The 72,089-nt window shown below is 37.5% G+C and overlaps 4 protein-coding genes across 4 annotated transcripts; 3 read left to right on the forward strand and 1 right to left on the reverse strand.

Moving 5' to 3' along the window:
* The first annotated feature begins 26,091 nt into the window (after window positions 1-26,091).
* Window positions 26,092-29,748, forward strand: LOC110866430 (chloroplast stem-loop binding protein of 41 kDa b, chloroplastic). Its single transcript, XM_022115581.2, has 10 exons — window positions 26,092-26,410; window positions 26,815-26,949; window positions 27,043-27,129; window positions 27,236-27,326; window positions 27,902-27,956; window positions 28,061-28,121; window positions 28,389-28,610; window positions 28,704-28,820; window positions 28,902-28,991; window positions 29,413-29,748. Exons 1-10 carry the CDS (start codon window positions 26,297-26,299, stop codon window positions 29,587-29,589), a joined length of 1,149 nt encoding a protein of 382 aa, XP_021971273.1. The 5' UTR covers window positions 26,092-26,296; the 3' UTR covers window positions 29,590-29,748.
* A 16,232-nt stretch (window positions 29,749-45,980) lies between these two features.
* LOC110888936 lies at window positions 45,981-55,816 on the forward strand. Its single transcript, XM_022136452.1, has 18 exons — window positions 45,981-46,041; window positions 46,134-46,199; window positions 46,305-46,421; window positions 46,507-46,572; window positions 46,678-46,890; window positions 47,003-47,203; window positions 47,307-47,595; window positions 48,794-49,734; window positions 49,831-50,432; window positions 50,491-51,043; window positions 51,122-52,781; window positions 53,918-53,996; window positions 54,323-54,649; window positions 54,728-54,784; window positions 55,043-55,171; window positions 55,282-55,413; window positions 55,491-55,666; window positions 55,804-55,816. The coding sequence occupies exons 1-18, from the start codon at window positions 45,981-45,983 to the stop codon at window positions 55,814-55,816; spliced, it is 5,682 nt and encodes a 1,893-aa protein (XP_021992144.1).
* Window positions 55,817-60,445: 4,629 nt separating this feature from the next.
* LOC110866420 (F-box protein At2g41170) lies at window positions 60,446-63,113 on the forward strand. Its single transcript, XM_022115572.2, has 5 exons — window positions 60,446-61,075; window positions 61,278-61,357; window positions 61,911-62,083; window positions 62,166-62,240; window positions 62,733-63,113. The coding sequence occupies exons 1-5, from the start codon at window positions 60,533-60,535 to the stop codon at window positions 62,918-62,920; spliced, it is 1,059 nt and encodes a 352-aa protein (XP_021971264.1). The 5' UTR covers window positions 60,446-60,532; the 3' UTR covers window positions 62,921-63,113.
* On the reverse strand, window positions 62,880-67,836 carry LOC110866412 (dual specificity protein phosphatase 12). Its single transcript, XM_022115565.2, has 7 exons — window positions 67,684-67,836; window positions 66,921-67,426; window positions 66,265-66,317; window positions 66,092-66,156; window positions 65,894-65,972; window positions 64,087-64,395; window positions 62,880-63,293 (listed from the first exon to the last, which is right to left on the reverse strand). Exons 2-7 carry the CDS (start codon window positions 67,352-67,354, stop codon window positions 63,139-63,141), a joined length of 1,095 nt encoding a protein of 364 aa, XP_021971257.1. The 5' UTR covers window positions 67,355-67,426; window positions 67,684-67,836; the 3' UTR covers window positions 62,880-63,138.
* Window positions 67,837-72,089: the final 4,253 nt, after the last annotated feature.

Below are 72,089 nucleotides of genomic sequence, written 5' to 3' on the forward strand. Positions count from 1 at the left end.
TTCGAATGGTGCCATTTGAATGCTGACATGATAGCTGTTATTGTACGAGAATTCGACTAGTGGCAGGTGTTTGTTCCAACTACCACCAAAATCTATGACACACGCCCGGAGCATGTCTTCAAGAGTGCAGATCGTTCTTTCAGTCTGTCTGTCGGTTTGTGGATGGAATCCAGTACTCAGATTAAGCGACGTACCAAGGGCCGCTTGAAACGTTTCCCACAACCGAGAAGTAAACCGAGCATCACGGTCAGAGATGATGTCGCGAGGCGTACCATGATTACAAATGATCTCGTCGGTGTAGATTTGGGCTAGTCGTTCCACCTTGTAGTCTTCTCGTATTGGCAAAAAGTGGGCTGATTTGGTTAGACGATCAACTATAACCCAAATACTGTCGTGACCTGATGGCGTGGGTGGGAGTTTCGTTATGAAATCCATAGCTATACTCTCCCACTTCCATATAGGTATCGGCGGTTGTTCGAGTAAGCCAGAAGGTCTTTGATGTTCAGCCTTGACTCTTGCGCAAGTTAAGCAACTTCCAACGTAAAGAGCGATATCACGTTTCATACCCGGCCACCAGTTCTTATAACGAAGATCCTGGTACATCTTGTCAGCACCAGGATGAATGGAGTATCGAGATTTATGGGCTTCATTCATGATAATCTTTCGCAAATCGGTCCGTTTATGGATCCAAATTCGGTCCAGATAGTAGAATATCCCATCAGCTTTGCTTACTAACTGAGCTCCGTCGTGATAGATTCTCTTTCTCTTCAATGTACGCTCGTTAAAGCAAGCATGTTGAGCTTCGTGAATAAGAGCTTCGAGGTTATGCTGGGCTTGAATGTTTCGGATACTGAGCACGTAACTCTTTCTGCTGAGCGCGTCGGCAACTACATTCGCTTTGCCTGGGTGATAACGAATCTCACAGTCGTAATCGTTGAGGAGTTACACCCATCGGCGTTGACGCATATTAAGTTCCCTTTGATTGAAGATATGTTGTAAACTCCTGTGATCAGTGTAGATTGTACACTTAGTGCCATACAGGTAGTGTCACCAAATCTTTAATGCAAAGACAACCGCGCCTAGCTCGAGGTCATGGGTTGTATAGTTCTTCTTGTGGATCTTGAGCTGGCGAGATGCGGAAGCTATAACCTTGTCTCGCTGCATGAGGACACAACCAAGACCAAGGTTGGAAGCATCACAGTAGACAATGAAATCGTTGCTTCCGTCGGGCAGCGTAAGAATCGGAGCGTTGCACAGCATATGCTTGAGGGTTTGAAAGGCAGATTCTTGTGCGGTTCCCCACACAAAAGGTTTGTCTTTCTGAGTAAGAGCGGTAAGCGGCACAACGATTTTGGAGAATCCTTTAATAAATCGTCGGTAATATCCCGCTAGTCCGAGAAAAGAACGAACTTCAAACGAGTTCTTAGGCGTAATCCAACTTTTGACGGCTTCAATCTTCGCGGGATCGACGTGTATTCCCTGACTATTCACAATGTGACAAAGAAACTGAACCTCCTCTAACCAGAATTCACACTTGGAGAACTTGGCGTAGAGTTGGTTCCCCTGAAGTAACTCGAGAACCAAACGTAGATGCTGCGCGTGTTCGGCCTTCGATTTGGAATAGATCAAGACATCGTCAATGAACACGATGACGAAACGGTCTAAGAAAGGCTTACACACGCGATTCATCAGATCCATAAAAATCGCGGGTGCGTTAGTTAAACCAAAAGGCATAACAATGAATTCGTAGTGGCCATATCAGGTTCGAAAAGCGGTTTTGGGGATGTCTTCCTCTTGAATCCGCAACTGATAATAGCCTGAACGCAGATCGATCTTCGAGAAACACTTGGCACCTTGCAGCTGATCAAATAAGTCGTCGATTCGGGGCAAGGGGTATCGGTTCTTAATGGTTAGCTTATTCAATTCCCTATAATCGATGCACATCCGGAACGACCCGTCCTTCTTTTTGACGAAAAGGACTGGCGCGCCCCAAGGAGAGGTGCTTGGACGAATAAAGCCTTTTTCGAGCAATTCCTGGAGTTGGTTCGAGAGTTCCCGCATTTCGGATGGAGCGAGTCGATATGGAGCTTTGGCAACGGGGTTAGCTCCAGGAATGAGGTCAATACGAAAGTCGATATCACGACTTGGCGGTAATCCGGGGAGATCGTCAGGGAACACCTGAGGAAACTCACGGACCACTGGAACATCTTTGACTTCAGCTGTCTTTTTCTTTTCCTTCTCCGCTACTACAATGTTGGCTAAGAAGGCTCGGTATTCCTTGCGGAGATACTTGCTGGCTTGAATACACGACATAAGCTTGAGACCCTTTGACGCTGTTTCACCGTATACACATAGAAGATCACCATTTGCGAGTGAGAATCGAATCATCTTTTCAAAGCACACAACTTCAGCATGGTTTTCGCGAAGAAAGTCCATGCCTACTATGATGTCGAAACTTCCGAGCTGCATCGGAATAAGGTCGATTGGGAAGATGTGATTATTGAGCTCTAGAGTACAATCACGAAGAACAGAGTTAACTGCGACAGTTCTTCCTGTCGCGACTTCGACTTCGAATGACGAGGACAGATAAGAGCGCTTACGACTAAGGAGCTTCTCGAATTCAAACGACACAAAGCAGTTATCGGCTCCAGTATCAAACAAACATGATGCATAAATACCATTCACAAGGAACGTACCATTAACCACGTTGTTATCCACCTGAGCCTGACGGGCATTGATGTTGACGGTTCGAGCATGGGCTGCTTGCTGCTGTTGCTGGGGCTGCTGTTATTGCTGCTGGGGCTCTTGCTTAACCACCCTGTTTGGGCACCTGTTTCCAAAGTGGTTAGGGTCACCACATGCAAAGTAGACTCGAGCATTGACTGCAGGTGCTTGAGCTGTTTGTTGGCCTTGAGGAGCGGGGAGTAGAGCTTGATTAATAGTAGCTTGAACCGGGGCTTGACGGGGACCAAAGCGACAGTTCGCAGTGAAATGACCGTAGAGGTTGCAGTGAGTGCAAAAACGACAGGCTAGACCTATTGGATGATGATACGAGCATGTCGGGCAGAGCGGGTGAGGGCCTGTGTATGCACGCTTCGCTGGCGGTGCATTGATCACTGGAGCTGAGCGGTGGTGCTGTTGCTGCTGAGCTGGTACAGCTTGTAGAGGAGCAGCAGTTGTTACGGCAGCACAACTCTTGTTGCTGGAGCTGTTGTTGCTGTTCTTCTTCCTTCTTCTTGAAGACTTGGAGGATTGAGCAGATGAGTCGGTGGGTGCTGAGGTGGCTTGGTGCAGAGACTTGGTTTGCTTATCCCAAAAACCAGACTTCACTCGCTTGTCATTGATCTCAGCGGCGAGTAGGTAAGTCTCTTCAATCGTTGCTGGCTTGGCGGCGTGAACAAAATCGGCTACACAGTCGGGTAGAGCTCGAATATACTTCTTGATGGTTTGATCTGGGGTCTTGACCTAATCGGGACAGATGATGCTGAGCTGTTTAAAGCGAGCAGTCAGGGCAGCATTGTCTCCATCCTTTTGCTTAATGCTCCAAAACTCGTCCTCCAGCTTTTGGCGTTCATGGGGAGGGCAGAATTCGTCCATCATAATGGCTTTCAGCTCTTTCCATGTCAGCTCGTAAGCTGCATCATTTTCGCGCTTGTTTCGTTCGGCCGTCCACCAGTCTAGAGCACGGGACTGGAAGACGCCAGTAGCATTGAGTGTGCGGAGATTCTCAGGACAGCCGCTTTGGCGCAGGGTGACTTCGATGGAATCAAACGATTGAAACATAGCGGTGGGGCCATCTTCTCCGGTAAATTCCTTTGGTCCGCATGCCTTGAACTGTTTGAAGCTGAAAACAGTCTTGGCAGCTTCTTTGGGAGCTTCAGTTCTCGACTCCTCAGATGATTTGCTGACGTTTTCGTAAACATCGCTCACAGCTTTTGCTACTTGCTTGGCGATGATAGCAGCAAGACGTCTGTCTCTCTTTTCTTGGAGAGTAAGTGGGGTTCGGTGTCCGGATGACGACATGGTCTGCAACAGACATCGTCGTAGGTCTCAGACATATCAAAATCGAATCTCACCTCACACGTCTACTCCTTACTAAAGCTTAGGAACATGTCGAAACACGTATCACATAAACACATAGGCACATAACCACAGATACACGTAGGCACAGGAGCACGTAAGCACGTAAAGCACAGAGTCACATAAACACAGAAGCACATAAGCACCTAGGTATTTATTCACAGATGCAGTCAGAATCGTGTCGTTCGTATAGCGATCGCGTATAGCATACTGGATAGCATCGTATAATATAGCCTACCTTAGTCATAACATAGCATAACACCGTCTAGATCGTAATTGGGTATCGAAGTGAGATAGAATAGCAATGCGAGTCGTGTGTGTTGATTGAAATGGCAGCAAAATCGAATAATATCGAAAACATAAGCACGTAAACAGATAAAGCACATAGAAACACATAAAATCAACGAGTCAAAATACCAAAAATCGGAAATTGGATCGTCTGCGGCTACTAGACATCGACTACCCAAAGCGATTCAACTATTCACATTAGACTTGTCGTCACTTTCGACTTTAAGGGCCGTGTTTCTGCCTCGATTCTCGGGCATTCCACACGCGTCCCCTAGGTCATACTTGTGAGTTCAAGTCGTTGGAGTCCGTCGAAGCTTTGGGAGATGAAAACATGTCTGGAATCAATTGCCAAGGTTAGGGTTTCACCCCTGGCTTAGCAATTTCTTCCTTGTTTTAAGAAAACCTAAGGAGAATTTTCATCAAAATGGGGATTTTACTCCTGATTTGGTATAATTCTCCTCGTATGTTATTGAAAACATCCGGATAAGCATGAGTATGTCACACCCCCAAAATCCACCCGCGGAGTATCACCGCTTGGGAGCGTGACTGACCAGGATCAAGCCACCAATCATACAGAACATTACATATAATAAAAGTAGTTGTCATTTAAACCAAACCAAATCCATATGAAAGGTGTTTCACATCATAAGAAAGTTATCTTTGTTTAGCGGAAGCGTATAAATAAAACCCATCGTAAACAAGTATCAAATATCAAAAGTGTTTAACAGGATAATCACGATCCAAGCCCACAACGACCTGCTCCTCCCTGTGCAAGCTCCATATACCTATCGACCTGCAAGGCATGTAACAGAGGATCAACAACTAGTTGAGCGAGTTCACAGAAAGTAAATGCGTAATAGTAAGTTCGTTTGTAACATGTGGCTCTACTGGGCCGATAGTACGTTCTATAGGTGGGGGCTTCCCATGTTGTATAACCACTAGACTACTCGTAACCATATGTGTTCTTCACAATCCGAGAACAGTAGTAAGTATAAGTTCACGTAGGTCTTACGTGAGTATCCTTCACATCCGAGGATAGTAATTAAGTATAAGTATCCTTCACAACCGAGGATAGTAATATGTATAAGTATCCTTCACAACCGAGGATAGTAATGTGTATAAGTATCCTTCACAACCGAGGATAGTAATATGTATAAGTATCCTTCACAACCGAGGATAGTAGTAAGTATATGCGTACGTAGATTGCACGTATGTGTCCTGCACAACCGAGGACGATGGTATGGTAGTCTAGTAATAGTGTAAGTACAGTCCTATTCAATCACAATCCTTCAATCCCAATTCCCGTGCCCTGGGAATCCCATGCCTTAGTAAGAGTGTGAACTCACCTTGGTTTGCTCGGTATGGTATGCTATGTGTTCACAAGTAATCAGTCAAGTCCTATTGCATGCACGTGTAGTAAATCAGTTCATGTTTGTAATGATACGCATGAAATCTATGTCATACATGTACTTATGCCATTATCACATATCACGTAAGCAGATAAACCAAGTCGTGCAATTCGTGTTTCATGTAAGTGCCATTTACAGTTTATTCTAATAATTTCATCCACCAGTATGCTTAACCGAGTTAATCAATTCCATTGGATCATCACATGTGACTGAGTTACATTTCAACAAAGTTGCACCCATAGGTTAACTCAATTACATGCATGACAGAGACAATATCCCCTCCAGTATTATTATTAGGTTACACATAAATAATAAACTGATAGTGTTAATCACATAACAACTAGGCAACAACAAGCATTTGCAAACTCGGTCCAGGTTATCAACACTCATAGGTCGGACAAGGTGTGTCCCTAAAACTCGGACAAAGAAGTGGGGGGTTAAAACTCGGACAAGGGAAAAGGGCTCCCCTCCTTCACAAACTCGGATCACCTAGAGCCCAACAAAGTCGGACTAGAGGCTGCCCCCATGAAACTCGGACCAATTAGGTGGGGGGGGGGGGGTTACAAAGGTCGGACATGAGGGAAGGGCCTTAAACTCGGACCATATGGAGGTATAAAAGTCGGACCTTAACCTTAGGGCCTTAAACTCGGACCATTGCCCTTTTTGTTCATTATGCTCGGACCCTTAATATGTTTGATACAACCTCGGACATCCTAAATGGAAAGAAACTCGGTCATCACAACACAAAACAAATCCTCGGACCTTTTGCTTAAAGGAAAGTCGGACATTCAAGTTGTAACAAAACTCAGACACATATATTCACAAAACTCTGAGCAACATTAATCATATGATCGCAGGGATTATAGCAGTTACATTTTCAATGTTTCAACATTCTAAAAAAACCCTAACTTCATATGCGTTGACGGCAGAAACATAACAAATCATCAAACGCTAATCAACAACAACAATTGTCACAAGAATAATCTACCGAGTATGCAACTAATCATCATCATAATCACAATTATCAACATCGATTGAAAACACAGAACCCTCATATTATAAACTAGGGTTTTCAAGAATTACAAGAATCATGCATTGTTAACAATCCATCAATCAGTAAACAATCATTAACAATTACCTTGTGTTGATCCTAGAGAAGGGGAGGAATCAAACTTGTGATGTCTTGCCAATGATTTGGTGGTGATTGCCAGAGAATTGTGAACTACGTGCTTTGGTTTTTGTGAAAATGATTAGTGAAATTGAGATTAGGGTTAAGTATGATTTAGGTTTCACTAATAACTCTTTACCCCCTCCATTATTCTATTTTATAAGAGTGCACTATCTCAATCAATTTCACAGTTTCACCACCAAGTTTATACATTTGGCAAGTTTATCACAATTAACACATACAACCATGCACAATCAAACAATCAAAACATATATAATTCCATGGCAATCAATTGTGCAAATAAACGACTAGTCAATACATGAACGTGCAATAAATGCGAAATAGAATCTTGGAAATTCGAGTTGTCACATTATCCCCAACTTAAAAGAAATTTCGTCCCGAAATTTGGTACGCACTCACTGAGGAAGCTAGGTAAGTTGTACTGTTCACTGGTTTTCCTGGGGTGTCACATCATCCCCCCGTTGATTTGGAATTTCGTCCCGAAATTCAGTAGTAGTAGCTTCAGCCTCAGTAGTGGTTGCATTGGTTTCAAATAACTGGGGGTACTTTTCTTTCATTTTATCTTCGCGCTCCCAGGTGTACTCTGGGCCACGTCGGGAGTTCCAACGAACTCGAACAAGAGGGATTCTCTTGTGTTTGAGGACCTTAACATCCCGGTCCGTGATTTCAACTGGCTCCTCGACGAACTGCAACCGCTCGTCGATAGTGAGTTCCTTAAAAGGAATGATAAGGGTCTCATCTGACAGGCACTTCTTCAGATTCGACACGTGAAATACATTGTGAACTGCACCGAGTTCAGCTGGTAGATTCAGTCTGTAGGCTACTGGGCCTATTCTTTCAGTGATTTCGAACGGTCCAACATACCGTGGATTGAGTTTGCCTCGTTTACCAAATCGAACCACACCCTTCCAGGGTGAGACTTTAAGTAAAACCCGGTCCCCGACCTGAAATTCCAATGGTCTCTTACGCTTATCCGCGTAGGCTTTATGGCGGTCGCGAGCTGCCGCCATGCGTTGTCGTATCTGTGCAATCTTTTCTGTGGCGTCCACTACAATCTCTGGACCTGTAATCTGACTATCCCCCACCTCTGCCCAACAGAGAGGTGACCGGCATTTACGTCAGTACAATGCCTCGAATGGAGCGGCTTGTATGCTGGTGTGATAACTATTATTATACGAAAACTCCACTAACGGGAGATGCTTTTCCCAGCCGTTGCCGAAATCGATAACACATGCACGAAGCATGTCTTCAAGAGTTTGGATTGTTCGCTCAGACTGCCCATCCGTCTGAGAATGATATGCTGTGCTCATGTCTAATCGTGAGCCAAAAGATTTGTGCATCGCTTGCCATAGCTCTGACGTGAATCGTGCTTCCCGATCCGAAATGATGGAGGTGGGCACCCCGTGCCTCGAAACAACTTCTTTAAGATAGATGTCTGTGAGAGTGGAGAACTTATCCGTTTCCTTTATAGCCAAGAAGTGTGCAGACTTGGTGAGTCGATCCATGATTACCCATATAGTATCATTACCACGCTGGGATCTAGGTAAACCCGTAACGAAGTCCATAGAAATTTCTTCCCATTTCCACTGTGGTATCCTGGGTTGTTGCAGTAGACCTGCGGGTTTCTGATATTCAACCTTGACTCTCGCACAGGTCAAGCACTTGCCAACATAGGTGGCGATGTGGGCTTTCATACTTGGCCACCAGTATGTTGTTTTGATATCGTGGTACATTTTATCCGACCCTGGGTGCACCGAGTAGCGAGACTTGTGCGCTTCGTCCATCACAAGCTCTCGTAGACCGCCATAAAGTGGGACCCAAATACGCCCCGTTACATAGTAGGCGCCGTCTTCCTTCTGTTCCATGCGTTGCCTTGAGCCGCGTAAGGCTTCAGCCATGACATTCTCGGGTTTCAATGCTTCTATCTGAGCAGCTCGTATCTGTGCAGGAAGACTGGACTGAATAGTAAGCTGTAGCGCTCGCACGCGCTTAGGTATCTTTCCGACTGAAGGCGTCGGCCACAACGTTGGCCTTGCCTGGATGATACTTGATAGCGCATTCGTAATCATTAAGCAGTTCGACCCATCGTCGTTGACGCATATTCAATTCCTTCTGCTTGAAGATATGCTCGAGGCTCCTGTGATCGGTGTAAATCGTGCACTTGGTACCGTACAGGTAGTGTCGCCATATCTTAAGCGCGAAAACAACAGCTCCCAGCTCTAAATCGTGCGTCGTGTAGTTCCGTTCATGAACCTTCAGTTGACGAGAGGCATAGGCAATAACTTTATCCCGCTGCATCAATACGCAACCTAGACCCTGTATTGATGCGTCACAGTATACTACGAAGTCATCTGTGCCCTCCGGCAATGAGAGAATAGGTGCACTGCAAAGCCTATCCTTTAGGTACTGAAAAGCGGTCTCTTGGGAATCTCCCCAACGGTAGGTGACACCTTTCTATGTCAGCATAGTAAGCGGCTGCGCGATCTTCGAAAAGTATTTAATGAATCGTCTGTAATACCCCGCCAAACCCATGAATTGGCGTATTTTCGTCGGTGTACGCGGTGCAGGCCAGTTCCTGATCGAATCTACCTTGGATGGATCAGCATGAATCCCATCCCTGTTCACCACATGGCCTAAAAAGTGGACTTCACGAAGCCAGAAGTCGCATTTTGAAAACTTTGCGTACAGTTGCTCCTTTTGAAGAAGTTCCAAGATAAGACGTAAGTGCTGCTCGTGTTCCTCCTGACTCTTGGAGTAGATCAGAATGTCGTCGATGAAGACAATGACGAACTTGTCAAGATAAGGTTTGCACACCCTGTTCATAAGATCCATGAAGACTGCAGGTGCGTTCGTAAGCCCGAATGGCATGACCAGAAACTCGTAATGGCCGTAGCGAGTTCTGAATGCTGTCTTGGAGACGTCCTCATCCCGGACTCTCAGCTGATGATAACCTGACCTTAGATCAATCTTGGAGTAGTGACTCGACCCTTGCAACTGTATCGAATAAGTCGTCAATGCGAGGAAGAGGATAGCGGTTCTTCACCGTGACCTTGTTCAGTTCGCGATAATCAATTTCACATCCTGAAGGTTCCATCCTTCTTTTTCACAGATAATTGGTATCCAATAGTTCTTGTAGCTCCCCAAGGCGAAGAGATAGGTCGGATAAATCTCTGATCCAAGATTTCTTGTGGTTGCGTCGGTAGTTCTTCCGATTCTGGTGGAGCTAAACGATACGGTGCTCGAGCTATGGGTGCTGCTCCTGGAGCGAGCTCGATATGAAATTCGTCCTGACGATGAGGCGGTAGACCAGGTAAATCTTTAGGAAACACCTGAGGAAAGTCACGTACAAATGGATGGTCTTCCAACTTCTTTTCTTTCGCTGATGCGTCAGTAACGAGAGCCAAAATTGCGGTGTGGCCCTTCCGCAAACATTTCTGAGCCTTCCAGAAAGAGGTGATGCCAACCATAGCACCACTCTTGTCACCTTGAACTTCGAGAGGTTCTTGACCCGAACGAGGAATGCGAACAATCTTTTCTCTGCATAGGATTTCTGCTTGCTTTTGCTGCTGGCGATTCCAATTTGCAGGCCGTGGACTCCTGAATCCTTAGCTTCTGCTGTGCTCTGGTGATCACTATTCTTCCGCTGCTGCTGTGCTTGAGACTGAACGGTAGCCGAACCCTTGCTGGAATACCCATTCCATTTCCGCTTGTTGTCACTAGGAGTAGCGGGGGTAGCAGAAGTGGTAGCGATAGTAATAGCGCTGATACAACTAGGCAACCTGTTTTGTTCCACTGCCTGATCCGTGAGGCGATGAGCAAGACGCTGAATGTCTTGGATATTGTCGAGGTTAGCCGATGTATCATGGCTCTGAATCTCTGAGACTAGACCCTTGAGGTACAATTCGATACGCTTGCTTGGAGGGTCCACCATGGTTGGACACAAGATGGCCAGTTCGTTCGACTGTTTCGTATGAGCTTCAATTTCTGACCCCGTCATTTTCAAATGGTAAGGCTCCACTTCCAACTTGTGGATGTCATCACGCGTGCAGTATTCCCTTTTAATACGTTCTTAGAATTCGTTCCCGGGGGTGGCGTTAGCAGCTGCCAGCCCTAATATCTGAACTTACGCGTTCCACCAGGTTAGCGCGATTCCTTCCAACGTAATAGTGGCGTACTTGACCCTGCGAGCCTCAGGGCATTCACACATCTCGAATACCGACTCGAGCTTCCCAAACCAATGGAGTAGTCCCACTGCTCCTTCTGTGCCACCGAATGTGCTTGGACGACAGTCCATGAAGTTCTTGAATGTGCAGACATGTTGCTGTGCGTTCCGACCCGTTGCGCGAGAAAGATAGGTCAAGGTTAAGCGCGAGAGTTGGGTCACGAGAGTAGGATCTAACATCCTAGAATAGGTTTGGAATAGCAGGTTATACCTCCTGCTTGTGCGGCTGCAAGTGCCGCAGCAACTTGTTCGTTAATGAGAGCCGTCAACTGGGCTTAAGTCATGTTAACACGTCCAGACATGATCGAACAGTAAAGGTAGCATAAGTATGAATGGTTCGCGAGTAATGCGATGACAGAAAAGTGTAGGCACATAGGTGTTCTTAAGTAATAACAAGTAGTGAGCAAAGTAATGTAAGCATACTACGAGCAAAGTTCTATGCAAATTCTAGCATGTAGGCAATAAACATAAACCTTGTTACCTAGGATGTTGAGTCTTGCACGTGGAGCGAAGCGTCGTTGTGGATCGTTGAGAGCACTGTTCTGGTTATAGTCCGGTTTTAATAAAAACGTTTTCCCCATATTAAAACCAAGTTCTCTATAACCAATGGCTCTGATACCAATCTGTCACACCCCCAAAATCCACCCGCGGAGTATCACCGCTTGGGAGCGTGACTGACCAGGATCAAGCCACCAATCATACAGAACATTACATATAATAAAAGTAGTTGTCATTTAAACCAAACCAAATCCATATGAAAGGTGTTTCACATCATAAGAAAGTTATCTTTGTTTAGCGGAAGCGTATAAATAAAACCCATCGTAAACAAGTATCAAATATCAAAAGTGTTTAACAGGATAATCACGATCCAAGCCCACAACGACCTGCTCCTCCCTGTGCAAGCTCCATATACCTATCGACCTGCAAGGCATGTAACAGAGGATCAACAACTAGTTGAGCGAGTTCACAGAAAGTAAATGCGTAATAGTAAGTTCGTTTGTAACATGTGGCTCTACTGGGCCGATAGTACGTTCTATAGGTGGGGGCTTCCCATGTTGTATAACCACTAGACTACTCGTAACCATATATGTTCTTCACAATCCGAGAACAGTAGTAAGTATAAGTTCACGTAGGTCTTACGTGAGTATCCTTCACATCCGAGGATAGTAATTAAGTATAAGTATCCTTCACAACCGAGGATAGTAATATGTATAAGTATCCTTCACAACCGAGGATAGTAATATGTATAAGTATCCTTCACAACCGAGGATAGTAATATGTATAAGTATCCTTCACAACCGAGGATAGTAATATGTATAAGTATCCTTCACAACCGAGGATAGTAGTAAGTATATGCGTACGTAGATTGCACGTATGTGTCCTGCACAACCGAGGACGATGGTATGGTAGTCTAGTAATAGTGTAAGTACAGTCCTATTCAATCACAATCCTTCAATCCCAATTCCCGTGCCCTGGGAATCCCATGCCTTAGTAAGAGTGTGAACTCACCTTGGTTTGCTCGGTATGGTATGCTATGTGTTCACAAGTAATCAGTCAAGTCCTATTGCACGCACGTGTAGTAAATCAGTTCATGTTTGTAATGATACGCATGAAATCTATGTCATACATGTACTTATGCCATTATCACATATCACGTAAGCAGATAAACCAAGTCGTGCAATTCGTGTTTCATGTAAGTGCCATTTACAGTTTATTCTAATAATTTCATCCACCAGTATGCTTAACCGAGTTAATCAATTCCATTGGATCATCACATGTGACTGAGTTACATTTCAACAAAGTTGCACCCATAGGTTAACTCAATTACATGCATGACAGAGACAATATCCCCTCCAGTATTATTATTAGGTTACACATAAATAATAAACTGATAGTGTTAATCACATAACAACTAGGCAACAACAAGCATTTGCAAACTCGGTCCAGGTTATCAACACTCATAGGTCGGACAAGGTGTGTCCCTAAAACTCGGACAAAGAAGTGGGGGGTTAAAACTCGGACAAGGGAAAAGGGCTCCCCCTCCTTCACAAACTCGGATCACCTAGAGCCCAACAAAGTCGGACTAGAGGCTGCCCCCATGAAACTCGGACCAATTAGGTGGGGGGGGGGGGTTACAAAGGTCGGACATGAGGGAAGGGCCTTAAACTCGGACCATATGGAGGTATAAAAGTCGGACCTTAACCTTAGGGCCTTAAACTCGGACCATTGCCCTTTTTGTTCATTATGCTCGGACCCTTAATATGTTTGATACAACCTCGGACATCCTAAATGGAAAGAAACTCGGTCATCACAACACAAAACAAATCCTCGGACCTTTTGCTTAAAGGAAAGTCGGACATTCAAGTTGTAACAAAACTCAGACACATATATTCACAAAACTCTGAGCAACATTAATCATATGATCGCAGGGATTATAGCAGTTACGTTTTCAATGTTTCAACATTCTAAAAAAACCCTAACTTCATATGCGTTGACGGCAGAAACATAACAAATCATCAAACGCTAATCAACAACAACAATTGTCACAAGAATAATCTACCGAGTATGCAACTAATCATCATCATAATCACAATTATCAACATCGATTGAAAACACAGAACCCTCTTATTATAAACTAGGGTTTTCAAGAATTACAAGAATCATGCATTGTTAACAATCCATCAATCAGTAAACAATCATTAACAATTACCTTGTGTTGATCCTAGAGAAGGGGAGGAATCAAACTTATGATGTCTTGCCAATGATTTGGTGGTGATTGCCAGAGAATTGTGAACTACGTGCTTTGGTTTTTGTGAAAATGATTAGTGAAATTGAGATTAGGGTTAAGTATGATTTAGGTTTCACTAATAACTCTTTACCCCCTCCATTATTCTATTTTATAAGAGTGCACTATCTCAATCAATTTCACAGTTTCACCACCAAGTTTATACATTTGGCAAGTTTATCACAATTAACACATACAACCATGCACAATCAAACAATCAAAACATATATAATTCCATGGCAATCAATTGTGCAAATAAACGACTAGTCAATACATGAACGTGCAATAAATGCGAAATAGAATCTTGGAAATTCGAGTTGTCACAGAGTAAATGGATGAAATCATCATAAGTCAGGAAATTTAGTCGGGAGTTTGCGGTTTTCACACCTATTCCTGACCGAAGTGCTCAACTCTTATTGAAAATTCGAGTGCAGTGATAGCGAAGAATTGTAGAATAAGGCACATAAACTTGGTCTGATGGTTCCTAACTATAGTCTAGGTCTCTACGACAGCGACCCGGACTAGGTCGTGTCTTACCTAATTCCCTATAGTTATGGCTCTGATACCAATCTGTCACACCCCAACCGGTGGCGGAATCATCGGGGCATGGCACTGAGCGAAACAGATTGTCCAGAAGTTTCCCCAACAACTATTAATACAAATTCAGTTTAAAGTGATACGTCCCATACCGTATCCCGAATAAATAACAAGTTATTACAGATAACATCCAAACAATTAATCCTGTTCCGACAACTCAGATTCAAATATAAATACAGCAATTGTTTATCTGCTTCTAGGCCCCTATTCTGTTGACTTTCTGGCTGTATTGCCAGAGGACAAGATCTACAGACAACTATGCCCCAGACGCTTGTTCTTGGCAGACAACTATTTGTTGGGGGCTTCTAGAAACTTATTCTAGCTTCACTTCCCTAGCAAGCAAATATCCTAAACACCTGTCACATACGTTAAAATAGAGTCAATACATAAAATGTAAAGGTGAGCATACAAGTTTGATAATAGCATATAGAGTTCGAATAGTTACGCATAACCAGCACGTACACAGAGGGAAATGATGCATGTTAATTATCGACATGGACCTATCGATACCAACGACTGCGGGTTGACTGTCCGAGACAGTTCGCAATACATGATTACCACCGTAATCCATGCAAGTAATTGTCCTTAACAACCCCCGTGTGAACGGGTGCTGAGTCCAAACTATAGTACTACGTTGCTAAGGCAGGTAGACATCATTCCACGTGTAAACATAACAACAAGCATACATTTAGTCACGAAATACATGCAATCGGTTAGCGTTCAAATAGTTTGAATAGTGTGTTCGATTGTGATTTTGATAGGTAACGTATGTAACACCCAAAAGTGTTAAAGCAAAAAGGGTTCGAGTATACTCACAGTGATTGGTTATGGATTGAAGGGAGCGCTGAGAGTAAGGTTAGCCTGAATAGTTCGATGACGCAACAATGAGTAACGCGGAAATGCAAACAAGTGTAAATGGATCGAATAGCCTGGTCGATCGAACAGCAGGTTCGATCGAACGGGCTGTTCGTTCGGCTTGAAAATCCGTTTGAACAGTCCTGTTCGATCGGCCGGTAGGCTCGATCGGCTGGTCCATTCGAGTGGATTGTTTCTTCCTTACATCTGTTTGTGTATGATGGTTTGAACTTTTGAAGTTTTTGTTGTAGCATTTGAGAACACTGAAGTGTTCTTACCTTTCAGGTCGATCGATCGAACGGTCTGTTCGATCGGCTTAACCGATCGGTTAGGAACTTCAGCAGTAGTTCTCAGCAGGATGTCACTTCGATCGAACAGCCTGTTCGATCGGCTGGCATTCCATACTCCGAACGAGTTGCAAAATCGATTAGGTGTTGAAGCATAGTATCTCATGATCCGAAGAGTAATGTTTACCAATCGAGTGACGTATTCGATCGAACATCACTTCATCAATAGCATACTTCATGAAATTTTGAAAAGTGAACCATGTGCTAGCCGATCGGCTGGCCCGGCCGATCGGCTGGTATGTTCGATCGACTGGGCTGTTCGTTCGAACAGCCTAGTCGTTCGGCCAGCAGTTCTGACCTGGTCGGCCTTTCGTCTAACACTTGGCTGTTTTGTCATGATTTTAAGGTGTTTCGACAGCGAGTTAAACCATTATAACGTGGGTCCTTACTTGCTTCACCGGTTTGGACAGGAATCACCCAAGTCCGGCTGGTGAACTGTTCGGAACGGTAGTTTGATGTTTAACCCAAAATCGGTGAACCTTGTAGATAGTAACCGAATCTTGAACCTTTTAACCGTTAGAATGATTAGTTAGTTGGTTCGAGCTCCGTTTCTATCGGTTTTAAGGTTTTGAGTGTAAAATGTTGAAGAAAAGTTGGAAATCTTTCCATGAATATGTTAAGATTCTTACAAACCTTAGTTTGTTTATGTGGAAATCGGTCAGATCTGAGCTATTCATGGTTGAATGAGGCCAAAGCATGATGTTCTTCAAGAGCACCATGATGACATCACCCAAGAACACTTAGATCTTGGTGATTTCATGGTTAGAAATCAAGTTTTGAAAGATAGAAAGGTGTAGAATCATGTAATGATAAAAAACGTACAAGAATTAGAGTGAAAACTTACCGGAGTTGAGAGAAATCTGAGAAAAGGTGAAGAACAAGGCTGGTTCGGTCAGAGCTTTCCAAAAATAGTAAGGGTGATAATGACAGGGCTATTTATATGCTCCAAAAGAGGAAAGTGTCAGCCGATCCGCCAGGAGTTCTGATCAAATGGTCTGCTCGATCGGCTAGGAACATGGGTGGCCTGTTTGATCAGGATGCCTCCTGTTCGATCCGCGACCCCTCTTGAGTATTTCGTGACGGTTTTCGATGTTTCGATGATGATACGAATACGCTAGAGTTCCTAGTCAAATTACTTTCAGTCCCAACTACTATATCTAACATACAATCTTCTATAAGTCACGTTTCGATGTCAGTTTCGATTGAGTTTGATTGCCTTCGAGTTTCGATTCGAGTTTCGATTGATTCGATTGAATACCACACAAACATAAAGTAAACATGCACAAGTAACACATAAGGCACACACACATGTAAGTATTACCACACCAGTTTCGCATAGTTCGAGCCTCGAGTTCGATTGATTGATTCGATTAACTTTATCGCATTGTTACTTCCTACTATTCACAGTCGTAAATCGGTCGCATTGATTAAACATTCGATCATTTTATTTAGACAACACTTACTCCACATAATACAAATAAAACACAGAATCGACTAATTACAGTCGAAGAAGTCAAAGTTGACTTGGACTTTGACTTTGACTTTGACATTCGAAAACACGGGGTGTTACAGTACAAGTCTCTCATCTTGAACGTTTGTTATGACTTATCTTTGTTTGTTCGGAATCTTTGTTTGTTTGATCACATTGGTAGGTTGATTAAATGCTAAGTTGTTAATATATCCATTTCATATGGTGGGAGTTGGCTACAAAGTCCATTTTTCCTACAAAGTGTAAGAAGTCATAAAACACCATAATGTCAACCATAAAACACACTCAAAACCCACAAATAACATAGTGGAGATTACTAATACACCATATTTGTAGGTTTTGTGTTGTGTTTTGGATGATAAGGCTTTGATTATCGAATGACTAACATTAGTGTGTTTTATGTTGATTATCATGTTGTGTTTTATATTAATAGTTATATGTGGTGTGTTTGAAGTTTTTAAGGACTGTTAGGGTTTGGATATTGTGTTTTAGTGATCTTCACAATGTTATTTGTGGGTTTTTAGTGTGTTTTATGGCTGAAATTGTGGTGTTTTATGACTTTGTACACTTTGTAGTAAAAATGGACTTTGTAGCCAAACCTCACCCATATTTCATATATATATATATAGGGGAAGGATGTATAGAAAACCAACTTGTGGTTAGAAAACCCGGGAAACTCAAAGCTCCCGACTTTTTTTTTTTTGAAAAAAATTACACATGTTATATACATGTTTTTAAGGGTTTTGGGCAAAAAAAATCAAAAAAGCGACTAGTAGATATTTTTAAAAAAAATAAACAAGTTTTGGTGTAACATATGTTACATTCGTCTGACATATGTTACCCCAGAAATTTGTTTATTTTTTTTTAAATATCCACTCGGCGCTTTTTTGATTTTTTTTTTTTTTGCCCAAAACCCTTAAAAACATGTATATAACATGTGTAAATTTAAAAAAAAATTCGGGAGGTTAGAGTTTCCCAAGCTTTCTAAATTATAAGGGTTTTCTATAGATTATATATATATATATATATACACACACACACTCTTGTCATGTATGAATGGGCCTAGCCGTCGTATGTCTTCGTGTCTCACACGATCGTTGTGTACATTAATCATGTAATGTCCCGGGGCCTAGCCCCTAGTATGTCTTCGTGCCTCGCACGATTGTTTTGTTGTCATGATCCATATATATTTATCCCAACTTATATTCGTGTTAATAAAAGAATCCTTATATATATATATATATATATATATATAGGGTTAAGTTCATTTCAGAACTCTAAATAATTGCAGAACTTTCAGAACTCTTAATAAACAACCTTTTCATTTAGTTTTTTTTATTTTTAGAGCACTTTTTATCATTTTTCTATGTATTTTTATGATTACATACATGTTAAAACTAGTTTATCATTTTTTAGTATGTAATTTTATGATTAGACATATGTAAACTGGTTTTTTTTACATATATGTAATTAGTTGTTACACATATGTACAATTTGATTATTATACATATGCAAACAACTCTTAACATATATGTAATCATAAAAATACATATAATAAATGATAAAAGTACCCTAGATACAAAAATTTATATATAAAACAATTTTTTATTATGAGTTCTGAAAGTTCTGTAATTATTTAGAGTTCTGAAATGAACCTCAGCCTATATATATATATATATATATATATATATATATATATATATATATATATATATATATATATATATATATATATATATATATATATCTTTACAAGATATATTGTTAAAAATAATATTTTTAACATCTTTGTTGTGCATGTATACATGTTTAATGTTTTCTTGTATGTGTACTTCACCCTTGTGTACTTGTGCATTTATACGTATACACAATTTTTTTTTAATATTTTTTACATTAAAATCACTACTTTTAGTAGCAAAAAAAAATTTTAATATTTTTTGGCAACGAAATATAGCGATTTTTTTATAAAAAAATATTAAGAAAAAAAATTTGTGTGTTTTTTTTAGCTATTTTTAGGTATTTTTGGTTGTGTTCACATTGGTTCTCACGGTTCTCGCAATAAAGGGTGGTTCCTAACGGATCCTTCTCCTATATATATATATAGGGGAAGGCTATAGCGAAAACCCACTTGAGTTGTGTAAACTCAAGAAACCTTTGTAAAAACCTCATGTAACATTTTTATTTTTTTTCTAAAAAAAAATAGGAAATGTAATATACATATAATTGAACATTTTTATAAAAGAAAAACAGAAAACACCGAGTAGTTTTTTTTAAATGTTAAAAATTTCTTGTTACATAATATATATGTCCAAAAAAATGTAACATACAAATTTTAAACATTTAAAAAAAATTAGTAGTCATTTTTTTCATTTTTTTTCCATAAAAATGTTCAAGTACATTTATGTTACATTCCCTGTTTTTTTAGAAAAAAATAAAAATGCTACACTTGGGTTTTCTCAACTCACATTGGTTTTCGATTTATCTTTCACCTATATATATATATATATATGTCTTGTGAACTCTATGTATATCTTGTTTAGTTTCTTTAAAATAATCAATTTTTAAGGCGTGTCGGTAAATATATATATCATTTTCCTTGTCCAAACTTGTATATTTTACCAAGTCGGTCTATTATATATATTCTTCACTTCAATATATATATGTATGTCCGTTTGTCCGACAGTCTGATATATTTTCAAGGATATAAATAATATATACTTTTTATATATTGTTATCCTTATATGTGTAAGTGTGTATATAAGTATATATTTATATAATTTGCCATATTTCTTGTATTTTCTTTTAAGTGTATTTTGTGTTGGTATTTAATTAGTATGTATTCCTACATCTTCTAAATAAATACACATAACGCATAAATATATATACACACTTGTATGGTTGTCTCTCTCTCTCTCTCTTTCTATATATATATATATATATATATATATATATATACACATCCATTTTGGTTTATGAAAATTCTAGTAGATTTAACTTAGACTTTTCCGCTCAAAAGTTTGTATAATCATGATTAAGTGTACTAAACACATTTTTAGTCTTGTAAATCCTTTGTTAATCACACTTTAATCATGATTATATTTTTAGAAAATTTCGCCATAGTTTTCCCTATATTAGGAACTTTCCACGTTTTTAAAACGTCTTTAAAATCAATCTTCCAACACATCAATTCATCAAAACTCAACAAGAACATAATGTATCTAAAATCTCAACAATAAGTTTATGAACTTGTAAACAAGGTTTAGATCCTCTAAATCAACAACTTTGTCATGTTCATCTTCATTTGTAACAAGTTATGTTAAACTTTCTTTTATACCTTTTCAAGATCAAAACTTATAAACATGATTCTTACATATTAAACTTTCCAAAAATCATTTTAAGAGTACTTTCAAGTTCATAACACTTCTTGTTGATGGATCTTGCTAGATCTAAACATATATATTTTAGATCTATATTTTTAACACACTTTTAACTAGATCCTTTGTTTACAACAATATCAACACTAAGATCTACCACAAAATCAGCTCAACAAGTATATAAGTTAGATTATATAGTTTTATTTAGGGTCTTCATGTATTTTATCTTTAGATTCAAGATGATCCACTTGTACTTTTATAAACTACATGTAATAAGAATCTTAAAAATGTGTTAAAGAAGCTTAGTACTAGCACAAATGCTAGGGATGAATCTTTATGATGATGAAGAAGAAAGGATGAAGATGATATGCTCCAAAGTAAGCTCCTAGATGCTCCTTATCACTTGCATCTTCCTTAGATCTTCATAGCATCTCCTTGAAGGCTCTTGAATACTTGAAATAATCTTGAAGGTGAACTTGAAAAATGAAAAGTGATGGTGGAGGTGGTATGGCCGAAACAAGAGAGAAGGGAGAGAAGTGTTTGTCTTTGTTTGCTAACTGAAAGTGATAGTAGATAAGGTGATCATGTTAGTCTTTTATCCTTCAAACTCACTAGTCAATATAAGTTCTCTACACACCGTGCTTTTCTACCATACATGATAACCAGGTGAGGGCATGCGGGCCCTCACCATATCCGTCAACTGGGGGTATAGGTGATCGTGTTGCACATTGTTTAATCTAATTAACATGTGATGAATTTCAAGCGTTAGAAATTTAGGGGTTTAGGTGTAAGTAGGATAATTAGGGTGATAAGTAGTGTTTAGGGTGGTGAATTATGTTAACTAGTTCACTAGACTAGTTTAAGATGTGATTAGATATAGAAAATGTCACTAGTTTCGTTATCGGATCACTTATCGGCACTCTATATAATAATACATGGTAATTTATATATATGCATTCTTAGGATGTATATGATATCCTTTGTATTGTTGGTGATCATTAACATGTTTTAGGGATCTTATAACGCTTCATTGATTCTAGAATTGTTAACCGGTTTGCAGACATTGGTAACTTTTGTATATCGGATCTGACGATTTATTGTTTATGTACATTTTCCGGAAAGTTATATAGTTTCCAATGTCTTTCCTTAAAAATAGGGTTTGTGTATATAATCACTTCGGATATGACTTCCTGTCTTATTTGTCGTTTCAGGGAGTACCGGAACTCTCTAGGCATGAATAGTGTGTTCGCATTGTCTACCGACGTTTCCTGAAATAGTTTGTATCGTATCACGACACGACGAATACGATGATGTGATATGCAATGTAAATGTATATCCTGGGATTGCTAGACTTTATAAGACTCAATTATATCAAAATTAAGTCTAATGCACATAATTGAATATGTAAACAGTGATTAAGTTGTACGGAATTACCGGTCATTTTACCGTTTGTCACATAAAGAAGCTAAGACAACTAATAATTCCACGTAATCACCTATTATCACGCAACTTTATAGTCATAACTCATAACCACTATTATCCATGCAACTTTATAAACATTTGCTCTTGGAATTAAAATTTTGATATCTTTTCAAACACATAACTTATTTGAAAATATTATTACAATATATTGACGAGAAAAAATCTTAGCTACAGTGTCGCAATGTTACAATGGACCCAATGGACACTATTTTACATGCCTTGATATTGGCCGTTCTTTTTTTTTTATCTTTTTTTAACGACGAACACACAGTTCCCCTAAAATGCCCACTTTATGTGGCTTGAACTTGCATCATTTTAGTAGTGATGAAGCAGTGGATAATCTGGGGATTAGTCAACAGGTCGAGCTTCGAAAAGTAGGGTTAATCCCTTCTTTCCTCGATCGATGACCGAGTCATCCTCTAATCCGTCTCCTGCACAATGAAAACACATCGTGACTCATAACAAGGATGATGGGGTGGGGGTGGCTCCTTGTTACCACTCTCCGGTGTGAGGATAAGTATTTGCTTGGGAGCCAGATAAATATTTAAGCAGTATTTGTGAGAGAGCAGATTAGCGTTACCTCAAACCTGGTTCGGGATGGGTATTTATAGCCAAAGAGTGAAGGAGAAGAGCCCAAAGGGCCGCTAGGTGGGCCGAGGACCTGACTGACGTAGCCCTTTGTAGGTGTGTCAGGAGCGCAGGTCACGGAAGGGTTGGGCGCATCCGGAGGTGTTGCCACGTCCTGCTGGTGTTGTCAGTATGTGTACCAGCTTTTATGCATGTGGGCTGGGCAGCTTCGCATTGGGCGGTCAGCTGACCGCTGCTTGTCAGTGCCCTGGCAGACCACTTGCTGGTTTGGTCACTGAAGTCAAAGTGTCAGTTCCACTTGTCTTGACAATAGGATGTGGTTTGGACCGCATCGCTATGTGTGGTAACCGCAATGATTACCGCAAGCGTTGATTGTTGACGAAAACATCTATTTTCATACACAAGGTGAGTCTTCTCATCTTTCCTCGAGTGGGAAAGCAAACCGCGTTCGCGCGTGCCCGCATGAACGCAGTGAGTCCTTGTCGATAGAGGCAATGAACCGGGTGATGGTCACTCACACCCAAACTTATTAGTGCGAGGTTTGGGATCATATCCGATAAATACTTAGTGTCGCTAAGCCAAGAGGCCAACAACTTTTAATTTATCTTATCATAGCATAACACAAACAAATTATACAAAATATTTCAATACAATATTATTGAAAAAAAAATAAACTAAACATATCATTTGATATTTTAAAAAACCCCTAGGTCATGGTTTTTTGTTTGTTTATAATACATTGATATTTTGAAATTAATTCGATAGTTTATAAATATTAAAAAACATTTATCAAACATATGAGAAACTTTTCACTTTCCAGTGTATTGTCAATTTATTTTTATTAACCTTTAATTTTTAATTTCATGTCTTATATTATAAATAATATAGTTATATATTAATTATTACCAAACTAGTATTAAGCACCCCTGCGTTGCGACGGGGGCGAGCACTAATGCCACACTATTGCCAGCGGCCATCGACACTGAAGTTAGGGCGTGTTAATGCGAAGAAATTTAACCGAAACGTAAAACATAAAATAAAATAACTAAGTTGATATTAATTATTACCAAACTAGTATTAAGCACCCCCGCGTTATATATTAATTATTACCAAACTAGTATTAAGCACCCTCGCGTTACGATGAACACACGTCTATTTTTTCTCGTTTGACAGGTTCATCATAATCTATATATATTATATATCATTACCACTATACAAACCACAATGCATATATTACAACAACCATTGCATCAATATGTTGCAAATTATATTTATATAAGATTTTGGCTAAATTAATTAGATTATTATAAATAATAATAATTTAAAAATAAAACAACACAAGTTTGAATGGATCAAACTGATTGAACATGGTAAGATAATGAAACCATTATTTGATTAGGGCACAACCATTTAAGCACAATTTACAACCATACATGCATACAAAACAAATTGAATTTGGTAAGGTAATGAAACCATTATTTGATAAGGTACAACCACTTAAGCACAATTTACAACCAAACATGCATACAAATTATTTGATTAAGGTACAAACATTTAAGCATAATTTACAACCAAAGATGCATACTATTTGATTAAGGTACAAATATTTAAGCATAATTTACAACAAAAGTGCATACTATTTGATTAAGTTACAAACATTTATCAATAATGTACAACCAAAGATGCATACATATGTTACAATTTAATAGTATATAAATATGGTTTGTGAGAGACATTTCACTCTTCATAAGATGTTGTCAAATTTTTTTCTTAAGCTTTAATTTCATAACTTTTATTTTATATATTATAAATAATATACTTCTCTAATCTAATAGTTTAATTTTCACATATTATACTCAGGGGTGTTCATGATCCGATCCGATCCGATCGAGGGTCTGCTCATGCTAGGATTGAATTACAACCGATCCAATCCGAGCGGATCAAATTTGTAAAACCGATCGCAAAAGTGATGCTCATGCTCGGATTGAATTTGAATCGATCGGCTCGGTTTCGCTCGGTTTTTATCAAATCCTAAAAAAACCGAGCGGATCGTTTTCGCTCGATTGAATAATAAGGCTTCATTCAACAAAAACAAATTCTAACTTAAAGTGCGAATACAAAAGCAACACAAAATAAAGTGCGAATACACAAGAAACACAAAATAAAGTGCGAATACATAAGAAACACAAAATAAAGTGCGAATACAAAAGCAACACAGAATAAAGTGCGAATACAATTGTCATTTAGTTCAAAATCCATAACATAAACTTCTCCTTTAAGCTTGTTCATCTTCATCCACAAAATTCAACTTCAAATCAACATATAACCTATAAACACAAGCATTAAACAAAACCATTAAGTTATACACATTACAAAACAACTTTTAGGTTTTGTCAATTATAAAAATACCTTTCATTTATTATCAGACCCATCTGGAGATTGAAGACCGTCCGAACTCCGAAGAACTGTTGCAGAATGAACACAGGACTCAGGAGCGGGCGATATGTTGCAGACTTGCAGACGATGTGTCGGAGTCTCGGAGACTAGAGACAGCGGCCGAAGATATGTGTGTCGGAGATTAGAGAGTCGGACTGTCGGAGAGACGAAGAATGTGACTGTGGAGAATGCAGTGGAGACTGATTAGGGACGAGAATAGAGAGCGGCGATTGAATATACGACTGATTAGGTAATTCTCTTTTAGGAATAGATTTAGGGTTAGAATGTTAGATACTAGATATATATATTAAATATTAAGTTGAATGTTATTTGGGCTTTTAGTTTTTTTGGGCTATTTATTTTTTTGGGTTTTTAATATGTAAAATCTATAATATAAAAATATATATATTAATTATTAATAAAAATAATTCGAGCGAAACCGAGCGATCGACGAGCGAGCGGAGGTATGCTCATGCTCGGATTGAATTTGAATCGAACCGATCCGATCGGCTCATTTACAAACCGAGCGGGAATCGAACGAGCATTTTTCGAGCATTTTTCGAGCGATCGTCGAGCGATCTTCGATCGTCGAGCAGTTTGGACAGCCCTAATTATACTATAAATCATAATATACGCATTTAACCCAATAATTTTATTGGTCTCTTATAACTTTCGTTCGTTAATTTCTTTTAGGAAAACTAAAAACGTGTTTGTGTTTATTTATTTTTCTTGACGTTCCGGTTATAAAATCTTTTTGTTATAAATTTTATTTAAAACTTTATTTAAAATAGTGGTACGATTAAGAACCGAGTCGGTATCGACCGGTGAACATCAACATTATCGGTATCAGTATATCAAAACCGGTATCAATATTCATTTTTATGATTTTCAATCCATGTAAAACTCAACCATAACTACATAACTCAAAATGTTGGATGTTTGTTTTGTAGCAAATGAAAAGGCCAACCAGAAAACAAGAAAGATATGGTTGAGAGTGTGAGAGTGTAGTTCATGGACAGAACCCAAAGAAGAAAAGTGGGGTCACTTGTTATCCTTCTTCCCTTCAACTGAGACTCACAATCAAGATATGGTTTTCACACCATCATTAAACATACCCTTCATTCATCTTCATCTTCATCTTCATCCTCATCTTCAATGGCAGGTGGTGTTGCAGCAGTGCAGCACAATTTCAAACAATACCCTTCTGTCTCACTTCTTCCCTCTTCTCAATCCACCTTTTGTGGCACCAAATTCATCACCTCCATTCAGGTACTCTTTTACCCTTTTTTTTAATCTCTAAATTGACCTCAAATCCATTGTCAAGTTTTAAACTTTGAATTTGGGGTGCTCATGCATTGCTTAATCTTGAAAAGTTATGAACTTGGAATGATAATTGGTGGTTAAAAGATTGTGGGTATTGTTGAATCAAGATCAATCTTGAATTTTGACATTTGAAGTCAAAAGTCAAAATGGGGATTGTTTGATTATAAGTTATGATTGCTATTGATTACAAGATTGTTGGTGTTTAATTAGTTTCATAATCTAGATCAATCTTGAACTACAAAAGTAATAACTTTGAACTTTGAAGTTTTTGACTAAAATTAGAGTTTAAACTTTAAAGTACCAGGTTTGACTCAAAAAGTCAAAGTAACTGAATGTTATGTATGCTGCAGTATAAGAGGAAAGTATGTCAACCGAAAGGAGCTTTGAATGTGACAGCATCAAGCTCCAAGAAAATTCTTGTAATGGGAGGCACACGTTTCATCGGTATCTTTCTTTCCCGAAAACTTGTTGAAGAGGGCCATCAGGTTAAGTTTAACATGATTAATCTTGCAAGTTCCCATAACATCATATCATAAAAACCGTTCATAAATTTTGGACTATCGTTTTATCGTGTGCAGGTAACTTTGTTCACTAGAGGAAAAGCACCCGTCACACAACCTTTGCCCGGTGAAGCAGATGACGCTTACAATGCTTTTAAATCCAAGGTTTGTTAAGAATTATATAACAAAGTCAATAAGTCATCTTATAAGTATACATTTTTCATTTTAGTAGCTTGTTTCCCAAGTAACTATGATGTGTTTTATGTTATAGATACTGCACTTGAAAGGTGATAGGAAGGATTATGATTTTGTGAGGACCAGTGTTGCTGCTGGAGGCTTTGATGTGGTCTATGATATAAATGGTGTGTAAAAATTATATAAAGTTTTAAGCTTTTACATTTAATTTTTCATAGTCTTTATTGTTTTTATTTTTAGAGGGTATTGTGTTACGCCCCGCTTGCGGTATGCGCATAAAATGTATATATGTGTGGGCGCTCAGGGGCAAAAGTGAAAGTGTACTAATTTGACGTTACTTTACTAATTTCGTAAAAATAACGTTTAAAGAGGGGGATGGTTAATCATGCATCATGTGGTGACGTTGATAACCAAAAGACAAGGGGGTACATGTACTAATCGGCCTTTGTCTCAATTGCTGAGTGTTATGTGCCTTATGTCCAAGGCTTGATGCAAAACTACTATCGAGCCGGGGGACTCACCGGAAGCAGCCTCTCTATTTCTACGGGGTAGAGGTTGTCTATATCGTACCCTCCTCAGACCCTACCTTAGCTTTGCTATTGGTGGGATTTACTGAGTATGATGATGATGATTTTTAGAGGGTATGTATTATAGTAAATTAGTCATGTCTTTCATAGCACATGCTCGGTACTCAATACGCTACGTAATTATCATAATTTATGAAAACGATTTGTTTTACAAGGGCGTGAGGCAGAAGAGGTGGAGCCTATATTAGATGCATTGCCGAATCTAGAACAGTAAGTCATCAACATAAACTTTGTAAAATCACGTAAGAATCATTTGATGATAATGACAACTTACTTACTTTTGTTCATATTTTTACTATTTTACTAAATTACAGGTACATATATTGCTCTTCAGCCGGTGTTTACCTTAAATCTGACCTTTTACCGCATCGTGAGGTCAGTTTGTTAACATTTTTATGCATTAATATTAGAACGGGTCAAGCAAGTCAAACGGGTTAAAAGTCAACCAAAGTGTATTAACAACGCAGAAAGCCGTCCATATTTCAAACTTAGATTATAACTGTGACAATAATTATCTTTTAAACACATTAACTATTAATGGATTCAGAAAAGAAAATGATAAAAGGTGTTTGTGGATTAACCCGACCCACCCGTTTCGACATGGTACCAAATTTGATATTGCTATTTGTGTTTGCTATATAGATAGATGCAGTTGATCCAAAAAGCCGACACAAGGGGAAGCTTGAAACAGAAGCCTTATTAGAATCAAAGGGTGTTAACTACACTTCTATAAGGCCCGTTTATATTTATGGCCCGTTGAACTACAACCCTGTCGAAGAATGGTTTTTCCATAGGTTGAAAGCGGGCCGACCCATCCCAATTCCCAACTCGGGTTTACAAGTAACCCAACTTGGTCATGTAAAGGTTAGTAACTATAAGAATCGATCATGAAGTAATAAGCTTGTTTGGCTACAAAAGTCAAAACGGTCTTGACGGGTCAACATTGACCAAATGCAGGATTTGGCTACAGCGTTTATTAAGGTTTTGGGGAATGCGAAAGCAAGCAAGCAAGTTTACAACATATCAGGAGATCGATATGTTACCTTTGATGGATTAGCAAGGGCTTGTGCTAAGGTAAGATAACTTTATTCCTATAATAACAAAATGTAAAATTTATGATTTTATAACATGATATTCCCAATCTACCCCTTGTAGGCTGGTGGATTCCCTGAGCCTGAGCTCATTCATTATAATCCTAAGGAGTTTGATTTTGGGAAAAAGAAAGCCTTTCCATTCCGGGACCAGGTAAATCCGTAAACTTGAACTTATACTTTGACTGGAAAAAGTCAACCTTTTGTTTGACTTCTGTTATTGATCGTTTTTTAAACCCGTTCATTGGCAAGTCCTGATTATTTAAGAACTAAACACAAATCTAATTTAGGGATTATAAACGGGTCAAATCGTGTTTGACCAACGGGTCCCACAAGATTTATCAAAGGTGGCAATTTCGACCCATTAACCTATGTATGGGTTGTTTTATGTCACCACTCACCATCATCTCAAACTAGTTATAAGCGGGTCAAATAAAAACATAGCTAAAAACGGAAACAGGTCAAGCCCCAAAGCGCATTGAAATCATATTAATAATAAAATTTAAACGTTCGATAAAAATTGTTTTGGCCCGTACCAAATAAAATACATGTGTTTATGAAACTGTGTGTTGCAGCATTTCTTTGCATCTGTGGAGAAAGCGAAAGAGGAGCTTGGAATCGTACCTGAATACGGGTTGGTTGAAGGTTTGACCGACTCGTATAACCTGGATTTTGGTCGTGGAACGTTTAGAAAAGCAGCCGATTTCAGCACAGATGATATAATTCTTGGCAAGAGCCTTGTTTTAAGCTGATTTTATCCTCAGCGGTTCAAAAGATTATCGAGTAATGAATACTGTAATTGTGTAAAAAGATCAGTTTGTTTGTTGATTCATTTGACAGATTTCAACAGATAAAAGAACCATTCGTTTTCCATCAACTTTTTTGTCATATATATGTCAAAACTTACTAAACTGTTGTAACTTTAATAACTTATTCAAAGTCATGTAGTGTACCTGCATGTGGAGATATGATAGGAAGCTTATTTGGCTAAGAAGGTTAGGAAGTGATCTTGACCATCCATTTAGTTAATCAAGGGCTAAGATTAAATGATGGAAATTAAAGGGAAGAAAAGAGGTGTGTGAGTTTGTTTAGGGGTATTCTAGTCAATCCAAGCCAATAGTTTCTCTCTCCTCCAATTTTCCCCTATTTTTTAACGGTAATAACTCTTTCATACGACATTATTTTTTTTATAAAAATTGCACCAAAAAAACGAGCGATTTTTTATCTTTAAAACGAGTATACCATTGCTATATTTTAGAATTTTTTTTTTGAAAACCCAGTTGCGTAAAACGCAATAGAAAAAAAACCCTAAAAAATGACATTTTCTAAAACGCAATGCACCAAAAACACAAAGAAATGTCTTATTTGTAAAACGCAATGGCCAGAAAACACAAAGAAATGTGTTATTTATAAAACGCAATAGCCTAAAAACACAAAAGAAAATGTACTTTCTAAAACGCAATGGACTGAAAACACATAAAAATGTGTTTTACCTAAAACGCAATGCATAAAAAACACAAAGAAATGTCTTATTTCTAAAACGCAATGACCAGAAAACATTTAAGATGTCTGTTTTCTAAAACGCAATGGAGTGAAAACACATAAAAATGTGTTTTACCTAAAACTCAATGCACCAAAAACACAAATAAATGTCTTATTTATAAAACGCAATGGCCAGAAAACACTTAAAAATGTCTCCTTTCTAAAACGCAATGGCCTAAAAAAACAAAAGAAAGTGTTCTCTCTAAAACGCAATGAACTGAAAACACCTAAAAATGTGTTTTACCTAAAACGCAATGACTAAAAACAGTTAAAAATTGTGTTTTTCTAAAACGCAATGACCAGAAAACGCATAAAAATGTCTTAGTTTTAAAACGCAATGGCATAAAAACACCAAAGAAAGTGTTCTCTCTAAAACGCATTGAACCAGGACAATAGTTGTCTGTGAATTGTCTGAACCAGGAATGCAGTTCTAAAACGCAATGGCATAAAACTGTCTACGAATGCAGTTTTCCAGAGGCAAATTTACAGAAAATTAATTTTTCTCATGGGGCAGAGGCAAATTAATTTTCTGGAAAATTAAATTTTCCAGAAAAATATTTTTATTAAAGCAATTTAATCGAAAAAAAAATTTCCGAGCTGAGATAGTAAAGCAGCTCAACCCCAGCCAGGGGCTGCCGCCCCTGGGACCCTGCTACCAGGGGCGCTGCCCCTGGACCTCCGCGAAGATCGTAAAACGCAATGAGTAAATCAAAAACCCAGATCGTAAAAATGAAATTAAAGAATTTCTTACATGGATCGAAGCCGATTTCTTCATCGATTGACGAAATTTGAATGATAGAAACACTTATCAGCGATTGAATCGAACGGATCGAGTGATTATCTTCAAAATCACGGGAAAAAACGAGATTTTGAATGAAATTAAACTGGGTTTTCTTCAAAAAAATCTGAAGAACACGTTGATCGGGTGTTTGAATCATTGATTGATGACGAAAATCGCACTATAATGTAGTGATTATTGAGATTAAAAGTGAAGAAAAGGTTGAAGATGGTGGGTTTTGAAGTAACTGGGGAGGGAAGGATGAAGAAAGGATGAGATTGACTAAAATACCCTTTCTCTTTCTTTTAAAATTTGCCACATGTCATAATCCTATTGCTTCCTATCCTTAATAGCTAAAATAAACTTCCTATTTGATCCCCACCCTAAATATATAATCATAAATCATGTCAATTCGCATCTAACCAAATTTTTTTGGTAATGCAAGTGCAAAAGGCGGGTACTAAAATTTGATTTGACTATCATCAAAGACATTTTTTGGGATATACAGGTAGAATGGTTTTTGCATAACATGAGTATTAGTTGGACGAAAATACAATCTATTATAAATAATAAATAAAAGTTATTTGGGCCACGTGTCACTTAATTAGGGCATTCTCGGTTCTCTTTTCCCGCCCAACAGTACCACTGCCCTCCTCTATTTATATCATCCCTCATTTACTCATTTAGGGCTAATGCTTTCTTTTTCTCTCTGCTCTGCTCTATTCCGATCGATGTTTATCCTCTCTGATGTTTATCTTTCTTCTTCTTCTTCTCATATTCATCTCCTCAACAATGTACGACAGAGGTTACTTCTATTGGATACATCTGCTGTTGAAACCCTAAATCATGTTGTAACAACCCGCACTTTTGTGCGTTGTACTACTCGTTACGCCTAGCACCAGAGATTCGGATCATAATGTAACTATATCGGATACATCGCTAAATCGAAGTATAACCGAATAATTACGCATATTCTATCGCTATTACAAGCTATTTTTTTTGTAAATAATAACACTCACGATGGTGTTGAGTGAGGACTTAATCTACCCTCCTCGATAACCGTGAGGTGTCAAAATACAAACAATCAACGCTAACAAGGACTTTCGGGTGAGTACCATGACTCCAGCCATCGTGACGATGACGCCAATACGAGCAAGTAGTGCCCCGATAATCCTTGTGGCACATCACATCGAAGAACGCACTCGAAGGCACGCGTAACTCGATCATCGCACCGAATATTGGATATATAGATACGTATATACGACCCTTTTGTGATTAATTATAATAAATAAATAAATAATAATATAAATATATGAAAATGTGTAACCAAACTATCGCAACGCTTAACGATTGAAACGAAACGCCAAAACTTAAAGCGCCGGAGGCGTTTGATCGAATGGCACTTCGATCGGACAGCCGTCCTGTTCGATCGAACAGCCGTCCTGTCAGACAGTCGTCCTGTTCGATCGGACAGCCGGCCTGTCGGAGCGTCGTCCTGTCGGACAACCGTCCTGTTCGATCGGACAGCCGACCTATCCGACTCACTGCACCACCTCCTCTCCTCTCTTGCCTATAAATACCTCCACTTTCACATCAATAGCCTTGATGTGGAGCTCTCACTCGACTAGCACGCTTTAGGGCTCTTTCGTCTCAATTTCTCGTGATTCTTGTAAGTTTCTACCTCAAATCTTGTACTTCCTTGATCTATATGCATTCCCCCACCTTTCTATCTTTCAAATTCCAACTTTTAACCGTGAAATTAACGGATTTGAGGTGTTCTAGGATGATGTTATCAGGGAGTTCTTATGAACTTCAAGTGTTGGCCTCATTCCACCAAGAACAACTCAGATCTAAAGGATTTCCACAAGAATCAACAAGATTTTCACATCAGATCTACACCTAAACGCGATTAAAAGGATTGAAGGATGATTTTCCAACTTTCTTTCAACTCTTTTCCTCTCAAAGTATTCAAAAACGGTGGAATCGGAGCTTAAACCGACCTTCTACTCATTCTTAGTGTCGTGTTGGTCAAAAATCTGATTCCTAGCGATGAAACAACCAATTTCGGGTTAAACAAGGGAAAACCGCCAAGAACGGCGAGTTCTGATGGAACGGGGTGATTCCCGGCCGATAGAACAAGCCGGTTTTGGTGGAATTTCAGTTGTTTAACGCGTCCCAGCAAACGTCTCGACTAAAACCACCGAAAAACTTGCAAAATTGTCGAATACAGCTGGTCAGGCTAGCCTATCGGACAGGCCAGCCTATCGAACAGGCCAGCCTATCGGACAGGACAGGCCAGCCTATCGAACAGGCCAGCCTATCGGACAGGACAGGCCAGCCTATCGGACAGGACAGCCTATCGGACAGGGCAGGCCAGCCTATCGTACAGGACAGGCCAGCCTATCGGACAGGACAGCCTATCGGACAGGACAGGCCAGCCTATCGTACAGGACAGGCCAGCCTATCGAACAGGCCGGCCTATCGGACCGGACCAGCCAGCATATCAGACAGGCCAGCCTATCGGACAGGCCAGCCGATCGGACAGGCTAACCGATCGGACAGGCTAGCCAATCGGACAGCCCCTCCGCACGGGCCAACCTTTGATCTAATTACCATCCATTTTCGTGTATTCCGTTATCATTTGACGCGCTATCCAATACTCATGAAATTAGTCTGAAATCAGGGCATTCTCAGGCATTATCCCGTCAATCCAACCAAATACGCACTGTGAGTATACTTGACCCCTTTTTTTATCGAATTTTGGGTGTAACATACGTTCCTTATAAATCGAACCTATCAAACGAATGATTTAATTAGTAAACTTTTCACTTGCGAATAACTGTTTGCGTAGATATAAGTGATGCTAGTTGCATGTATGCTAGGACTTATACTCGTGACGTCCCACCACGACTAGTATAGTACTATTGCGCCCGACGGGGTCTAGTTATGCCATCGAAGAATCGAGCATCGAGGACTTAGCTGGTAGTATCAGTTCTGTGAGTATATATGTCGTGTATTACGTTTATGCATGTGGAAATTCACAGCACTTTTAATCTACTATACTATTACATATCAAACCTGTATACTCGCCAATACTTTTGTATTGACATTATTTTAACGTATGTTGCAGGTTTAGTCGAAGTCTACATCAATCAAGCTAGGAAGTCTAGAAACTCACCAAAAATCTAGGTTGTCGGATTAGAATCGTTCGAGAGGATAAGAAATCTGTGATGACTTATATGATTGTATTATTTGTTTGTATGGGATAACGAATGTAATAAATATTATCGCAATTTAGTTGTTATGGATTCTCTTGAGCAATCTGATTCGCCTAGTGCCGTGCCCTGATGATTCCGCCATCGGTTGGGGTGTGACAGATTGGTATCAGAGCCATAACTATAGGGAATTAGGCAAGACTCGACCTAGTCCGGGTCGACGTCTTAGAGAATGACCTAGTCTATAGTCTAAGCACCCACAGGCTGCCTCGTACGAACCCAGTGGGGTTTGTATTGCGCCTACCTAATGCTTTCGATCGGAATTGCAAAGACTACGACTTTGTGTGAACCCCGCATACTACAATTTCACACAAAGAAGCCTTTCCTAAGGCTGAAATACTACCTAGCCTTTCCTAAGGCTGACACAACACACATGTTTTCGAAAATACTCGCATCTCACAAATGAGTGATCCAGTCGAGACCAGGTGTGAAAACCAATAACTCTCGATAGGATTCTCACTCAGCGCATTTTTCTAGCGCGAGAATCTTTCGTTGAGTTAGGAGTGACATCCATACCTCGACGAAAGCCTCCATTTCGAAATTCTAGTGGAGCTCTCGGATTAATTCGATGAGCACAACCACAACTGGGAACGAAACCGTTAAGTCAGGGGTGAAACTCGTACCTTAATGAGCCGTTCCACTCCCTAAAATATTTCTAAAAAGCTCTCACCAGGGACTCGACCATCACAATGACTTGAGCCGCGCGATGACTAGGAGGACGAATGCCATGAGCTGCATCCCAGTGGAAGCATAAATCTTCAAAGTCAACGCGTGTACACAAACTTGTTGGGTATGATTGAGTTACCTTGGGCAGTCGACGCCTAAACACCCGAGGCACTCCGAGTACTTTACTAAGCCTACGATTCACTGGCCTTACATTTCGATGAACTTAGCCACATTTGTGTGTTTAACTACGATTTTTCGCTCCCTATTTTACAAAACGCACAACTCGCACAACCATCGCAATCCAAAACAAAGACCGAATGTTCGCAACAAAACTAATGTCTAATTGACTGATTCCTCTCGCATTCTCTCTCAATGCGTCCTCGCGCATTCTAAACTACAACTATTTATATCTAAGTACAACCAAACTATTGTGTGAGAATCTAGGAAGTTTCGTGGCTCCTATGTGACTCCTATGTGAAGTCTATTTATATTGCACATTACAAGTTTCGATCGCACTCAACCGTATCGTAAACTCAAAATCATTATGATCGAATCTCATTCCAAATCTCTCTCTGTCTAGATGCCTTCCAACAACTCTGCCTCGAGACGAACAGCTAGGAGAAGAGCCAAACGAAGCGCCAATAAGAGGATTGCCTCGCTTGTGATCAAGGAAGTGGTCAAGCTCATTCCTCAAATTGTCGCTCAAGTGCACTCTCTCAGTAACTCTCGAGCCGCGAAGGACTCTAAGACGGAAGCGCTGCAATCTACCTTTCTCTACAAACACTTCAAAGCCTGTGACCCGATGGAATTCACGGGTGAAGGAGGTGTTCCCCAACTACTCCAGTGGTTCGATTCTATCGAAGTCACCCTTCGTTAAAGTGGGTGTCCTAATAGCTTCCATACTACTTGCGCTACCGGAGTATTTTAATCACGAGCACTCGACTGGTGGACCGCCGAACGCAACAAGCGTGGGATCTCCGCAGCTTACGCCCTCTCTTGGGATGAGCTGAAGGAACTCATGAAGGAAGAGTACTGTCCCCCTCACGAAGTCCAGTAGCTAGAAAACAAATTTTGGGAAATCAAGCAAACCGAAGGTGACAATGCTGGCTATACCGCAAGGTTTAAGCAGCTTAGTACAATCTGCCCAAGTCAAGTTAACACTTCAGAGAAAGCCATTCCAAAGTACATCCGCGGCTTACCTGAGTGTGTGGGTGATTTTGTCGAAGCTGCAAGACCTGCTACCATCGAAGAAGCCTACCGTTTAGCCGCAGAGATCAACAGCAAACGAGTCTTGGACGGGTTCTTCTCCAAGAAGCCTGTCAAACAAGCGCATCAAGCAATCATCATCAACTCTTCCGACGGTTCCTCTGGCGAATCGGTCGATGATTCATCCGACAACTCCTCTGAAGGTTCTTCTAAGGATTGCTTCGACAATGTCTCCGTCAAATCATCAAGCGAATCCGACGACGACACTGCATCATCTCAGGATGCACAACCTAGCCGCAAACGAAAGACCGAGAGCCCAGACTCTGCAACAACTAGACTGTCACAACCAGAACCTCTCCGAGCAGTCCCAGTTTAATTGAAGCGTGCTTTCAATGGGCCCCATCCCCTGTGTTTCACGTGCACGTATCATCACCCGCCAGAAGCAAATTGTCACTATTGCACAAATTGCCACTAGTATGGTCATCACACGCAGAACTGTCGCGCAGGGCCGCAGCCTTGAGGAATTTCAGCAACGACCGCAGTCCCCCCAGAAGGCCTCCACAGCAACATTATTTTGCTTCTAATGTTGTTGTAATAATACGACTTATCGCCGTCATTTCTTTTATGTGTGGAACTTATTTCATCTATCGTCGCATGTGGATTCTATTTCTCTTATGCTCGCGCACCATCTAAACGTTAGCACTATGTACTATACAATGTATTCTTCCTTTACAACACTCTTAGAACGAGGTACGATAGACGTGCAAGGAACAACTAATCGCGGGTGCACACGGGATTATTTTGGTCAGTGCACGGAGATCGTAGTGAAATTCTAATGGTGACATAACGTTTAAAAGCATGGTCAAGCGTGGTACCTCCAAGGTATACGTAGTAGGGGTAACGCAAGGTGTGCTTTACCATACTACCGAAGTTTCGTGAAGAAAGTGCCATGTGGAGTTGGACGTTATTAGACCTATTATAATATTATGATTATTTTGACACAATACAAATCGATCGCAAGGCGTAACAAAACTAAGTCGCAACACTGCGAGACTTCACGCAATTCTGCGTACGCAACGCAATTGCCACATCGATGGACTTGGGTAAGTTCACCCCGAAGAGCAATTGGAGCAACGCAAGACTGGTCGTAAGTCTATAACGCAACTCGATCGCAGTTTTGCTAGATCTATCTCGCAATCTAAATCACTCGATATATGGCTTGAAATAGTACTCGCATCTTGTGTTTACCTCGCAATCTCTACCGCTGGTTATCAGCCATTGTGTGAACTTCTACCGCCTGGGGTGGATCGCTTATTGTGGATTGCTAGACGAGTATCGAAAACCACTCGTCGCTTTTCGCTTTAACGCAATTCGCACCTATTTCATCAACTCGATACTCTTATCGCATGTCTCCATCACTCATAGATATTCGTGTTATAAGTGTTATGTTAGCGCGCACGACCTCGCTTCACGAGACAAAACCAATAAGGTCGAAACATGGTAATGTTTTAACCATATTGGCAGACTTTCGTTGAAAAAGGCCATGCAGGCAAATATTAGTTAATGGTTGTGGTGTATTCAACTCAATCGAATCGCATATCGCTCGCAATGCAACAATCGTCGCTCATCATTTATTAAGGTCTATTGCTTATCGCTATTCAGATCATCGAATATCGCGTGGGAATCACCACAGTTTGTGTAGTATTTGGGTACATGACATCGCTTCATGAGATAAAACTAATATGGGAAAGGTGGTTTTTACCATATTAGCAACTCTCGCGTCATCCGCCATCGCTTATCAATCGTCGTCTAACCCAGTGTGCCATATCAATGTTTCGTATGATCGAACTACTCGCACTCGCTATCTATGCTTTGTTTGCATACGACCCGCTTCTATTCATGACTCGGTCTAGCATCTTACCGCTTGGACCGAGGGAACGAAATTCTATCTGTGTCTTATCGGCGCGCGTGACACCGCCTCACGAAACAGAGGTAATATGGGCAAAACATGGTGGATACCCCGCTGGTACTTCCTATATATAAGTGTTTAATCATATTAACAAACTTTCGTGGGAAAGTGCCACGTATGGGCTTGATGTAAATTATTTTTCCGTACTGTTAAAGAAAACCAATTTTTATAAAATTTTGATTAAAACCATTGGACAAGTGAAATTTTCTTACGACGTGGAGGAACATCGAATCAGTTCAGCTCTGTGCCCAATGGAAGTTTCATAAGTCCAGTATTTCCTTAAAACTTTTGCAATGACAAAAAGAAATCTTCAAGAAAACGATGGTTCGACAATCGAGTTTCAGCTCGAACCCACTCGATAACAAGGACTTAATCTACCCTCCTCGATAACCGTGAGTGAGGACTTAATCTACCCTCCTCGATAACCGTGAGGTGTCAAAATACAAACAATCAACGCTAACAAGGACTTTCGGGTGAGTACCATGACTCCAGCCATCGTGACGATGACGCCAATACGAGCAAGTAGTGCCCCGATAATCCTTGTGGCACATCACATCGAAGAACGCACTCGAAGGCACGCGTAACTCGGTCATCGCACCGAATATTGGATATATAGATACATATATACGACCCTTTTGTGATTAATTATAATAAATAAATAAATAATAATATAAATATATGAAAATGTGTAACCAAACTATCGCAACGCTTAACGATTGAAACGAAACGCCAAAACTTAAAGCGCCGGAGGCGTTTGATCGAATGGCACTTCGATCGGACAGCCGTCCTGTCGAACAGCCGTCCTGTTCGATCGGACAGCCGTCCTGTCGGACAGTCGTCCTGTTCGATCGGACAGCCGTCCTGTCAGACAGCCGTCCTGTTCGATCGGACAGCCGACCTATCCGACTCACTGCACTACCTCCTCTCCTCTCTTGCCTATAAATACCTCCACTTTCACATCAATAGCCTTGATGTGGAGCTCTCACTCGACCAGCACGCTTTAGGGCTCTTTCCTCTCAATTTCTCGTGATTCTTGTAAGTTTCTACCTCAAATCTTGTACTTCCTTGATCTATATGCATTCACCCACCTTTCTATCTTTCAAATTCCAACTTTTAACCGTGAAATCAACGGATATGAGGTGTTCTAGGATGATGTCATCAGGGAGTTCTTATGAACTTCAAGTGTTGGCCTCATTCCACCAAGAACAACTCAGATCTAAAGGATTTCCACAAGAATCAACAAGATATTCACATCAGATCTACACCTAAACGCGAATAAAAGGATTGAAGGATGATTTTCCAACTTTCTTTCAACTCTTTTACTCTCAAAGTATTCAAAAACGGTGGAATCGGAGGTTAAACCGACCTACTACTCATTCTTAGTGTCGTGTTGGTCAAAGATCTGATTCCTAGCGATGAAACAACCAATTTCGGGTTAAACAAGGGAAAACCGCCAAGAAAGGCGAGTTCTGATGGAACGGGGTGATTCCCGGCTGATAGAACAAGCCGGTTTTGGTGGAATTTCAGTTGTTTAACGCGTCCCAGCAAACGTCTCGACCAAAACCACCGAAAAACTTGCAAAATTGTCGAATACAGCTGGTCAGGCTAGCCTATCGGACAGGACAGGCCAGCCTATCGGACAGGACAGGCCAGCCTATCGGACAGGACAGGCAAGCCTATCGAACAGGCCAGCCTATCGGACAGGCCAGCCGATCGGACGGCCCCTCCGCACGGGCCAACCTTTGATCTAATTACCATCCGTTTTCGTGTATTCCGTTATCATTTGACGCGCTATCCAATACTCATGAAATTAGTCTGAAATCAGGGCATTCTCAGGCATTATCCCGTCAATCCAACCAAATACGCACTGTGAGTATACTTGACCCCTTTTTTTATCGAATTTTGGGTGTAACATACGTTCCTTATAAATCGAACCTATCAAACGAATGATTTAATTAGTAAACTTTTCACTTGCGAATAACTGTTTGCATAGATATACGTGATGCTAGTTGCATGTATGCTAGGACTTATACTCGTGACGTCCCACCACGACTAGTATAGTACTATTGCGCCCGACAGGGTCTAGTTATGCCATCGAAGAATCGAGCATCGAGGACTTAGCTGGTGGTATCAGTTTTGTGAGTATATATGTCGTGTATTACGTTTATGCATGTGGAAATTCGCAGCACTTTTAATCTACTATACTATTACATATCAAACCTGTATACTCGCCAATACTTTTGTATTGACATTATTTTAACGTATGTTGCAGGTTTAGTCGAAGTCTACATCAATCAAGCTAGGAAGTCTAGAAACTCACCAAAAATCTAGGTTGTCGGATTAGAATCGTTCGAGAGGACAAGAAATCTGTGATGACTTATGTGATTGTATTATTTGTTAGTATGGGATAACGAATGTAATACATATTATCACAATTTAGTTGTTATGGATTCTCTTGAGCAATCTGATTCGCCTAGTGCCGCGCCCCAATGATTCCGCCATCGGTTGGAGTGTGACACATGTACCGTCGAGTGGTTGAAGAAGAGAATAATCATGTAAGATCTATTTTTTTATTCAGAAATTTTATTTCGTTTTATATATTTTCTCATACTGAACATGATTACACATTTTCTATCATCAGAAGAAGAAACAGATCTCCTAGGGTTTCTTATCGTACTCGATGAACGCTTTTGTACAAGCTCCTCTTAATCGGTGACTCTGGTATGTTTGCTTTGTTGTATCATGTGATTACGAGTAGATTTATTTTGATATGTTTTATACTTTGTCTTTCTAAAGATTTTTTGTTGGTTTATAGAGTTTGATGATTAGAAGCAACCTCTGTCGGACGGTTGTTGAGGAGATGGAAATGTGAAAGGTGATACCAAGTGTGTTGATAGGTGATACCAGTACAAAAAGTTTAGGACATCAGCAAGGTAACTTAAATTGGTGTGATTTATTTTTTGGTATTTCTAACGTTTTGATTTACTGTTTATTGGTGCATTGATTCATTTGTAATCCTTTGCAGATCTCCCGTCATCTCAATTTGAGCAATTAAACATAGTTTTGTTAATCACTATTGGTATTTTAATTACCAGCAGTGCTTAAAAAGTTTTCCATCAGCTGTTTGACTTAACAATAGTTTTCGTTATTTATTCTAAATTCATCAGTTTTTGTAGGTAAACTAAAGTTTCCTACAATAGGCACAACCCAGCTAAGTTTCCTACAATGACAGTGGTTATAACAAGTTAATATGGCAAATCACTGTTCAATTATCTGCCTAACAAGTGTTGGATATAATGATGGTTCTACATAAAGTTTGATAAACATCATCCACTGTTCAATTATGAAAAACCACTGATCAAGACTAAAGTCCAGACAAGCACTGATCAACTAAATGTGAAACACTCTCCAACAACAGTGGTTCCCCATCAACATTAGTTGTTCTATCTTTGTTTATGTTAACAGTGTTTATTCTATCTTTATTTATTTTAACAGTCCTTATATGTAACAAAATTTATCCTATCACTTCAGTGTTTTGATCTGTACTATTAATTGAACAGTTGTTTCATTTTTATACTAAAAAAATTCCTATACACTTGGATGAATATTAAGCACCTCATCTTGATTGTTTGGGTATAGTATTCTTGAAATTGGTTCAAGCATTTGATTGTTCAAAATATTCCACTACTGGAATACAACCTCTGTTTCTTCAATCTCCCTGTTGACCACTGATTGACCAAACATCATATGTTGGTAATCATGTGGGCTTTAAACCCCTAAAAGGCCACCCTCTGATTCCCACTCTAACTAGTCCAAATGTCGAGTCAAACGTGCTTTCCAAAACTGGTTGGTATCCACTGATCGAAAAAATATCCACTGCTCACTTTTACATTGTTGACATCCAATTACATAAGAGTTCCACCAACATTATTTTCATGATAAAATTTAAAGTTAAGTTAGAAAAAATAAAAAAAAAATCTTGATGACTATTTGTTTCAAATCAGATTAGTAATTAATGCTGATTTCTTGAGCTTTGGACATTTGATTAAGCAAATTTTGAATTTCAAATTGACGGTTATTATATCTTGATTAAAGTTAAAACAAATTTTAAAAAAGTCACTATGGCATTTGCTTTCAAATCAAGTCAGTAGTTACTGATAATATCATTAATTTTGAAATTCAAAATATGCAAAATGGTAATTTAAAATTTTCGTTCTCTCTTTTTTTTCCTAATTTGCATATCATTTCTAATATTTAATTAGTTTAATAAAGCAGCGTATAAATATATACACTACTTACCTTTGAAAATTAAATCTGAAATTTATGACGTCCAACAACAGTGTCAAACTAAAACAGTGGTTCAGCATCAACTTTAGTTATTCTATTGTTTATTTGTTTATGTTAACAGTGTTTATATGTAACAGTGTTTTCCGCATCAATGTTTTAAAGACTGTTAGGTTGTTAGATGTCATCACCTCAGTGTTTTATATGTAAGCATTTTTATCGCATCAGTGTTTATATGTAATAGTGTTTAGGACTATTGTTTATATGTAACACTATTTATCACATTTGATTGTTCATGTATTCCACTGCTGAAATACAACCTCTGTTTCTTCAATCTCCATGTTGACCACTGACTGACCGAACATCAGGGTTTCGAAAAATGCTTGGTATCCACTGATTCGAAAAAATAGCCACTGTTCACTTTTACATTGTTGACATTCACTGATATTGACCATCAGCGGTTTCCCTAAAAAATAGTCAGTACTCACATTTTTATTATTGATGTTGTTAATTTGTGATACATTGAAATTATCAAATGAAAACTAGAATTACAATCAAATTACCATTTTACCTAATCTTTACATTCCAATTACATAAGAGTTCCACCAACATTATTTTTATGATTAAATTTAAAGTTAAATTAAAAAATAAAAAAAAAATCTTGATCACTATTTGTTTCAAATCAAATCAGTAATTAGTGCTGATTTCTTGAGCTTTGGACATTTGATTACGCAAATTTCGAATTTCAAATTGACGGTTATTATATCTTGATTAAAGTTAAAATAAAATTTAAAAAAGTCATTATGGCATTTGCTTTCAAATCAAGTCAGTAGTTACTGACAATATCAGTAATTTTGAAATTCAAAATATTCAAAATGGTAATTTCAAATTTTCGTTCTCTCTTTTTTTTTTCCCCTAATTTGCATATCATTTCTAATATTTAATTACTTTAATAAAGCAGCATGTAAGAATATACACTACTTTTCCCTTTGAAATTACATCTGAAATTTATGACGTCCAACAACAGTGTAAAACTACAACAGTGGTTCAACATCAACTTTAGTTATTCTATGTTTGTTTATGTTAACAGTGTTTATATGTAACAGTTGTTTCCCCATGAATGTTTTATATACTGTTAGGTTGTTAGTTGTCATCATTTTATATGTAACCATTTTTATGGCATCAGTGTTTATATGTAAAAGTGTTTAGGAACAGTTGTTTTTATCACATCACTTCAGTGGTTTCATCTGTACTAATAATTGAACAGTTGTTTCATCTTTATTTTAATAAAATAAAATTTCTAAACATTTGGATGTTAACAGTGTTAAGTGTTTATATTTAGTTAAGCAAAATGTGAATTTCAAATAAAATTCCTATACACTTGGATGTTAATGACTATTTGTTGCAAACCAAATCAGTAATTAATGCTAATTTCTTGAGCTTTGCACATTTGAGTTAAGCAAAATGTGAATTTCAAATTGACGGATATTATTTTTTAATTAAATTTAAAATAAAATATAGAAAAGAAATTATGACAATTGCTTTGAAATCAAGTCAATAATTCTGAAATTCTAAATATACAAAATGGTAATTTATAATTGACGTTCTTTCTCTTTTTTTGCCTACTTTGCATATCATTTCTAATATTTTATTACTTTAATAAACCAGCATATAAAGATATACTCTCCTTACATTTGAAACTACATTTGCCACTGCATTCAGTTAAATTTTTATTGGATAATCGGTAAGCTTGAATTCCAACCTTGATATTTTTTTTAAGACATCCATGCTTATTGTATTATCATATTACGTTTAACAATACTTATATTTTGCATATTCTTTTTTTTATGTACAGTCTTAAAATGGAGGTTGATATGAATTGGATGGTTGATATGAAGTATTATATTGAACCGAGCGTGTGTTACGACAATTAGTGCAATAATTACCCCTATAATCATCCTCATCATAGGTGTAGTTGTAACCTCTTGAGTATTGATCCATAAGAATCACTCAACAGACCACAACCGAGTCTCGGGACCAGAAAACAAAAAAATAAAATGGAGACAGAAGCTGGACACGGCCCCGTGTCTGGTGAACACGGCCCCGTGTTCAGACTCTGTATCTGGGTATCTAACTAAAAATATGCAGCACGGGGGCGTGTTCAGCGAGCACTGTAAATGCAAACTAAACTAGAATGCAGAAAAATGTGCGCGCGTTTTGAAAAGGTTTTGAAAAACTGATTAGGCCGTCGATTTTAAGCTTTCTTAAAATCCTTGTGTCCCCGGCAACGGCGCCAAAAACTTGATGTGTGTTGGTGTGTATATAATTTAGATATATAATTAAGCCCTTTTTACACCTTTAGCCAAGTTTTAAATTTATAAAACACGATATTCACTAACACTAAACACACATATGGGCAAATGCACCCATCGTGGACGTAGTATAGTGTTGGTAAGATACCGAGGTCGTCCAAGGACACAAGAGCTTTTAATACCGGTTTATCCTCAACGTCTAATCAAATCAAAAAGTGAGAAAAATGTTTTTAAACTAAGAAAATAAAAATTAACTAAATGCTGAAAAATAAAATTAAATAAAAACAGATAGACAAGATGAATCACTTGGATCCGACTCGTGTATTAGTATAACCTTTGATTATTTTCGCACTTTTGCACTTGTTTAAGAGATTATCTTAGTTATTGTAGTAGGCCCCTCTTTTGAAGGCGACGTTACCCTCAACCCAGTAGTTTGAGTCAGCAAGGATACAATCCTAAAGGGCTGGATTATTGGAAGATAATGAATTAAGTTATTAATGCAAATTATGGTAGGCCCCGCTTTTGGCGGTGACGTTACCCTCGGCTAAGTAGTCTGAGTCAGCATGGATACAGTCCTAAATAGCCGGGTTATAGTATTAATAGTAGTTAACTTATGAGGGGGTCAAAGAGTTTGGATCCCCGCCATCCAATACCTATGGGCATTGAAGGAAATCCTACTAAATTTGACCCATGTCCCAAGCAGGACCTCTAAACGCTGAACAAGGGCAAGACCCTTACCAAACCGTTCCCTTAACCCCCGACCAGGTAGCCAACATACCTCCATATAGACCGTGGAGATATGAATGGTGAACATCCGATTTACATTCCACAAAGATTACAAAATTTGTTGTTAAGTTTTTTATCAATGTAATAGATTATTTGGAATAATTAATTCAATAATGTGAAACAATTTTATTTTGCTTTTCATGAAATGATTTTTAATTACAAAATGATAAAATGCAATTAAAATTTATTGAGGTTATGTTTAATCCCTAGGTATTACATATTGTAATTCAAAATTTAAAAACCACTGTTTTCTTCTATTTTTTTAATGTTCCTGATCTTATACTCTTTCTTCTTTTGAAAGCATCTCCTTCTTTCAGACTTAACAATGTCAAATAATTCACTTTCATCTTCTACAGCAGTTAATTCATCTCAACGAAATTTACATAGTAAGTGAAATTATAAGTTCTTAACTCATCATTTCCCAAATCAAAATCAACTTTTAGATTCAAATCATAATTCTACTTGGTTTTTTTTGTAGATCCTCTTATGAGAACTCCTGGTTCAGATATCTCTAACAGATCTCCTCTTTCAGATATCACAAATGGTAATTGTTCTTGAATTTGATTATAAGTATTCTTTTTTCCGTTTTATGTTTCTAAGTGGACTGATTCTTGTGTTTTGTACATATTATACTTTCTCTGTTATTTAGTTACTTCACTGAATGAAAGGCGTAAGCTTCGAAAATTAATACTTGATAATAAGAAATTAAAGAATGCGTGGTCATCATCAGCTGCTAATTCATCTCCACGAAATTTACGTAGTAAGAGTAATTATAACTTCTTAACTCATCATTTCGCAAATCAAAATCAGTTTTCAGATTGAAATCATAATTCTATTTGGTTTTTTTATAGGTCCTCTTACGAGAACTCCTGTTTCAGATATCTCTAACAGATTTCCTCTTTCAGATATCACAAATTGTAATACCTCTTGAATTTGATTATGAGTATACTTTTTTCCGTTTTAGGTTTCTAAGGGGACTGATTGTTGTTTTTCGTACATATTATACTTTCTTTGTTATTTAGTTACTCCACCGAATGAAAGGCGTAAGCTTCAAAAATTAACACTTGATAATAAGAAATTGTTAAATGCATCGTCACCATCAACGAATGTTCATAACATCTTTTCTGACAATGCAAATATGGTTGAATGTTCTGATTCTACGGATCAACATATGTACTCCATTGCGTGTCCAGCAGTTAGAAATGCTACTGGTTCTTTAATTTCAACTACACCAGGTTTGTATTTTGTTTCTTTATTATTTGTTTTGATAAACACATTACTAAACCACATACCGGTCTTAACATCAATGTTTTAATATTGGATGTTCATATAATGGCATTAACATAGGTACACCAGCAGATAGCAACCGTCGATATTCCATTACTTCTAGCATTATTAGCAGTAACAATCAGTCGATATTGGGTAGTAACTCTACGCTTACACGGCTGTCTTCTGGTAAACATAACCTTGAGCGCAAGAAGCGTGATAATGCTCCTGTACCTATGCTCTCTTTGAATTCCGATCAAGAAAATGTGTTCTTTTGCACTGGTGAAGATCCTTAAGGGATATCTAAAGGTTTTAATCTATTTTATTGTTTTAGGACATTTGTTGTGTTCTACCTGTAATATAACTCTCAATCATTTGTTAACAGATTATTTGGATCATGGTGACCAAGTGCTTACATGTCAGCTTTGTAGTGCAAAGTTATGGGCATCGGAAGGTGGAAAAGGTCGTTTAACTTTAAATAAGCTATGTTATGGTATGTGTTGTGGGTATGGTAAAGTTCAGCTACCGCCTTTAAAGGATGCACATCCGTCTTATCAAAATTTGTTTTCTTCCTCAAATCCAAAAAGCAAGTTCTTCCTAAAGAATATAAGACGATACAACTCTATGTTCTCTTTTACATCTATGGGTGGAAAGCTTGATACAACTCCTGTTAAGTGAAACAGCTGATGAAAAACTTGTAAGCACTGCTAGTAATTAAAACACAAATGGTACTTAACAATTGATAGTGAAGTACTAATGGTTAACAACTGCTGTTGTAGCAATCTCTGGATAGAGAATCAGTGATTAAGGATTAAGTGATAGTACTTAACAACTGATATTGAACTAAAAATGGTTAAATTTCTAGATGTTCTTTAATAGAATAAAAATGGAACTTAGAAATCACTCGTACCTGAATAATGCCTGTCTGTTTGTTATTTCATTTTCAGTATCATGTATGTATAGCTGACAAAATTTAGCTTCATTTCCAGCTGGAGGTTTGAGACTCCCCATGCAATGATAGTTTTGGCCACTGATACGATATATAAATGGAGCATTGCCCCATCCACTGTTGGATACAATTACATTTGTACACAAAGTCTAATTAACCCCATCCACTGTTGGATACAATTACATTTATACACAAAGTCTAGTTGTTTGCTTTATTCATTTTAAATTTATATTACAATTCATCAGTGTTTTAATCACTAGCAATGCTTAAAAGTTCACTATCAGTTGTTAAGTACCATCAGTGTTTTAATCACTAGCAGTGCTTAAAAGTTTTTTTCATCAGCTGTTTGACTTAACAGTAGTTTGCGTTATTAATTCTAAATTCATCAGCTGTTGTAGGTAAACTGAAGTTTCCTACAATAAGCTCTGCCCAGCTAAGTTTCCTAGAATGACATTGGTTATAACAATTTAATAAGGCAAAACACTGTTGGATACAATTACATTTGTACACAAAGTCTAATTAACCCCATCCAATGTTCAAGACCAAACCACTGATGCCTACCAAACACTGTTTAAGCCCAAATCTCTGAAATGTTACTTTTTCTCAACCTATTCTAAAAGTTTTGAGCTGGTATCAACAGTTGTTTACAACTGTTCTTCCTTAAAACTTAATTATTAATCACTGATTCTCTATCCACTGCTTATTACAATAGCAGTTGTTAACCTTATGTAGTTCACTATCAGTTGTTAAGTATCATCAGTATTTTAATTACTATCAGTGCTTACAAGTTTTACATCAGCTGTTTGACTTAGTACTAATATGTTTTTCCTTAACACTTAATTACTAATAACTGATTCTCTATCCACTGCTTATTACAATAGTTATGTTATGTTAACGTTTTGTTGTTTTTTTTCTTTTAACAGCAAAAGAACCAAACCTTCATCGCCTGCTGATAAAGAACTTGATGTTGAAATGACAAAGTATTTGAGGGATTTATTAGATTCACAAAATATGTTGGTTAAGACATATAGGATGGTCAGAAACCATTTTCACCAATCTCCAGATGCCAACCTTAGTCTTCGACCAATTTATAGAAGAGAAAAAGACGGCATGACATATAACTTACCCACCACATCTGAAGTTGCTGCTTTGGTTGTCGGAGACATAGATAAAGCTATAGACCATCGTGATATTGTTGTCCAGACGCAGTCGGGAATGCTGCAGCGTATTAGCGAATTACACCCATCGTATCTTGCTCTTCAATATCCGTTACTTTTTCCATATGGTGATGATGGTTATAGAGTTGATATTCCTCATAGAGATTTTATGTCCACACAAAAGAAAATAAAACCAAAGTGCACAATGAGAGAATTTTTTTCATATAGGATCCAAGATAGAACTTATGGCTTTTCCTTAATTTTAAATGGGCGAAGGTTGTTACAACAGTTTTTGGTTGATGCGTACACAATGATTGAGAGCGAAAGATTAAATTACATTCGTAGGCAACAAGCGAACCTTTGCTCTGAAAGATTTGAGAATCTTCAAAAGTATAAATCTAAAGGTAAGGAAGTTTTAACAGATATTGGAAAGCCTGTTATACTTCCTTCTTCATTTACTGGTGGTGCAAGATACATGCAACAAAATTACCTCAATGCAATGGCATTATGTAAGTGGTATGGGTACCCTGATTTCTTCATAACTATAACATGTAATCCTAAGTGGCCTGAAGTAAAAAGATTTCTAAAAGATTCAACCATCAAAGCCGAAGACATGCCTGACATATTATGTCGATTGTTTAAAAGGAAGCTTGACTCCTTAATCAAAGATTTTAAGGATTCCAAGTATTTTGGTGAGATTAGCGCTGGTATGTTATTTTGTTTTCACAGCTTATCCTCTGATGTATATTTTTTAATCAAGGTTATTAACTGATAAATTTATTTATTGTTCCTTTTTTATTTAGTTGTTTATACAGTAGAATTTCAAAAACGTGGTCTTCCTCATGCACATATATGCTTATTCATGAAGGTCGATCACAAACTTCCAACCATTGATCATATAGATCCATTTATTTCTGCTGAGATTCCCGATAAAGAAGAAGATCCTAAACTTTATTCTCTTGTGACTGATTATATGATTCATGGTGGGAATGCTAATTTGAATTTTCCTTGCATGGTTGATAAAAGATGTTCAAAAAACTTTCCGAAGAAATTCACACCACATACAACTATTGATTCAAATGGTTTTCCTGTATACAGAAGAAGAGATTTAGGTCATACAGTTATAAAATCTGGTGTTAGATTAGACAATAGAAATGTTGTTCCTTATAACAAAAGGATTTTGAAAAGATATCAAGCACACATTAATGTTGAATGGTGTAATCAAGCCGGTTCAGTGAAATATTTGTTCAAGTACATCAACAAAGGTCCTGATATGGCTACTGTGGTAGTTGCTGGTGATACAAGTTCAACCATCAAAGAAAAGCCAAAAGATGAGATCAAGGAGTATTATGATTGTAGATATATTTCAGCTTGTGAGGCATCCTGGAGAATATTCTCTAATGAGGTTCACTATAGGTATCCTGCTGTTATGAGGCTTCCCTTTTCATTTGCCCGGCCAACAGAATGTTGTGTATGGTGCTGATGACGATATTGATAATGTTTTAAGCAAGCCTTCTGTTGCTTCTTCAATATTTATGCAATGGATGAAGTTGAACGAGACAAATGAATATGCTAGAAAGCTGACTTATGTTGAGTTTCCTTCCAAATTTGTTTGGATACTTAAAGATAGATGTTGGCAGGTACGTAAGTTGTACCAGTGTGTTGGCCGGATTCATTCTGTATCTCCTGCTTTGGGCGAACCTTATTTTTTGAGCATACTACTGAATAAAGTTAAAGGACCTAGATCATTTGAGGAGATACGTACAGTTAACGGTCAATTATTCCCGACTTTTAGAGATGCTTGCTATGCAATGGGACTTTTAGATGATGACAATGAATACGTTGAGGCCATTAAAGAAGCAAGTTTTGAAGGACATGTTGGGTATCTTCGAGCGTTATTTGCTACCCTGCTTTTGTCAAATACTCTATCTCGACCAGAATTTGTTTGGGAGAATACGTGGAAATACTTAGCTGATGATATTGTTTATAGACATCAAAAAGAAACAAATATTTCAGGTTCTGATCTATTTTTTTTTATTTCACATACTACATTTTGATTTTTTATTTAATAATCTTATTTTTTTTATTTGCTAGGTTTAGTGCTTCCTGAACATCAGATTAAGAACCTTACTTTGTTGAAAATTGAAAACTATTTAATTTCCAATGGTTCATCATTACGAAGGTTTGCCACTATGCCGTACCCTGATGGTGATTCCTTACGTGATGCTTCTAATCATCTGATCAATGAAGAGCTATCACATGACCTAGATGAAGTACAAGCTGAGTTTAACAGGTTGCATCAATCTCTTACAGATGAACAACGAGCGGTTTTTGATGAAATAATGGAAGCAGTTGTAGGGCGTAAAGGAGGCCTTCTTTTGTCTATGGTTATGGTGGAACTGGAAAAACCTTTTTTATGGAAGACTTTGGCTTCAGCTGTTCGATGCAGAAATGGAATAGTTTTAAATGTGGCTTCAAGTGGTATTGCGTCGTTATTACTTTCCCGTGGAAGGACAGCTCATTCTCGGTTCCATATTCCCATTAATCTAACAGAAGATTCAATGTGCAATATTAAGCCAAATAGTGATATTGCGAGATTATTAAAGGAAACCCAATTAATAATATGGGATGAAGCACCGATGGTACACAAACATGCGTTTGAAGCTTTAGATAGGACCATGACCGACGTATTTTCGGAAGGTAGGAGTATTCGTTCGGATATTCCTTTTGGTGGTAAAGTTATTGTATTAGGTGGTGACTTTAGACAAATACTACCTGTTATTCCTAATGGTACAAGACAAGAAATTGTTAGTGCGTCTTTAAGCTCTTCATACATATGGGCAAAATGCAGACTCTTACGACTGACTAAAAACATGCGTCTAACTATTGGAGTTGAAAGTTCGAATATGAAGTCTATCAGAGAATTTGCAAAATGGCTTATTGATATTGGTGAAGGAAACGTTGGAGATGATAATGATGGTGACGCCATTATAGAGATACCAGATGATTTACTTATCACCGATATTTGTGACCCAATACAAAGTTTAATTGACTTTGTATATCCTTCAATTATTCAACAATTTAGGATTGCTGGATTTTTTTCTGAGCGAGCAATTCTAGCACCCAAAAATGAGGTAGTTCATGAAATTAATGATCGATTGCTTTCGTTATTTCCTGATGATGCGAAAGAGTGTCTGAGTTCTGATAGTATATGTCAAACTGAACAAATTCTTGATTCTTTTCAACAAAGCTTATACTCAACAGAAAAATTGAATGCTCTTAAGATTTCTGGCTTGCCTAATCACAGATTAGTTCTTAAAGTTGGTGTTCCTGTGATGCTTCTTCGAAACATTGATCAACAGAAAGGGTTATGCAACGGTACAAGGCTTCAAATTACTTTTCTTGGTAAACGAGTTATAGAAGCTGAAGTAATATCTGGTGGGAACATTGGCACGAGAGTTTTTATTCCAAGGATTAATATGATTCCGTCTGACAAAAAAATACCTTTTCAATTTCAACGAAGACAATTTCCGTTATCAGTTTGTTTTGCTATGACAATTAACAAGAGTCAAGGACAATCGTTATCAAAGGTTGGTCTTTATTTGAAAGATCCTGTCTTCACTCATGGTCAGTTGTATGTTGCATTATCAAAGGTCAAGACTAGAGAAGGCGTTAAAATACTAATATTCGACGCTGATGGAAAACCAACAAATAAGACTTCTAATGTTGTTTACAAAGAAGTTTTTACTAGCTTGTAATCATTTTGAGGAATGTTAAAACGCTGTTCGATCAAAGTCAAACTACTTATGTTGAAAGCTAATTATAATAGATAAAACACTGTTTGACCAATGTTAAAACGTTGTTTGAGCAAAGCCTGTTTGACCAAAGTCAAACTACTTTTGTTAAAAGCTACTCGATAAAACACTGTTTGACCAAAGCCTGTTTGACTAAAGTCAAACTACTTATGTTAAAAGGTACATATAATAGATAAAACTAGATTTTCCCTCGGCATTGCTTCTTGAGGTCATGAAACTTACTTATGTTAAAACTTAATTATTATTAATACATGATTCAAAGCTTTCAAATTATATGTTATGTTAATGGTTTTGCTATACGAAAAATTATTTTTCTTTGTTAATTTGAATACCAAATTAATTCAACTACTCATGTACTTTACTCTTGTATCTCAATTTAAATGTAAATAACAAATTCAATAAGGGGTGTATGTGTAAATATTTTTCATCAGTTGAAAATATGGGAAGAGAAAAACACAACCGTCACTATTTCTTCATCATCATTACACATCAAACATCTATCATCTCTTCTTTCAAAAATCTCTTCTCCCCAGTCATTTTCTAGGGTTTCAATTTGGTTTTCCTCCGTCTTCTACACTTCAATCACCTGAGGTTTTATTATTTCTTCTTCAGCAACTGGTATGTACATTCCAATTGTAATGAACTTTATATTGTTTAATTTATCTTAATTTAAATCCTATCTTGCTACTAATACGATTTTAAATGTTTATTGCTAGACATTCAAGAAGGGTTTACTTATGTGTTTGAATCATTTGTTGAGAACATGTTAAAATAATTCTTATTTGCAGAATAGTTTTAACTCGTGCTCTGTTTCTATGATTAATTTCACTATATACTTTGTTAATACAAAAAGTTAATGTTCATTTTCGAAGCCAGCTTTTTAATTACAGTCTTTTAACATCTTTACTGATTCAGGTTTTATGATGTATACTACATTTGTTAAGTTTCTTCATAACCCAGAATCTTTGAAACTGGTATGACATGTTTTTACATACATAATTTATTTTTATTGAGATATTTATTTAACAGTTCTTATGGTTTATATTTTCTTACACTATTTAAAAATTATATACAGGATGTACCTATATTCTTTGCTAATCAAAATTGGGGAGATTGTTGGCAAAAAAGTAGGTTGCAAATATTTCATGAGTCTGGTAAAAAAATGGGTTGTTAGGGTCAGAACAGAAAATTCAACGCCGCTAATAACTGACGGTTGGGACATTGTTGTTAAAGATCTCAATTGCCGAGGGATACTTTGTTGGTTTTCAAACCATTAGGTGATTTTGGACTTGAACTTTCCTGTTATGTTAATGGCATGTGTGGGGAATCTTATTTCACCTTTAATCGTTATGCAAGATTTGGTTTTACGGCATGAGTATTGATCTTAACTTCAATTCTTTTGCATCTTTAACGTGTTAACACTTATTCTCATAAGATACATACTTCACGTTTAGTATTCATTAGTTTTAATTTTATGCAGGTAACTGAAGACTGCTTCATTGAACAATTTTACGTAAACAGCCCACCAAGTGGGAAATTTCAAATCTGTTATAAGGGTTCCTACTGGAATGTTGAGGTGTTTAAAATTGATACGCACTTTGTATTTTCTAGAGGATGGCCGGAAATGTGCAATGATGTTGGGATACTTGAGGATGATTTGCTTGTGTTTAGCAGGATTGATGATTTTGTTTTTGAAGTAGTAGTTTATAGAGATGAGATTGAGATTTGCTTTTTACAGAAACCTAAATCTGATGATGATAGTGTAGTTGAGATATCGAAGGCTGATTATGTTGATAATGCATTCAAGGTACATAAGTATTTAGCATTAGCAAGAAAAGTTTTAATTTTTTAGCATTATATTAATTATTTCATTAATGTTGACCAGGACATCTATGAGGATGAAGAAGTTGTTTCTGTAGGTGAAGGTACAACCGTTACTCAGGTACTTGCTAAATTATTAAAATTATTTATTTTTAATTTAACACATATAAGAATTTAATGTTTTTACAACTATTAGTAATGTTGTTTACTGATGTTATATTTATTCAATAATGTATTATTTACAAGAACTTACCAACCAATGCTGAATGCACGTCCAAGAGACGCATGTCTTCACGAATGAAGAAAACCCAAGATGTAAGTTTACCATCTTAAAGATTGTTATATTACTATTGTTATTAAAGTTACTCTATGACAACAGGTTAAGAAGAAAGGTAAAGTTATTTCTGAGAGAAAGGAGGTCGTCAAGAATAAGACTAAGGGAAATGCTGCCTTACCTGTCGACACAAGTGATCATACTGGATGTTCTTCGTCTGTTCATAAAGTTAAGGTATATACTTGCCAGTTAATTAGTATATGTTATATAAACTGTTTTTTTTTTTTTGTGCATATATTGATCATTCATTTAATTCACATGTATATGTTTACTTTTTCATCAAGGGGAAGAGAGTTGCCAACGTTCAGAAAAAGCTTAACCGTAGAAATAAGATTGCAAAGATTGCAAAAAAACATTATCGACATTCTCTTGACCCTGAGTTCTTTCATTTTGATCGCAAAGGAGAGTATAGGCTGGTATACCATTTTTTATAATAAACTAATGATTTACGTTTATTTGTCTGACTATTTTTTTTTCCACACAATACATGTAGCGTCTTCCTGCTGAAGTTGCGAGACGAGCAGGTCTTTCTCTTGATCTTCATCCTTTGAAAGTTCAAAACGTGGTTGGAGTTGTGGAGGTTTATGATGTTAAGTTGGAGTTAAATGAATTGAAGCCACGTTATGCGTTGGACGGTTGGCGAAAGTTTATGACTGACAATAACTTGAGGTTTGGTGATATGTTGCATTTCACATACGTGTCTTCGCAACAGAAAGTATTAAATCAAGTTACACCAGTTTAACAAACACATTTTAAGTCTGTTCTGTTAGCATATACTAATTATGAACTTTTTGATGGTGATGTAGGTTTTTTTCTTAAATTATTAACTTGATGATTTGTTGCTATGTATGGCTAAGATGATAAAACACTGTTATTAGCACTTTATGTTTTAAATTTGGCCAATTAGATTATGTGTTAAATTATAGTCCTTTAAGTCATTGTTCCATTTTCTTAAATTCTATCTAATTTTTTTAAAGAACTTCAATAACAAATAGTGGTTTCAACATCTGTTTTCCTTTTGGTCAATAGTTAATGGAAACCCATGTTAGGTTCAACAGTGTTTTGAAGAGGAAAACTGTGTTAGAAGACAGTAGATCTTAACAAGTTAAAGATCTGTTAAGGCTTAAACAGATGTTTGGCATTTAACAAATGTTTTGCCTTTTATATCAGATGTTTGGAATTAAACAGTTGTTTGACCTTAAACACATGTTTGACCTTAAACAGATGTTTTGCCTTAAAAACAGATGTTCTTCTTCTATATCAGATATTTAAACTTAAACAGATGTTTGAACTTAAACAGATGTTTGGCCATAAACAGATGTTTGGCCTTAAACCAAACATCTGTTTAAGCTCCACATCTGTTTAACTATTTGTCAATATGTTATTGACTTTTGGTTAACATCTGTTTCAAATTTGGTCAACACCTTATTTTGTAAAAGAGGTACAAAAACAAAGATTTTTTTCAAAATTCCAAATCACCCTATCATGTAAGTGCATTGATGTAAAAGTGGAAATGATATTATTCATATGGTCCTGTTGTGCTTTTGTTTGTCCTCTAATATGAGTTCATGATCTAATCCGGTGATTTGAATACATTGATGTTGAATCGAATGAGATGGTTGATGTAATGTGGTCGTATTACAAACAAATAGTAATTAATTAATCTAAATAACTTTCCCGAGCCCGGGAAGCAATCCCGGGTAAAAACCTAGTTATTGTGTGATATATGAGTATAAAAGAGAAGTGTGAGGTTCATTGGGGAAGATTAAAACAGTGGGGAACCGACTCAAACGAACTCAGATTGGACTCATTCCAGTGGCGTTGGAACCAGCTCGTCGAACCCTAACTAGGATCTCTTAACCCTAAACCCTAAATCATAACCCCTAAACCCTAAATATATTAGGGTTTGGCTTTTAGGGTTTAGCTTTAGGGTTTAGGGTTCAGCTTTAGGGCTTAACTTTAGGGTTTAGGGTTTAGCTTTAGGGTTTAGCCTTCAGGGTTTAGCTTTTAGGGTTTATAGTTTAGATTTTACGGTTTAGCTTAGGTTTTAGCCTTATTTTTTAGCTTTAGGGTTTAGAGTTTAGGTGTTAGGGTTAAGAGATCCTAGTTAGGGTTCGACGAGCCGGTTCCAATGCCGCTGGAATGAGTCCAATCCAAGTTCGTTTGAGTTGGTTCTCTGCTGGTCCCCACTTTTTTAGTGTTCCCCAATGAACCTTCCCCTAAAAGACAAATATCCAAATATGATACATGTATCAGATTTATTTTGGATATCCGAGTATGAAAGGCTGGTACTCTGAATCTAATATTCGTATCATTATGAGTAGATGAAAATACTTTTTAAAACACGCATACAATAGAATCTGATTCACGTATCATTTATTTTCTGGTATGTTTTCATGTACTATCAGACGTAACAACTTATACACGTGTATAAGTACAAACCTCATGTATGCTTATGTGTTCTCTATTCTTTGTAATTATATTCGCCATTTTATACCATTACAAACAAGGTTTTCAAGATCGAGATCTTATAGTAAAACATTGTGTTTTTTTTTTTTCTATTCTCAAGATTAGGATTAGATGAGTCTACTTTAATTTCATAATTCATTGTTTCATACTTATAATTCAAGTTAATAAATATAAATAATACTTATCTGCAATCAGTGACGACGTTATGAAATATACCTAACGAATATAAATAAATGCATATGAAAAGACTAACACCAATCTAACACATATCATAAAGTACAATTGACTACATATGAAGTGTAGTCACCACTCATTCCGTATCTAACAATGACCCCTCCTCATGCAAAAGTCACACAAGCCACCTTCACATTCTTTTGGTCCACATTTTTATTATTGGCTAAGAATTATTACAATAAAAGTATGGCTTAAATTTAAGAACATAACAAAACAAAAGGCAAAACACACAAGGTATACCGTTGTGGTAGCATATAACACGTGAGATATACGTCGTTTAAGAAGGTTATCATGTGATGAACGCCGGAGCATCAATACACACAATAAACGTATATAAAAGAAACTTGTGAGAAGACCAAAACGGACTCTTTCTAATCGAAAGGGGATGGATAATTTGTCAATTTCCTTGCGGTTTGTCACGGTCCACGCCTTGAATTAGAGTTCTCTTTTACATCAAACCGTAAAGTTACTTTTATAACTCTTGACATAAAGCACCCAAAACACCAACTTATTTATAATTTCTTTAATAAGATTACCAAATATCACGTGACTTTCAAACAGTTTATAATCATTTTGGATACTTTGAATAAAGACCAAGTAAAAGAAACTAAAAATGGAAAAGTACCTAAAATCTCCTTTGCTGCTAGAGTCAGTCGTCCACCATTGAAAGAGTTCTAAAGATTGACAAAAGTTTTCAACCACAACACAGGAAACATGAGTTAGTGGCCGGCAAAGCATTTATGAAAAAATTTATAATCTCCCAGTTTCGCCCCAAAAAACGCATTCTATTGGGAGTTTTGGACACTTTTATGTTTTTTTCGGTGTTTTATGCATTTTTATTTTTGGGCTTGTGTTTGGCCTATGGCCTTTTTGTGGCCCATTTCGAATTTCAGACTCTATTTATGTCTTGTTCTTGTCAGACTTCAATTTTGAGATTAATCACTTTTCACTTCAAATTCTCTGCCATTTGGGTTGAATTTTGAGGGTTTAGGGAAGATCATCGCGGGTATTCGTAGAATCAACGTGATTTGTTCTTCGTTATCATATCACACGCTACATAGGGGGGATAGACGATCATATGCCTTTTCGTTAGAGATGCCCATAGAGCATCCGCATTCAGATACTTCACCGAGAGCCACATCACTGTTTTTATCTTCAATTCCTAAACAAACTCCACCCCCCCCCCCCCCTTTCAATGGTCATACATAGCCATTAACTTCTTCCTTGAAACCCGTGGCGTCCTTCGCCTCTCGACAACACCTAAACCACGGTCATCCTTAAGGACGTCGGTTGCTAGTATTGGCTGGTGAGAGATGACCGTTGGGCTAGCCGTTAGCCAACGACTATTTAAAAAAAAAAATCTTTTATTTATATTCTATATAAATCAAACAATTCTTACTCATTTTACTATCAAATATTCAAAAACCACTACCAACCTCCAAAAATATATATACAATGGATTCTTCAAGTTCAAGCAATTCGTATGATAGATTTGTTTCCCAACCCCAACCCAAACGGAGGAAGTATATTGTTCGTGAACGCGTAACCGCAAACGATTTGCTAGTATGCAATTATTTCTCACCCCAACCAACGTATTTTAGAATATTATGGGGAGGAGACTGAATCAAATAACGAAGACATTAGTAACGAAGAGAGAATGCAAAACCAAAATCTAATCGAGTCAAGACAAATAAATTCAAACCTTCGACCTGATTTGGTAGAACATATTTTGACACTTTCTAGATTCGACTCCATTGAATATGAAGATGATTTATTGATTTTTTTTGGTGATGTGATGTACTTTTTTTTTATTATAGTTATTTAAAATTATTTTATTAAATTCTATTATTAATATAAAAAAAAAGAAAAAAAGAAAATTTGGTCCACATGGCACCCCAACGCCGTCTGGCAACTCCCCTTCCACACCCCACTTTTTGGGTGTGGACTAGTGGAGCTCACAAGTGTCACGTCGTGTCGAGCAATGACCCCAACCCAAGGCCCCCACACCCCATATTCTAAAGATCGAGAGTAGGGCTGTAAACGAGCCGAGTCGAGCCGAGCTAGACCCAGCTCAAGCTCGGCTCGAACTCGATTCGAGTTGGCTCGGCTCAAGCTCGAAGTTCAAATCGAGCTGAGATTTGAGGCTCGAGCTCGACTCGATTAGAATTCGAGCTAGCTCGGCTCAGCTCGATCTAGCTCGAACTAACAAAAAAACCGCAAAATTTACTACTTAGAAAGCCCTTAAAAATGAATTTCTTCATAGACGAAGGGCCATAATTGTTATTTTATTTAACCATATGGCAAAATATGCAAGTATAAATAGTTAATTCACTTTGTACATTGTCTTTACCTTCTTTTATATGAGAAATACTCCCTTAGTTTTTGTTTTCTAAGCGATGTGGGACAAAAAAATGAAGGATTTAACCTTATCGAGCCAGCTCACGAGCCGAGCCAGACCAAGCTCGAGCTCGGCTCGTTTACAAACCGAGTCGAGCCGAGGTGGCTCGTTAACAACCGAGCCAATTTCAAGCCGAGCTTTCTTTGAGCTTTTTTCGAGCGAGTTTCAAGCGAGCTGCGAGCCACGAGTATTTTGAACACCCCTAATCGAGAGACCCATCGTTTATGCTAAATTGCTAATAATGTGACAAGTCACAAACTGTAGCCTAGTATGATGTGTCTCTTTTTCTATGTTGTAAGAGAATTAATAATCTGTCACGTGCCCTGGAGTCATGAGACAGCATAGTATATATAACTTTGCTGCAACGAAATTTATTGCAAGAACAAATCAAACCCAATTACCCAAATTCATTCACACACACTCTTGTTCTTAAAATGCTTCTCTTTCTGGTTTCTTGTTTCACTTTTATCATCCTCTTTAAGTTTTCATTCTTCAAACACTTGTTAAGAACAACCATAAAAGCTGGTGTCACCACTTCAAACACACAAACTTTAGACAAAACTAGCAACAAAGACTCTCTTTGTTTATTAGATTTGCCAGAATTGCCCTTGGAATGCATTCTTGTGAAGCTTTCCCCATCTGGGTTAGCTAGTATGTCAGGGGTATGTAGGTCTTTTAGGGCCATGTGCACCCAAGATCATCTATGGAAGAAACATCTGAACCATAAATGGAGTAAATTCTTGATTGGTGATTCTATGCATCAAGAATGGCAGACTTTCATTCACACCAAAAAGAAGCAAACTTTCATGGTTTCTTCAAATGGAAAAGGGTATTTTGGGGTTTTCACTACTTGGTGGAATGAATATCTGAAGTTTAACAATACCAGCATTTGTTTGCCTATTGAATCAGTCATGTTTTGGTATCTATCCCTTGAAAGTGGCAGTTTTTCTTTCCCTGCTCAAGTTTATAACAGAGAGGTAATTTACTAATTTCGCCCCAAGACATTTTTAACTGGGATCGTTGGTGTGATTTATATATCAGGGATGTTATCACGTAATTTTTATCGGGATTCAACTTCTAGCTTCTAGCTGGCCCGCTTTCTATATTTTTACAGAAGTTTTGCTGCTCAAAAAAAAAAAAAAAAAAAAAAACAATTGATCTTTGTACATTTATATGCAGCATGGAAATGTTGGGTTTTTGTTATCTTGTTATGATGCAAAAGTTAGCTACGACGCCCATACCGACAGTTTCAACGCCAGGTGAAAGAAATTCAAGATTTTGTTCGTTCCCAAAAAAAAATTTAAACTTTATTCAATTCTCATTTATATTTGGAAAAATCACAAGTTTTGTCCTTTATCTTAATACCACTTATCAGGCGGTGTCCTTTTTAACGAATTTTGCAATTTTGTTGCACGTTTTGTCCTTTAGGCTTAACCCAGTTAGATTGTCTTGTTAAATCTTGTCACACAAGGGTATTTTAATCTTTTTACCCATTTATTTAATATTATTTAAAAGAATAAAACAAAATATTTTAGGGTTGACTCTTGAAATAAATGGGTAAAAAGACTAAAATACCCTTGGGTGACAAGATTTAACAAGAAAATCTAACTGGGTTAAGCCTAAAGAACAAAATTCCTTGTAAAGGGCAAAACTTGTCAAAATTCGTTAAAAAAGACACCGTCTGATAAGTGGTATTAAGATAAAGGACAAAACTTGTAATTTTTCCTTTTTATATTTTGCAAAACCGAACTCAAATGTGTAGTAAAGTAGTTAAATTTTCCTAAAAATGTATGATTCTTGTGATCTTTGTAGATATTTGGCACTTGGTAGGTCAACAGTTGAGGAAAATATCAAATGGGAAAGACTAAGATCCCCTGCAGTTGATGTTTCACCATATGAACTTCATGTTTCTGATTGTTTGACTGATTTACATCCAGGAGATCACTTTGAGATTCAGTGGAGGAAATCTAAAGAATTTCCCTATGGTGGGTGTTCTCTAATTGTTTAAAGATTTAATTTTTTTATATCTATGTGTGTTTTTGGTTGCAATTTCTTGATGCATCTTAGGTTGGTGGTATGGTGTTGTTGGTCACTTGGAATCATGTGATGGAAACAAGCTTTATTGCCAATGTCATCTTAGTGGTGAGTAATCACAACTTTGTTGAAGCATATTCATTACAATCATATAAAAATGAGTTAATTACTGTTTTCGTCCATGTGGTTTGTCAAAAATCACTATATCAGTCCATTAGTTTAAAAATTGCGATTTCAGTCCTTGTGGTTTCACTTTCGTAACCATTTCAGTTCCTGTGGTTTCACTTTCGTAATGGTTACGAGGTGGACTGAAATGGTTACGAAAGTGAAACCACAGGGACTGAAATCGCAATTTTTAAACTAATAGACTGAAATAGTGATTTTTGACAAACCACAGGGACAAAAACAGTAATTAACTCTATAAAAATTATAAAAATCTTCAGTCATATAATGTTTAACAGATGTCTTATTCATCTATTACGCGTATTTTTACTCAAATCTGATTATTACAACTTCAAACAACATAATCACATCCGGACAGTAGTTTCTGATATATATTTTAGTGAATATTATTATCATGACAAAGTTTCTTGATAACAGAGAGAGTGATATTGGAGTTCAAGCAGTACAAGATAGGGTCAAGATGGAGGAAAGCGATTATAAACCGAAAGGACCATCGAGAAGTAGGCAATGAAACAGATGGGTTCGATGCAGGAATAAGGAAACTTTACAGTGACAGAGAGATAATGACGTGGAAGGGGCTTTGGCCAGCTCAGCAGCTAGATTAACATACACATACACATACACAAATGGTGTTGGATCAATGAACAAAACCTCCATTTGTAACATCAAAGCAAGTAGTTTAAACTTTAAGGTTACCATAATAGGAAACAATGACCTCATGATTACATGGCTCCAAAATGAAGCCGATGAGTGTCGAGTATTGTATAATTATTGTGCTTAAAAGGTTCAACAAGATGACCCCTGCGCGAGTGTGTGAATCTTCTTAGACGGTGCTGATATCGATTCGGCTTTTATGCAGTTGAAAAGCTGGTGTGATCCAACTTCCACAACTACATTGGATTCCCGACCAGTTAAAGTAACCCAGCCGCCCTTCACAATGTGTGCACCACAACTTCCCTTCTAATGCACCTTCTTCAACTAGACAACACAATTGGTAAAACAAAAAAAAATGGTAATTTAGTTGCTAAAAAAAATTACATCGCAAGCCACCTCATCTAAATACACAAAAAATGGTAATTCAGTTCCTGTCCAGTTCTCGGGTTGACCCGTTTATTTCTATAAACTATAAAGACATACATATTATATATTTTTTGAGTTAATTACTGTTTTCGTCCCTGTGGTTTGTCAAAAATCACTATTTCAGTCCATTAGTTTAAAAATTGCGATTTGACTCCCTGCGGTTTCACTTTCGTAACCATTTTAATCCATTTATTCTGTTAGTACAGGGACTAAAATGGTTACGAGGTGGACTGAAATGGTTACGAAAGTGAAACCACAGGGACTGAAATCGCAATTTTTAAACTAATGGACTGAAATAGTGATTTTTAACAAACCAAAGGGACGAAAACAGTAATTAACTCTATATCATAACGTAAACAGGTTGAGCATTATACCCCAAAATATAACAGATAAAAGAGAGATGAGCATTAGCTTTTACAGTTTATGATTGTAATTTTCGAATTATTAATATGCAAAAAAAAATTAAAAAAAAATAAAAACTTCGGGTTAAACGTTTCGCGAAATTTGTGTCATGTTCAAGTTCATGTGTCTCATGTTCATGTGTCACAAAATTTTCGGGTTCGTGTTGCGTTCGACCCCCGGACACGGCCCATTTAACAATCCTACACCAGCCTTTTAATCCTTGATTATATTGTTTATCTAGTATTATTCAAGTTAAAATACATAAAAAGTAAAAGAGGTCATTTTATACCTGTTTTCATCCAACGAAGAGGCTCAACAAAGACAGAGGTGCACTCAAGCTCATCGTATTTGTTGTAATTATTGCGACTATTCCGTTTATGCCATTCAAAAGAGCTTTCACCCTCCCCGGGAATATGAGTTATAACATTATCCTGCAATGCAACAACTCGCCTGCATTTTTTGCAACGAAATGCAGGCGTCGGAATTATTTCTTTCTGTGATGTTGTTTCGGTCAAAATTGAAGCTTCTTTCTTGGTCAAAGCAGGGTCAGCAGCAAACTTAGAGCTGTCAATTTTCTCTCCTCGGTTATATGAGTCACCTAGTACCACAATTCGAGTTGTACTTTGTAGGTAAAAGGTATATAAAAGAAATACCTATAACGTAAACGGTTAAATGGATCAAAGTGACTGGGTATTTAAATACCTCCAATGTCGTAAATCGTTTTATTTAAGAGAACTTTTAGAGTACAACACACGGATGGTCCCTGTGGTTAATCAAAATTTTGGATTTGGTCCCTAGCTTTTCAAAAGTACGTGGATGGTCACTGAGGTTTGCACTTTGTAACGCGTTTAGTTCCAGCTAACAAATCTAAAGGTTTTAGCAGGCCCAAGTTAGGGACTAAATGCGTTACAAAGTGCAAATCACAAGGACCATCCATGTACTTTTAACAAAAGTTGGGGACTAAATGTGTTACAAAGTGCAAACCACAGGGACCATCTTTGTACTTTTGGAAAGCAAGAGACCAAATCCAAAATTTTGGTCAACCAAAGGACCATCCGTGTGTTTTACTCATTTTATTATTATTTTAGTGATATTAGTAATTCTATTGAGTAACCCGTTTATCCACAAACGTTGTAAATAATGGACACACAAATGTTGTAGGGCGTGTTTAACATAAAAAGCAGGGGCGGACCTTATGTTGTCCGAGCCGTAGCACGGGCTGCGGCTCAACTTTTTATCGGCAATGTAATTTTTTTTTCGGTTTTTATTCCAAGGATACCTCTGAACAACTACGAGGACACCCCTAAAAAGAGTCTGTAAGCCCAAATCAATTGAAAATAATAAGCCCAAATCTCAATTGCCCAATATGTTAGCCCAAATCAATTGAAGATTGTAAATAATAAGCCCAATTGCCCAATATGATAGCCCAAAATAATAAAAGATTGTAAATAATTGCCCAATTGCCTTGAAGTTTTAATGCACGACACAACACAACTACAAGGATACTAATCAATTGAAAATAATAAGCCCAAATCCCAATTGCTCATTTCGTCACACTATAAGTGATGGTTATAAATTTGCAAACTTGAATGGAATAAGTGATCTTGCGCGTGTTATGGTTGAAACGGGAACGCATAGTTCTTTTCCTTCAGTTTATCGGGTAGTGAAGCTAGCTTTGCTTTTAACGGTTGCAACCACAACCGTTCAAAGATGTTTTTCAAAATTGAAGCTTGTCAAGACGGATTTACGCAATCGAATGGGCCCGGAATTTTTGAACAATGCTATGGTTTGTGCGGTTGAAAAGGATTTTTTTACGTGAAGTAAAAGACGACGATATGATGGAACAATTTCAAGCTATAAAAAAAGAAGGGGACAAATCTATTAGGTATTTCTTTTACTTTATTTATTTATTGTCGTTTTTTAATATTGTACGATTGCACGGTGAAAAAAAAATTTAGGATACCCCTGAGTTAATGTTCTAGTTCCGCCGCTGATAAAAAGTACACATTTTAACAAGCTACCCAACCTTGAAACCCATATCATAAAGAATAAACTTATAGATTAATAAATTGCATAAATTGGGCAAGAAAACACACCTAAAACCTTCAAGCGAAAGCGTCTGTATAGAGAACTTGAATGATCAACCTTGAAACCCATATCTTCAAACATGGTCAACTGCACCTCAAAGAAAACAGATTTTAAAAATCCACAAAAAAAAATATATAAAAAAAATATAAATCGTTGCGCGCAATGAGTTGAATTTAACTTTTGTCTCGCTCAGCCTTTACATTTACCTGTTCCAAAAATCCATCATTAGGACAAACAGCTTCATTGCTTTGGCGTAACGATTCAAGTGCATCTGCAAGGAAATTGTAGGAATTTTTTTTTACATAAAACTAAAAACATAACAATTAATTATCCACATCAAATAAGAAATGTTACAAAAATAGGACGGATATCGTCAAACCTTCTAGAGAAATCCGTTCAGTTCTCATCAGGTAGGCCGTGACGATGGCTGCACTGCAACAAACACATGCAAAGAACGGTTTTAACCGTTAGGGCTTGAGAAAAACAGAGAATTTAACGTTATTTTTTATTAAACCTGACGAGTATTTTGTTTTTAATAAGGTCATATGAGTAATATCAAAAAATTAGCTAAAAAGGAAACATGTCAAACGGGTCAAAGGTCATCTTAAGGGTATTTTCAAAGCATAAAAACTCCTAGTCATCCTATTTATAAAAAAGATCTTGTAAAAATATTAATTTTAACGGGCCACACAATAAGAACGAGAGAAATCAAGGCAACATAATGATAACATGACGGAATCAAATCGAAAAATCATAAACCGCCTTCTAATAAAGCTTACATTACATGCATACACAAAGGACGGGCCGAAATGAAACGTTAAACGCATATTAATCTAAAATGTCAAATATTAAAGCAACATATTGATAACATGACGGAATCAAATTCGAAAATCAGCTAAAAATAGTAAATTGGCGATTCTGAAACGGAAAATATATTTCTTACACAACTTTTAAAGATTTAAACAAAAGGGAATACACAAACCGATAACACATAAACTAATGAATCGAAACAAGAAACCAACATGTTAATTTTACCTTCTGGATACACCCGCAAAGCAATGCACCAAAACCGAACCCGTTTTCCTACTTTCATCAATAAAATCCAAACAAACTTCCAACGAATCCAGCAAATTCTCGCTCTCCATATCTCTCAACGGCACAGCCATTCTCACAAGCTTCAAATCATGCCCTGCATTCTCCAACACATAAAGAATCTTCTTAGAGCACAATGCACCTTTATCCGACCCGTCACCCTCCAAATTCTCATCTTCACCCGACCCATCAACATATACCGTCCGAATCTCTTTCGTTGGAACCGAAAAACTCGACTTCCACTCGGAGAAAAACCCGATAGAAGCCGAGCTCAAAACCGACAAAACATGTGTGATTTCTTTATTCCCACCCAAAAGCACTTCTGCAGCTGCATTGATGTTGCCAATGAACAAATTCTCACGCACCAAGTACAACATATCATACAGAAAAAAACCCCAAAATTCTTCTTAAACCCTAGAACAATTCAAAGTTTCAAACCCCTTCTTCCCCTGTTCATAATTTCACAAAAAAAAAATAATAAAAAAAAATTAATACTAATAACTAGTAATAAATAATAAAACAACAACCTTTCATTAATTAAAAGTAAACATCACAAATATAATCAGAAATAGGTAACTAACAGATCCATATGTATGTTAATTGAGAGCATAAAAAGATTGATAATTTGAGAGAGATACGAAATACCCAGATGCAAGAAACAAACTTTATGAATGAAAACAAGAAAGAAAGTTAAAAGGAAGCTGACCGGAGTAAGAATAAAGATTGCCGGTGAGTATGGTCGGAGAAAGGTGTGGGCTTTTTCTCTGTGGTGGCTGGCTAAGAGAGAGTGCTTATCATCATCGACTAGTATACGTTTGTTTATTCCGAAATGTTCGACCCTAATATAAATTTGGTGCTACAATATTTATGGGAATAAACTTTGAAATAATATTAACTAGGTTTAACCTCCCGCCGCGTTGCGGCCGGGGCTTACAAAGCAAGAACAATAGAAGAATGCTCAGCGTTCGGTTTCACATAAGTTAGAAGCCAATTGTTTGTTACATTCCGCTTAGTACGATCAAGGTTGAATGATTTCGTCCTACGTGTGACTCAACTCTCGGGTCTTAGTTTTAAGGGCCCGCTTGAGGAGCGAGCAACCACACAGAAAAATGGTGCCATCACCACACATCATTCTATCTGAAAAACCCACAACTCGGGACCCGACTGCTTCACTTCAGCAAACAACCACAGTATAAAAAACTCAAAATAATTCAAAAAATCCAACAAAATATCAACACAAACAGTGGAAAAATCAGGCACCAAGCAATAACACCACATAAATAGATAGCAAACAGAATTCACACATACGACCAACAACTGAATCAGCAATCGAAGACAATGCACAGACGAAATCAAACCAAATCGCAAGAACCTTGATAAAAAACATCTTTAAAGACGAAACCACTACATCAAAACCAAAAAATTAGAGACTAACCCATATGCTACTGGTTGTGCAATCGAGGAAGAGAACCACCATCGATCATTAACCTAAAGGTTAGAAATCAACTTACGAAACTGATAGACGGTGGCAAGATCTGCATCATTATCGGCCTCATACCTTACCAACAACAACATGAGATATTGAAGAAGAATGATTCAAAACTTGGTTCATCTATCTTACAATATTTATTGTTTAAGCTCTAAATGCTAACAGATCTCACAAATATATTATAAGCAAGTGCAAATTAATACGTAACGGGTATAAAGAAAAAACTGAAACATGTAATCAAAAGATATGAATTAGAGATCTTGAAAAAAAGGAAAAAGGAAACCTCTGGCTCGTTACCCAAAGAAGTTTACATTTAAACGTAGACTAACTCGAATTTATACCGAAACGTACTTAAACTATGCACGTTAAAAATGATTTTTAACGAAAATGTATTATATTTGACCTAACTCGTTTCCTAAAAACGTTTACGTCGAAACGTAGAGCAAATCGAATTTATACTAAGGCGTCCATAAAAGTATGCTCGTAAGAAATAGTTTTGTAAGTAAATGAAGTATAGGGCTAAACTTGAAACAAACTATTAGTATAAAACTTAATAAAATTACCTAAAAGTGTGCCAAGTAGCACGAATGTCACACCACTGCCAGCGACCACCAACATCGGAAAAGCTTGTAAAAACAAAATAAATAAAAAAGGAAAAAATAACACCGATCGAAAAGTAGACGTAAATCGTTGAACCGCACAACCCGTTTTGGCGTGTCAATGCTAAGAAATTAGACCGAAGCGTAAGCGTAAAATGTAGAAAAGAATAACAAAGTCAATTTAGGACCAGCGGGTTACGACGAACCTGTCAAACGGGAAGAAAAAAACGCGTTGCGACGGACCTGTAAAACAGGAAAAAATATACGAAAAAAACGTGGAATCTCACACGGACATTGCGGCATGTTAACTCACAAAATTTAGAACGAAACGTAAAACGAAAAAATTGTGAAGATTAAAAGTTTGGGGACCAAAGTTGAAAAAAAAAATTGATGGGTTAATTTTAAAAAGATGAAAAGTTTGGATTAAGAGTAAAAAAATCTAAGGGGCTAATATGAAAAGGAAGAAAACCTTTGGGTTACAAATGAAAATTTTACTTTTTTTTTTTTGAAAAACTCCCCATGCATGGGGTATAACACCTTAATGCCAAAACAAGTTACAAATTTATAGTTGGTAAATTTTCGTTTAGTTTTTTTTTTTTAATTGAAAGGTATTAATTTTCGTTTAGTGGTTTGATAGAAAATGTCAATTCAGTCTAAAAGCAAGCCGTTATCTTTTTGAATTGAAATGGCACGTTTCAAAATGTTGATGACGAAACGGACACAATTTTTTTTTTGAACTAAAGTGGCATTTTGCACCAAATTACTGGGACGAAAATGGCAGTTAACTCTTAGGGGCTTTTTGGCAACATCTAAATGGTTAAGTGCTGAACCAGTAAGAGGTCTGAACCATTAAGTGCTGAACCAGTAAAAGATCTGAACCATTAAGAGCCTGTATAAACTGTTCAGAGGCAAGTATCTAACCAATTAATATTAGAGGTCTTAACCATTCAGACTCTGTATAAATCTTAATCATTCAGACATCTGCTCGTGAAACAAACAGTCTGAACCATTAAATGCTGAACTAGTAAGAGATCTGAAGCACTAAGAGCCTCATTAAGAGGTAAACAACAACCCCTTAAAAGAAAGTATGGTTGTCATTTTATACAATATTTTAAAAAGTTCATAAAAACAAGTTTCACATTAGGAAGTATCAATAACAACTTGTTAGCATAGTTTCACATTTAAGGAATACGGGTTAAATCACGAGTTGTTGTTTTGTGAGTGGAATTGATACAAAGAATCGGGTTAAATTACATTTAAGGAATACGGGTTAAATCACTGGTTAAAGGCCTTAAAGTAGCAAATAAAAGTCGAAAGTGGGACGAAAGTGATGAGAAGAGGAGGATGAATCTTTGGATATCTTTGAGAATCAGATACCAACATTAAATTTATCGTGTATAATGGTCTGAATTCAAATGCTCAAATAGAGTATAATATAAGAATACTGAAGGTTGTCTCCACGCAATAACCTCTAAGGAATCATATTGTGTAGCCTAAATGGCATGAGAGGCTCTTTGTTTGTAGATTCATAATGTGTTTTACATAAGTGTTCTAAATACGATAGGTGCATCATTAGGCTACTCGGTGTGGAGGAGGCAAGTCCTTGGAGGATGTCCTTTCACGTCAACATCCAAGGAGGATGCCACTCCAAAGATGGACCAAGGGAAATGGAGGATGTGCCTAAATATATAATGTGTATGTGAGAAGGGGAGGCCCGGCTTGAACGGCTGTAGGAAGATGGAGACAACGCCGACGGTCTAAGGGAAATGGTGTTCCGGGGCGGTGCCGCCCCACGACGGCCCAAGGACACCCCCCACACCGAACAGCCTTATATGCAAAGAACTTGGTGGTCATATAAGAACTTATAGTCTAGAAGAAGCTCTTAGATGAATCTCGACAAGCATTAGACCTGTTTAACTAAAATAGGCTCAAAGTATGTAAATACATACCCAAATTTTAATAAACGTTGAACTCTTCAAATTTAACTATACTAGTGACTTTACCCCGTGCGTTAGGCCGCGAGCTAGGATTGTTCGTCATGTTAGCAAGAAAAAAACACTAAAGATGAAATAATAAAAGGAATAAAAGTAGAGGGACTAAACACGTATTTAAGCAAAGTTAACTAAATAAGAAAAAAAACTTTATTGGGTAGGATGAATAGTGAGAGTGAAGGAGTTTATTTTTAATATATAACTAGATTTTACCCATGTCGCGCGTTGCGGCGACAACGCTAGGTTTGTGACTTCATTACACACGTTACGATGATGACATTCACGTGTGGTGTGCACATACGACGCATCACATTTTTTTAGTTTGTTACACACGTTACATTAGTAACACTAACGTGGTTAGACATAGATGAAAAGAATATAATGTCTCGCACATAGCGGTGAAATTCGTTAAGTAATTTAAACAAAAGATTTAAAGTGTAGTTATTTCTTGGTCCTTTGCCGGAGTTAGGGATTAATGTGTGACTTACCGAAAGATCGGTGTTGATTATGTAAAGCCTATAAACTCGAGGGTCCAAAAAGAAAACTTAAGACCATGGTTCACCGACCATGGTTTTTAATTTTCTAATAGTAATTTAACCCGCGTGTTGCAGCAGGGGTTTGGTGAGAACTTAATCAATATTGAGTCGGTTTGTTACGGGACTGGTACGGTACCACTAAACACTTTAGCAACCGAACCAACACGTGTTTGGTTCGTTAGTTTTTAAAATTTGATGTTTCTTTGTATTGAGAAACATTATATTCATCAATTACAAAGTTATTTAATAAAATAGTTTAAAAACACCCATTGATCTAGTGGTCTAGTGGTATGGTATTCGACTCATCATAAAAGTAATGTAAGTTCAAATACTTGCAAGCGTAAAGTTAGGTGAGATTTTAATGTAAAAAGTTGTTGACAAAAAAATTTTAGATAAGTAATAAAAAGATAAAATAAAAAACCTAAATATATAATAAAATTTCAAGTTAAATAATAATAAAATTAGTATGTTAAATCTTAAATGAAATAATGTGTAAT

The sequence above is a fragment of the Helianthus annuus genome, chromosome 1 (assembly GCF_002127325.2).
Source record: "Helianthus annuus cultivar XRQ/B chromosome 1, HanXRQr2.0-SUNRISE, whole genome shotgun sequence".
Taxonomy (NCBI): Eukaryota; Viridiplantae; Streptophyta; class Magnoliopsida; order Asterales; family Asteraceae; genus Helianthus; species Helianthus annuus.

Coding starts and splice junctions, on each gene's coding strand:
- LOC110888936 (XM_022136452.1), top strand. CDS start 45,981: ATGTCAAATAATTCACTTTCATCTTCTACAGCAGTTAATTCATCTCAA. Junction 46,200..46,304: donor TCTTTCAGATATCACAAATG/GTAATTGTTCTT, acceptor TCTGTTATTTAG/TTACTTCACTGAATGAAAGG. Junction 46,891..47,002: donor TTTAATTTCAACTACACCAG/GTTTGTATTTTG, acceptor GCATTAACATAG/GTACACCAGCAGATAGCAAC.
- LOC110866430 (XM_022115581.2), top strand. CDS start 26,297: ATGGCAGGTGGTGTTGCAGCAGTGCAGCACAATTTCAAACAATACCCT. Junction 26,411..26,814: donor AATTCATCACCTCCATTCAG/GTACTCTTTTAC, acceptor TGTATGCTGCAG/TATAAGAGGAAAGTATGTCA. Junction 27,327..27,901: donor TGTGGTCTATGATATAAATG/GTGTGTAAAAAT, acceptor TTGTTTTACAAG/GGCGTGAGGCAGAAGAGGTG.
- LOC110866412 (XM_022115565.2), bottom strand. CDS start 67,354: ATGTTGTACTTGGTGCGTGAGAATTTGTTCATTGGCAACATCAATGCA. Junction 66,318..66,920: donor TTTGCGGGTGTATCCAGAAG/GTAAAATTAACA, acceptor TGTTTGTTGCAG/TGCAGCCATCGTCACGGCCT. Junction 64,396..65,893: donor CTTTCGCTTGAAGGTTTTAG/GTGTGTTTTCTT, acceptor TTGTGGTACTAG/GTGACTCATATAACCGAGGA.
- LOC110866420 (XM_022115572.2), top strand. CDS start 60,533: ATGCTTCTCTTTCTGGTTTCTTGTTTCACTTTTATCATCCTCTTTAAG. Junction 61,076..61,277: donor CTCAAGTTTATAACAGAGAG/GTAATTTACTAA, acceptor ATTTATATGCAG/CATGGAAATGTTGGGTTTTT. Junction 62,241..62,732: donor TTGCCAATGTCATCTTAGTG/GTGAGTAATCAC, acceptor TCTTGATAACAG/AGAGAGTGATATTGGAGTTC.